Raw genomic sequence first — 72089 nt, 5'->3', positions numbered from 1 at the left:
ACGTCAAACATTCTCCTACGTATTTAGCAACATCGGCTTTCATACCCGGCCACCAAAAATGTTTCTTGAGATCCTTGTACATCTTCCCCGTTCCAGGATGTATTGAGTATCTGGTTTTATGAGCTTCTCTAAGTACCATTTCTCTCATATCTCCAAATTTAGGTACCCAAATCCTTTCAGCCCTATACCGGGTTCCGTCTTCCCGAATATTAAGATGCTTCTCCGATCCTTTGGGTATTTCATCCTTAAATTTCCCTCTTTTAAAACTCTTTGTTGCGCCTCCTTTATTTAAGTAGTAAGGTTATTATGAATCATTATATTCATAGATTTTACTCGAATGGGTTCTCTGTCCTTCCTGCTCAAGGCATCAGCTACCACATTTGCCTTCCCCGGGTGGTAACGAATCTCAAAGTCGTAATCATTTAATAATTCAATCCACCTACGCTGCCTCATATTCAGTTGTTTCTGATTAAATATGTGTTGAAGACTTTTGTGGTCGGTATATATAATACTTTTGACCCCATATAAGTAGTGCCTCCAAGTCTTTAATGCAAAAACAACCGCGCCTAATTCCAAATCATGCATCGTATAATTTTGTTCGTGAATCTTCAATTGTCTAGACGCATAAGGAATCACCTTCGTTCTTTGCATTAATACACAACCGAGACCTTGCTTTGATGCGTCACAATAAATCACAAAATCATCATTCCCTTCAGGCAATGACAATATAGGTGCCGTAGTTAGCTTTTTCTTCAATAACTGAAACGCTTTCTCTTGTTCATCATTCCATTCAAATTTCTTCCCTTTATGCGTTAATGCAGTCAAGGGTTTTGCTATTCTGGAAAAGTCTTGGATGAACCTTCTGTAGTAACCAGCTAGTCCTAAAAACTGGCGTATGTGTTTCGGAGTTTTCGGGGTTTCCCACTTTTCAACAGTTTCTATCTTTGCCGGATCCACCTTAATACCTTCTTTGTTCACTATGTGACCGAGGAATTGAACTTCTTCCAACCAAAATGCACACTTTGAAAACTTAGCGTACAATTCTTCCTTCCTCAATACTTCTAACACCTTTCTCAAATGTTCACCGTGTTCTTGGTCATTCTTTGAGTAAATAAGTATGTCATCAATGAAAACAATGACAAACTTGTCAAGGTATGGTCCACACACTCGGTTCATAAGGTCCATGAACACAGCTGGTGCATTAGTTAAACCAAACGGCATGACCATAAACTCGTAATGACCGTAACGTGTTCTGAAAGCAGTCTTTGGAATATCATCTTCTTTCACCCGCATTTGATGATACCCGGAACGTAAGTCAATCTTTGAATAAACAGACGAGCCTTGTAGTTGATCAAATAAGTCATCGATTCTCGGTAGTGGGTAACGGTTCTTGATGGTAAGTTTGTTCAACTCTCGGTAGTCGATACACAACCTGAATGTACCATCTTTCTTCTTGACAAACAAAACAGGAGCTCCCCACGATGATGTGCTTGGTCAAATGAAACCACGCTCTAAAAGTTCTTGTAATTGGCTTTGCAGTTCTTTCATCTCGCTGGGTGCGAGTCTGTAAGGAGCACGAGCTATTGGTGCAGCTCCTGGTACAAGATCTATTTGAAATTCAACGGATCGATGTGGGGGTAATCCCGGTAATTCTTTCGGAAATACATCAGGAAATTCTTTTGCAATGGGAACATCATTGATGCTCTTTTCTTCAGTTTGTACTTTCTCAACGTGTGCTAGAACAACATAGCAACCTTTTCTTATTAGTTTTTGTGCCTTCAAATTACTAATAAGATGTAGCTTCGTGTTGCCCTTTTCTCCGTACACCATTAAGGGTTTTCCTTTTTCTCGTATAATGCGAATTGCATTTTTGTAACAAACGATCTCTGCTTTCACTTCTTTCAACCAGTCCATACCGATTATCACATCAAAACTCCCTAACTCTACTGGTATCAAATCAATCTTAAATGTTTCGCTAACCAGTTTAATTTCTCGATTCCGACATATATTATCTGCTGAAATTAATTTACCATTTGCTAATTCGAGTAAAAATTTACTATCCAAAGGCGTCAATGGACAACTTAATTTAGCTCAAAAATCTCTACTCATATAGCTTCTATCCGCACCCGAATCAAATAAAACGTAAGCAGATTTATTGTCAATAAGAAACATACCCGTAACAAGCTCCGGGTCTTCCTGTGCCTCTGCCGCATTAATATTGAAAACTCTTCCGCGGCCTTGTCCATTCGTGTTCTCCTGGTTCGGGCAATTTCTAATAATGTGGCCCGGTTTTCCACATTTATAACAAACTACATTGGCATAACTTGCTCCGACACTACTTGCTCCGCCATTACTCGTTCCGACACCATTTGTTCCTTTCGTTCTATTAACCCCTGGTCCGTAGACCTCACACTTCACCGCACTATGACCATTTCTTTTACACTTGTTGCAAAATTTGGTGCAGAACCCCGAGTGATACTTTTCACACCTTTGGCATAGCTGCTTCTGATTGTTGTTGTTGTTGTGGTTATTATTGTTGTTGGGATGATTGTTGTAGTTACTGTTGTTGTTGTTGTTGTTGTTGTTGTTGTTGGGCCGTTTGTTGTAGTTGCGATTGATGTTGCGATTGTTGGGATAATTGTTGCGATTATTGTTGTAATTGCTGTTGTTGTTGTATTGGTGATTCTTATCACCGTTTTCCTCCCACTTTCTTTTGACTTGCTTCACATTGGCCTCTTCAGCAGTCTGTTCTTTAATTCTTTCTTCAATCTGGTTCACTAGTTTGTGAGCCATTCTACATGCCTGTTGTATGGAGGCGGGCTCGTGTGAACTTATATCTTCTTGGATTCTTTCCGGTAATCCTTTCACAAACGCGTCAATCTTCTCTTCCTCATCTTCGAATGCTCCCGGACACAATAGGCACAATTCTGTGAATCGTCTTTCGTACGTGGTAATATCAAATCCTTGGGTTCGTAACCCTCTAAGTTCTGTCTTGAGCTTATTGACCTCAGTTCTGGGACGGTACTTCTCGTTCATCAAGTGCTTGAATGCTGACCACGGTAGTGCGTACGCATCGTCTTGTCCCACTTGCTCTAGATAGGTATTCCACCATGTTAACGCAGAACCTGTGAAGGTATGCGTAGCGTACTTCACTTTGTCCTCTTCAGTACACTTACTTATGGCAAACACCGATTCGACCTTCTCGGTCCACCGTTTCAATCCGATCGGTCCTTCGGTTCCATCAAATTCCAAAGGGTTGCAGGCAGTGAATTCTTTGTAGGTGCATCCTACACGATTTCCTGTACTGCTAGATCCAAGGTTATTATTGGTATGTAGCGCAGCCTGTACTGCGGCTATGTTTGAAGCTAGAAAAGTACGGAATTCCTCTTCATTCATATTCACGGTGTGTCGAGTAGTCGGTGCCATTTCCTTCAAAATAGTCAAATGGAACAAGTTAATCATACAGAATATTAAGAGTAGTTAATAGTATTTCGTAGCATAATATGAACTCATTTATAAAAGCTTTTTCTTCATATTAGCGTTTTATAAGTTTAAATTCGGGTAGTACCTACCCGTTAAGTTCATACTTAGTAGCTAATATACAATTTAACTACTACAATTCTATATGAAAAACTGATTATAATAATATTTCGCGTTCAAACTTTTACACAATATTTTACAAACTTACAATACCGCTTATTTTACATATAGCATGAAATATAGCACACAATAAATTTGATAGAAGATGGTTGTGAAGATAATTCTAGCTAGTACACAAGTCGTTCAGCAAAGGCAATAAAGACACGTAATTCATACGTCCAGAAACAAGTCATGCATTCTGGTTTTACTAGGATTACTTCCCATCCTTGGTCTTGTGGAACATAACCGTTATGGCCGTTGATAAGACAGCGTGTTGTAACGTCGTCAAAGGGACGAGGGTTACGTAATGTCCAACAGTCCCGTAACAATCTAAAAACCTCATTTCTTACCCCAATTACCGACTCCGTCACTTGTGGGAACGTTTTGTTTAATAGTTGTAGCCCGATGTTCTTGTTCTCACTTTGGTGAGAAGCGAACATTACTAATCCGTAAGCATAACATACTTCTTTATGTTGCATGTTAGCTGCTTTTTCTAAATCACGAAGTCCAATATTCAGATATATTGAGTCAAAATAATTTCTTAACCCATTGCGTAAAATAGCATTTGGGTTCCCCGCAATATATGCGTCAAAGTAAACACATCGTAACTTATGGATTTTCCAATGTGATATCCCCCATCTTTCTAATGAAAGCCTTTTATAAACCAAGGCATTCTTGGAACGTTCTTCGAATGTCTTACAAACTGATCTCGCCTTAAATAGTTGTGCCGAAGAATTCTGACCGACTCTAAACAAGATTTCATCAATCATGTCTCCGGGTAGGTCTCTTAAAATATTGGGTTGTCTATCCATTTTGTGTTTTTATACTGTAAAATAGACAAGAGTTAGATTCATAAAAAAAATACTTATTAATACAAGCAATTTTTACATATATCATAAAGCATAAGCACACTATATTACATATATTACACCACACGAATACAACTATCTTATTCCGACTCGCTTGTTTCTTCTTCTTCGGTTTTGGTTCGTTTTGCCAAGTTTCTAGGGATATATGATGTTCCCCTAATACGAGCCGTCGTTTTCCACATTGGTTTAGAAAAACCTGGTGGTTTAGAGGTTCCCGGGTCATTGTTACAACTTAAGGACTTCGGGGGTTGACGATACATATAAAGTTCATCGGGGTTGGAATTAGATTTCTCTATTTTTATGCCCTTTCCCTTATTATTTTCTTTTGCCTTTTTAAATTCAGTTGGGGTAATTTCTATAACATCATCGGAATTCTCGTCGGAATCCGATTCATCGGAGAATTGGTAATCCTCCCAATATTTTGCTTCCTTGGCGGAAACACCATTGACCATAATTAACCTTGGTCGGTTGGTTGAGGATTTTCTTTTACTTAACCGTTTTATTATTTCCCCCACCGGTTCTATTTCTTCATCCGGTTCCGATTCTTCTTCCGGTTCCGATTCTTCTTCCGGTTCCGACTCTTCTTCCGGTTCCTCTTCGGGAACTTGTGAATCAGTCCACGAATCATTCCAATTTACATTTGACTCTTCATTATTATTAGGTGAGTCAATGGAACTTGTTCTAGAGGTAGACATCTATCACATAATATCAAACGCGTTAAGAGATTAATATATCACATAATATTCACATGTTAAAAATATATAGTTTCCAACAAAATTTGTTAAGCAATCATTTTTCAAGTAAACACGGTCGAAGTCCAGACTCACTAATGCATCCTAACAAACTCGATAAGATACACTAATGCAAAATTCTGGTTCTCTAAGACCAACGCTCGGATACCAACTGAAATGTCCCATTCTTATTGATTAAAAACGTTCCATATTAATTGATTTCGTTGCGAGGTTTTGACCTCTATATGAGACGTTTTTCAAAGACTGCATTCATTTTTAAAACAAACCATAACCTTTATTTCATAAATAAAGGTTTAAAAATCTTTACGTAGATTATCAAATAATGATAATCTAAAATATCCTGTTTACACATGACCATTACATAATTTACAATACAAATATGTTACATCGAAATCAGTTTTTTGAATGCAGTTTTTACACAATATCATACAAACATGGACTCCAAATCTTGTCCTTATTTTAGTATGCAACAGCGGAAGCTCTTAGTATTCACCTGAGAATAAACATGCTTTAAACGTCAACAAAAATGTTGGTGAGTTATAGGTTTAACCTATATATATATCAAATCGTAACAATAGACCACAAGATTTCATATTTCAATACACATCCCATACATAGAGATAAAAATCATTCATATGGTGAACACCTGGTAACCGACATTAACAAGATGTATATATAAGAATATCCCCATCATTCCGGGACACCCTTCGGATATGATATAAATTTCGAAGTACTAAAGCATCCGGTACTTTGGATGGGGTTTGTTAGGCCCAATAGATCTATCTTTAGGATTCGTGTCAATTAGGGTGTCTGTTCCCTAATTCTTAGATTACCAGACTTAATAAAAAGGGGCATATTCGATTTCGATAATTCAACCATAGAATGTAGTTTCACGTACTTGTGTCTATTTTGTAAATCATTTATAAAACCTGCATGTATTCTCATCCCAAAAATATTAGATTTTAAAAGTGGGACTATAACTCACTTTCACAGATTTTTACTTCGTCGGGAAGTAAGACTTGGCCACTGATTGATTCACGAATCTATAACAATATATACATATATATCAAAGTATGTTCAAAATATATTTACAACACTTTTAATATATTTTGATGTTTTAAGTTTATTAAGTCGGCTGTCCTCGTTAGTAACCTACAACTAGTTGTCCACAGTTAGATGTACAGAAATAAATCGATAAATATTATCTTGAATCAATCCACGACCCAGTGTATACGTATCTCAGTATTGATCACAACTCAAACTATATATATTTTGGAATCAACCTCAACCCTGTATAGCTAACTCCAACATTCACATATAGAGTGTCTATGGTTGTTCCGAAATATATATAGATGTGTCGACATGATAGGTCGAAACATTGTATACGTGTCTATGGTATCTCAAGATTACATAATATACAATACAAGTTGATTAAGTTATGGTTGGAATAGATTTGTTACCAATTTTCACGTAGCTAAAATGAGAAAAATTATCCAATCTTGTTTTACCCATAACTTCTTCATTTTAAATCCGTTTTGAGTGAATAAAATTGCTATGGTTTTATATTGAACTCTATTTTATGAATCTAAACAGAAAAAGTATAGGTTTATAGTCAGAAAAATAAGTTACAAGTCGTTTTTGTAAAGGTAGTCATTTCAGTCGAAAGAACGACGTCTAGATGACCATTTTAGAAAACATACTTCCACTTTGAGTTTAACCATAATTTTTGGATATAGTTTCATGTTCATAATAAAAATCATTTTCTCAGAATAAAAACTTTTAAATCAAAGTTTATCATAGTTTTTAATTAACTAACCCAAAACAGCCCGCGGTGTTACTACGACGGCGTAAATCCGGTTTTACGGTGTTTTTCGTGTTTCCAGGTTTTAAATCATTAAGTTAGCATATCATATAGATATAGAACATGTGTTTAGTTGATTTTAAAAGTTAAGTTAGAAGGATTAACTTTTGTTTGCGAACAAGTTTAGAATTAACTAAACTATGTTCTAGTGATTACAAGTTTAAACCTTCGAATAAGATAGCTTTATATGTATGAATTGAATGATGTTATGAACATCATTACTACCTTAAGTTCCTTGGATAAACCTACTGGAAAAGAGAAAAATGGATCTAGCTTCAACGGATCCTTGGATGGCTCGAAGTTCTTGAAGCAGAATCATGACACGAAAACAAGTTCAAGTAAGATCATCACGTGAAATAAGATTGTTATAGTTATAGAAATTGAACCAAAGTTTGAATATGATTATTACCTTGTATTAGAATGATAACCTACTGTAAGAAACAAAGATTTCTTGAGGTTGGATGATCACCTTACAAGATTGGAAGTGAGCTAGCAAACTTGAAAGTATTCTTGATTTTATGTAACTAGAAGTTGTAGAATATATGAAGAACACTTAGAACTTGAAGATAGAACTTGAGAGAGATCAATTAGATGAAGAAAATTGAAGAATGAAAGTGTTTGTAGGTGTTTTTGGTCGTTGGTGTATGGATTAGATATAAAGGATATGTAATTTTGTTTTCATGTAAATAAGTCATGAATGATTACTCATATTTTTGTAATTTTATGAGATATTTCATGCTAGTTGCCAAATGATGGTTCCCACATGTGTTAGGTGACTCACATGGGCTGCTAAGAGCTGATCATTGGAGTGTATATACCAATAGTACATACATCTAAAAGCTGTGTATTGTACGAGTACGAATACGGGTGCATACGAGTAGAATTGTTGATGAAACTGAACGAGGATGTAATTGTAAGAATTTTTGTTAAGTAGAAGTATTTTGATAAGTGTATTGAAGTCTTTAAAAAGTGTATAAATACATATTAAAACACTACATGTATATACATTTTAACCGAGTCGTTAAGTCATCGTTAGTCGTTACATGTAAGTGTTGTTTTGAAACCTTTAGGTTAACGATCTTGTTAAATGTTGTTAACCCAATGTTTATAATATCAAATGATATTTTAAACTATTATATTATCATGATATTATCATGTATGAATATCTCTTAATACGATATATATATATATATATACATTAAATGTCTTTACAACGATAATCGTTACATATATGTCTCGTTTAAAAATCATTAAGTTAGTAGTCTTGTTTTTACATATGTAGTTCATTGTTAATATACTTAATGATATGTTTACTTATCATAGTATCATGTTAACTATATATATATATCCATATATATGTCATCATATAGTTTTTACAAGTTTTAACGTTCGTGAATAACCGGTCAACTTGGGTGGTCAATTGTCTATATGAAACATATTTCAATTAATCAAGTCTTAACAAGTTTGATTGCTTAACATGTTGGAAACATTTAATAATGTAAATATCAATCTCAATTAATATATATAAACATGGAAAAGTTCGGGTCACTACAATTATACCCTCCCAAATTCGGCCTAAATCACCTCCTCCCTAAAACCTAACTTATTCCCTAAGAAAACCTAACTAAACCCTAATTCTAGATCCTTCCTAGCTCAAGTATAAAAGGAGGTGCAAGGGTTTAGGTTTTTCTCATCTCATTCATCACACAAAAACCCTAAATCTCTCTCCCTCTCTCTTCTTGATTTCAGAAATTATAGCCACCACCACACCACCATCGTCTTCAAGTGATCTTCAAGCAATCTTCAAAGGATCTTCATCGCGTTCTTCGTGTTCATCCAGATCTTCAAGTGGGTTCTTCAATATTCAAGGGTTTTGATCTTCATCTTCAAGTTAACTTCATCTTTTTCTTGTTATTATTCTTCATCATCATCAATAAAGGTATAACCCTAAATCTTATCTTTTTAATGCATTCAATACATAATTCGTGTTCTTGATTTATACTCTTGATTCAAATACATGTAAACTAACTTAAAACAATATATATATATATATATATATATATATATATATATATATATATATATATATATATATATATATATATATATATATATATATATATATATATATACACATATGTATATCGACTTTTTTTTTTTAAAAAAAGAGGAGGTTTTGTTTGATCTTAAAAACCCTAAAAGATTATCAAAGATTATGTTAATGTTTAAAAAGGGAAACAAGTATATATACTTACTATATATAAGTACATGCATAAAAAATTATATATATATATACCTACTATATATATATATACGGTTACATATATATATATATATATATATAAAAGATTTTGTTAGATCTTAAAAACCCTAGAGATTTGCTAAAGATTTGTTAATAGTTTAAAAATGGAAATAAGTCACATATACATATTTATTATTTAAGAAAAATATATACACATATATATATACATACACGATATATATATAAGTATATACATATTAATTATTAAAACCCTAATTAAACCTAACTCTAATTATTAAATCCTAATTTACTTTACTAAACCCTAGACATTTATTTATATAAACCCTAATCATTAATTAATTATTACTACTACATTAATTAAAACCCTAATCTAAACCTACTTAATTAAATACTACAACTTATACTTATACTACTATATAACACTTATACACTTATACTACTACTTAACACTTACGCTATTACTAATACTTATAATATACTACTTATAGTATAACACACGATTACCATAGTCATTCACGATAGCGTGAAATTACTTGAACATTGACGTTGCTTAAGGCCTAGGGTGATCCTTGGTACCACTATGGGACACTTGTGGATTACGAATGCCAAACTTAGATTTTGATCAAGAAATCCTGGGCCAACCGGTAACAATTGGTCATTCTAGTGACTCGGCGGTGGCATAGATGTTTGGGTATGGTCCACAATATCAACCCGACTATAGTAATTATACACTTGGTTATTTTCACACTTAATAGGTGGTAGACTTATTAAGGACAACTCACTAGTGTTCAACACTAACTTTCTAAAAGTGGAAACTTACTAAAAATGGAAACTTTCTAAAAGTGGAAACTTACTAGGAATGGAAACTTAGTAAAACGAACTATAACACTTTCATACTTAAACTTAAACTTGGCAAAACATTTAACTACTCTTAAATGTCAATAGGTTGACTTTCTGCTCATTCATTCAAACTTTCTATTCCGGGGAATAACTCTCTCTCCTACTTACTTGTAGTGACCCGGAAATTTCCGATCAAATTTAAACTTAATCTTTATATGAATTCGACACGATAAGCAAAGTTTGAAATGTTGAAGTCTCATAAATTTTAAACTGTGTTCATGCATACATTTGACCTTTGAACTATTTATATAGATTCAGTAAACCTTTGACTGTTCCCGACGATTCACGAACAATTTAATTGTAAATAGGTATGTATATATATATTATAAATGTCATAAATCGTTCGTATGAAATTATTGTTATAAATAAATATGTAAAACAAAATATAGAATAATTAAGTTGTTATTAGAATAAATATATATATGAAAAATATAATGATGATTATATATATAATATATCATATTAAAATGTATAATATTAAACATTCAATATATATATTATATATACATATATATATAACTATTAAATATTACATAATTTATAATATGAAATATTATTATATTAAATTTACTTACAAACTAAAATATAATAACTATATCAATATTATTTTCATTATAAATGTTAATATTAATATCAATATTATTATAAGTAAGTATTATCATAAATGATAACATCATTACCATTTTTATGGTTAATATCATTATTAATATCTAATATTATTATAATTAATATAATGATTATTAGTATTATTATAATTAATATTTAGAAAACAATACATTTTATCATTTACATTAATAATAGGATTATTATCATTTTTATTATTATTAGTATCAAGATTATTTAATATTAATATAATTATTATTAATAATACATTTATTAATTATCAGTAATTATAAACTATAAATCAAGAAGAACGTACGAATCTGTTTCATGTAACTATCACACTGTATTTAATTTTTAAAATTCGTACAAATCACACTTCGATCAAAGGAACAATCCAAGAATTTGTTAGCTATCAAATTCACCTTCGCATCACCTTGATCAAACTGATAGATAATAAATTCAGATAAATACAAATTATAAAGACTGAATCATTCCATTCTGTTAGCTATCACCATCGGCTTTTAAAAATTATGCTCTGTATTTTGTTTTTCTGTCTGATTCCTATCTGCATTCTGTTAGACGTCGAATTCAATCACTACAAAACAATTGTTAATCGAATCTTGTGGTGATATCTATCTCGTTGCACCTGAACTGCTAATTCAAAAAGAGGGAAAAAGAGAAATAAAATAAAAATATAAAGAAAACGTCAATATAACACTAACCTTTTGTGTTTGAAACCCTTCATCACCACTACAACACTTCATTTTTTTTATTCGAAACCACAACACAACTATCGTTATCATTCAAACAATCCTACTTCTGTTGTTGTTAACTACTACATGTATTTACCTAATTCTTTTACACATGACCAAGAAACACCAACTGTTTGTTCTTTCTGTTTCGCCTCCAAGAAACACCACGATCACCACTTCAACCCATTACCATCCTTGAAAAACACCACACAACCAACACACTTCACCATCGAAACCTTCACACCACCACAGACTTCCGTTTACGGCTGCAAATCTCCTTTTGTTTTAATCATGATCGAACCATCACAAGCCATCATTCTTTCACTACTACACATGTTGTACGACTGCAGCTAAGTACATCTACTACTTCTCTTTCCTAGTCTGCTTAAATAAGATTAAACAAAACCAAGCACCCTTATATGTTTTCTATTGCAGCTACCACCACCGTAAGATTTTGCAACCTACAATTGTTTTTTTTTCTGTTTACAAACTTCTTATATAAAAGCACAAACTTGAAGACTACATATTAAATAAACCGACCCACTAACTCTACTATGTTGTCCACTACTTAGACATGTGAAAACATAAAGCATTAAAGTTAGATCATGCAAGAAATCGTGGCCTCTTGTTGACTAGTACAATACACACATGCTTTTGCATCTTCTGCTTTATGATTTCGGTAGAGCCAATAAACAACCTAGCTCTTTTATTACTATCCCACTTGATCATTAAAGGAAAAAAAGGAAACCCACTAAGTTCTAAACAATTATGGTTGTATAGATATTATTGCCGAGTTCTTGAGTGAACAAAGTATGTCCACGTAATTTTTAATGGGGTTCCTTTAAATCAGATGGACCGTAAGAGCATTTTGAAATATGGCCTCCTATAATTGTGTTTTCCACTTCGGTTTTATTAAAAGGAGATAGTATTTACTGTACGTGATGTTACGTAGATATAGACAAAGACGATGAGAAATTAACTGAGGGATTAATAGTTAGATGATGTTAGTTTAGATTAAGATGATGATGGTAACGGGTTAGATTAAGAAATAATAATGGTAAGCGTATTAAGAGAATGATGATGAAAACCGAACCCTACAAGTACCACCGATTATTTTTACTGCTATTTTTTTTCCTGCTGCTTGTCGAAACCCACCATTTAAAACCATTCCAAGCCTCACCTTTTGGTTCCTGCTGATGGCCAAGAACAGCACAATCGAAGCCCTTTTATTATTATTTTTTTTCTTTCCCAGCGATATCCCATAAATTTGTTTTGGGCTTCCTATTTCAACTATGCCTTAGATAAACTAGAGTTATCTTAGTGGGCTTATGGAGTAATTACTGTTGGGCTGTGTTTATTAGTTGATGGGCTGAATTCCTTCAAATTTCTGTTGGGCCGACGTATCTTAGGCAGTGATACAAGCCAGTTTCTTATTTGGATTAAATGATAATGATGATGGTGTAAATGAGATTGTATTAAGAGAGGCTGTAGGCTTTTAAGGTTAAAAGAAATAAAGGGACATATTAAAACAAGAATAATTAAGCAGAGCCATGGTATGGAGTGTTGTGGGTTAATTGAGAGGTCACGAGTTTGAGCCCGGATTGGGGGCAAATGTATTTTTTTGAAAGCCTTCACTTGAGGTAGTTATTCTATTTTTATTTATTTATTTATTTATTATTATTATTATTATTATTATTATTATTATTATTATTATTATTATTATTATTATTATTATTATTATTATTATTATTATTATTATTATTAATTCCATTTACTATTATTATTATTATTATTAAAAATTGTTATCATTGTTATCATTTTTATTAAAATTATTATTTTACTATCATGAAAACTATCATTATTGTTATTATCAGTATTATCTATATTACTATTATTAAAATAATTATGATTACTAAAATAAAAGTTTTAATGACATCATTAAAAGTTATAAGTATAAAAATAAAGACTAAATATATACGTAGTATATAAATATATTTAGTACTCAAAACTTAACTATATAAATATGGTTATTTACTTAAAAATATATATAAAATGACATATATAGGTTATTAATATAAAAATTATATCACTAATAACAAATATATAATAACAAATACATATATAATTGTTCGATTACAACTATGAATATTAATAAATACACAAATGATATAGGTTCGTGAATCCGAGGCCAACCTTACACTTGTTAAATGACGTCATATGTATTTTTACTACCAAATACAGTACGGTGAGTTTCATTTGATTCCCTTTTTACTCTTTACATTTTTGGGACTGAGAATACATGCGCTTTTATAAATGTTTGACGCAATAGACACAAGTACCTTAACTGCATTCTATGATAGAATTATCCGGGATTGGGGTTGATTATTATGACACGCATTAGCCCCCGGTTTCCGTTAGAGCGTGTGAGCTCCCGAGCCGGGTGGATGGTTTATTATTTACTACATTTTGGCACCGGTTGGCCTATATTTTATAAACATGTGTTCAGCCGTGGGGTGTAAAGACCGGCACAGAGGTTCTATATTTTGAAGGCACATGTATTCAGCCGTGGGGTGAAAGACCGGCACAGATGGTTACTATTATATTTTAAATCCTCACCAGGTGTTCTTCATATGAAAGATATTTTTTTTGTGTAGTTGGAATGGGGCTTCTGCACGTTTTATAATATTTAAAATCTTGTGGTCTATTAAAATGATGAAAATGAAATGATTACTATAAACTAATGAACTCACCAACCTTTTGGTTGACACTTGAAAGCATGTTTATTCTCAGGTTTGAAAGAAATCTTCCGATGTGCATTAGCTCATTTTAAGGATATTACTTGGAGTCATTCATGACATATTTCAAAAGACGTTGCATTCGAGTCGTTGAAGTTCATTAGAGATTATTATTAAGTAAATGACGGATTAGGTCATTTATAGTTTGGATATTATGAAATGGTATGCATACCTGTTAACTTTCGATGAAATGAAAGGTTGTCATTTAAAAACGAATGCAATGTTTGTAAAATGTATCATATAGAGGTCAAGTACCTCGCGATGTAACCAACTATTATGAATCGTTTATAATCGATATGGACTTCGTCCGGATGGATTAGGACGGGGCGTTAAATTACTAAGGTGAACTCATAGCCCCACTCTTTATTGCTAGCAAATTTATTTACTTTTTTGGGTGAGACACATGCTACTTTTACTATTTACAATTTAGACACAAGTACCAACTGTTAAACTATGATATACCCGGCTATGTCCGACTAAGTCCCTACAGTGATATTTTTAATTGCTCGTTAAATGCATTCTTAATTATTGGGGGTATGCCTATCGGGAGTAACGTCCCCAATACATTTGACCAAGTCATTGTATTACTTAATAATGAAATTAAACAGACAAGTATAGACACAACTTGTCATTGGGGCAAACTTTGAACGTTTAGTCTAAATATCACGAATTGGCATAACTTTTTGATCCCTGCGAGATCAACTTTTAAGATCTTTGTGATCTTCTTTGACAACTAAAGATCTGTGTGATCTACTTATGAAAACAAATCTTGTGGTCTAAAAACAACGATAACTACTTTTGTTAAACCTATGATTTCACTCAACCTTTTGGGTTGACACTTTAGCATGTTTTGTCTCAGGTGCCGATTAATCAAGAATATTATACTGCTTATGTGATGCTACTTGGACTTAGGATCAAGAGATATCGCATTTATTATTCTTGCATTTGAAACAATTACTTTATTGTAAGTTCCATTATTGTAACGACATTTCATTTTCCGCTGCGTACTCAATAAAGTTTATTTTTATCATATAGAATTGTTCTCATATTATAATATGTTGGTTTATTTGATATTAGTGACGTTTTCTTTCAGACCCTATTTGGAGGACGTCACAGCATTGGAAGCACATTACATTATGGCAGGGTCTTATTTACATTTTTCGAGAACTAATTATTCAAATTTCAAATTTTAAAACCCTACAAACATACATTGAAATTGCTTGGTACATGTGCGTACTCGAGTGATTTTTTGAATAAAAAGATATATTAAAAAGCCTTTGATAAATGTGTTAAATTTAAAAGATGTTTTTTGGTCACATGGTGATAGACATGTCTTGTAAAAAGTAAGTCTTGACACCTTCTCCATGCACTTAGACAATTTAAATAATTAATTAAAAAAGTAAATTAAAGCCATGTGAATGGTTGATGTGATTATAAGTTACACAAAGCCTATTTATAATGCCATTAAATGATAATGCTAAGGAATATCGAATCCCATGAGATCCTAAATGTTAATGGTAAAACATTCCAAACTATAATAGGCAAACTTATGAATCATGTATCAATGAATTGAGTGTTGCAAGCATATAAATATATACATGTTGATCTTATGGTAGTAATTTTTGAAGTTGATAAGCTGACTTTGAGAAGTACTTGCCATCATCACACACTCATCATCCTTGGCTATCTTCATATATCCAAAATAGTCATGGCATGTGAAACAATAAAAGAAAGATCAATAGCAATCAATTTATTCAAGAATATTATCAAAGTAACTAACTCATAAAAGAAAGTTACTTGCAATATATCCATTAAATATGAATAACTTACTTTCAAAACCTGACTCCAAAAAGATGAAAATTTAAGAATAATGATTCCAACTGGATGATTCTTTATTGCCTTCCATTTCACAATTCTATTATTTGTATCATAAGATTTCATCACGATATAATCACTAACATGATAATCAATAAATATACTTCAAAATCATATATTATGTTTCATATACCAAAGTGGGTTAAGGTTGTAATGGAGAAATCTTTAGTAACCAAATCTCAAGTTGGTTTCAAAGTTCAAAATAAGTGAGCCAAATGCCTAATCCCCTTGTACATCAATAGTTACCTATAATTGAATTGAATTATTAAAAAAAAATTAAAAAATACTCGTAACATGATAGTACTACAGAGAGAACAATATTCGTAATCTTCATGACTGTATCCACTTTACTTTCATAATTGCACATAACTAATTATCCCAAACTGTTGCTAATATCAAATATATCTCTTAAAGCCTCATCATATACATAGACCAAACTATTTGGTTAAAAGGAACAAAAATTACAAAATAACACAACTAAAATCATAGCTTACCTTAAAATCAACAGATAGGAAATGGAACTAATCTTTCAAACAACCTGGGGGAAAAAATCTAAATCAACAATTACTCTATTGTTAAACAACTCAGATCAGCATATGAATGTCAAAGATAAGAAAATACAAATACACATCAACGAAATCAGTAATTCAGAGTGATACATACAAATATGAACGATTACTAACATAATGGTAAACTTAAACCTAATAAGCTTAACATATAAATAAATTTTATCAAAACTCAAGCATCAAAAGATAAAAAAAAAAAAACTGCTAATTCGGATTGATATAAACAAATGTTATCACACACCATTTCAAATACGCACGCTGCACACCAACTAATCAAACAACACATTGACCATTTGTTGTAATACTCATGTACAAAAGGTGTATAACAGCTTGTGAAATTAAAAAATAGCAATACACAGAATCGAATCAAACCTGCATAAAACCACCAAAACCAAATCCAAAGATAAAATATCAGTTTTACATCAAGTAAGGTCAAACGGATCTAAAGAACTAAAACAAAACAACTATTGTATGTGTCATGTTGATCACTAATGGGTAAGAACTTATCAAACTTAGTATAGATAAATATGCCAACTTTAAAAGAAACCAACCAATTTTTCCAACCTCCCATTGACGAAATACGATGTGCATGATCCTGTGCTTGTTAATCTAACTGTAGATTCCAATCACCTATAGATACACCTACAACTCATACCAAGAAAGTAAATAGAAAGTGAACTCATATTAAATTGTACCTCATGTGGATTTGCACATAATTAAATATATAATACACCATCATTATGTTATGTATATCAATAAAAGCCAAATACAGGTAGATAGACTAACAGGCATGAAAAAGGATGACATACCATTTTTAGCCACCAACCTCAAATGCATTGGTACGAAGTTCTCTCTTATTAATTTGTGAGAATTTATCTATTTTCCACGTATACTTCCCATATAGCGCAGAAGGTTTAGATCCTACGTGATGATAAAATTAGTATGAGATAAGACAGTATGTAACATCACATCTTTTGTGACTCATGTAAATCTAAGATCCAAGGAAGAAAAAAACTCTTAAAATTTCCCTTATCGGTGTATCTAGGTTGACTGGGTCTCCTAGGGGATCCCAATCAACAACGTAAACTGTACATAATTAGCCAAGTGTATCAAAGACACATGTACCAATCGCCTAAATACTGATCTCCTAACATTACATGTTACATGTAAGAACGATAATCAAAAGCTAATAATTTATATTACCAATTCCCCGACTTGCTCCAGTGATCCAAACAACCTATTGTTCATTCAAATAACAAAACTTAGGAAAAATATTCTCAAACAAACAAACTCATAATTGTATTTGAGGAAATCAAAAACATTAAACCTGTAACATTTACAACTACTCAATTAAGAGCCCATGCGTTGGACGTTGGATTTAATATTATTTCAAAGATTGCATACGTATAATATTAATAACATAACATTAAAATATATATTATTTTGACTTTTTGAGTTTAAGAGCCCGTGGTGTTGACAAATTTTAAAAATTCATTTTGAGTTTAAGAGCCCGTGGTCTTGACGAATTTTAAAAATCAATCAAAATAAACATTCATGTAAAACTTAATGAATTTGATTCATAATAATAAAATAATAAAACTTACCGCTTCTTCTTTTGTACCCATAACAATAAGTGCCAATCTTTTTTTCTTCGAACTCCTGATAACATCTTTAACCGAACCAATCGTTTCAATTAACTCCCTTTACAGTAATGCTTTAATATCTGCTCAACAACTTTGCTTTTAATTGTTGGAGACAATATAAGTAACATTTGAGCTGCTTTTTATTTTACCCATCCTTGTAAGGGCTCCAATATGTCATATATCCACCTCCTGCATCATTAGAAATTGTTTAATACGGAGTATATGATATTTTATAATAATCATATTCAATAAGTAACTGAAGACTGCCATCATTAGATCATGTAGCGAACTATATTACAGTATAAATTAAAATTAATCATGACACTATCCTAAATGAAAGTGTTGTTACGGAAACTATACTATGTGACTCTATTTCTTTCAAACATTTCATCGAACACCTATCATGACAATTCCAAAACACCCATGCTATAAGAGTATTACCTCATTTCTAACCTATTGGTAGCGTAGCAACAAATACTGCTGCTTCTATAGTATCTATACACTAAATCGCAGCAGGCTGTAAAGCGCAAATTGTCTGCGTTGTCATACAATCAGCAGCTTCAACTGCAACATTTAATACAACACATTACAAATAAGGTACAATTAAGTAAAACATGTTAAAAATAACTTGTAGCCGCTATTATCACCTGAGACTTATGTGGCAGAATCTGCTTAATTTGTCCAAGAACCTTCGCTCTTTTGTCTGCCTCTTCTTGACTTTCATAAAGTCCAGAATCTACCAAAAACTTCAATAAACCAAAAAAGAATATGAAAATTATAACCGACCGAATCATAAGAAACATAAGTCTATACATATACACATACACATACACATATACATATCATATACTCTTGTGTGAATTTAAAAATGAAATACGAAAACCTAAACTTATTTAATTCTTGTGGTCTATTAAAATGATGGAAATAAATGATTATGATAAACTAATGAACTCACCAACCTTTTGGTTGACACTTTAAAGCATGTTTATTCTCAGGTGTTAAAGAAATCTTCCGCTGTGCATTTGCTCATTTTAAAGATATTACTTGGAGTCTTTCATAGCATATTTCGAAGAACGTTGCATTCGAGTCATTGAGTTCATCAAAGATTATTATTAAATCAATTTATAGTTGGATAGTGGATATTATGAAATGGTATGCATGCCTGTCAATTTTCGATGTAAAGAAAGATTGTCTTTTAAAAACGAATGCAATGTTTGTAAAATGTATCATATAGAGGTCAAATACCTCGCAATGTAATCAACTATTGTGAATCGTTTATAATGTATATGAACGGGTCCTTTCACACTCAACACCCACCCACTCCTTCTCCTTACTTCTATCCCCTTCCAGTCTGTTCTCCCTAGCTTCATACCCTTCTTCTCTCTAATCTCTGCACCACATCTGCACGCTAAAAAAAAAAAAAATATCAGCAACGCATCGCCGCCGCATCAGGTGACCACCTCCAGCAACAGGTTCAGCTACCTTTGATGCCTTTCATTATGTAAACCCCTTTTGTCCCTTTCGTCGATTTTAGTAGCTTCTGAATCGACTGGGAATTATTGATGAGCAGGGATTATATACCTATATCTAAAAGGCAAAGGGCAAATGAATAGTACTATTTCTTTTCCCACTTTTCGCAAACTTAACCCCCCAACTTTTATTAAAATATAAATCGCACCCCCACTTTATACGTATATTTTTTCCCCAAAATTCACAAACTTAACCCCCTAACTTTTATTAAAACACAAATCGAACCCCCACTTTACTAACTTTTTTTTTTTACTAATATTCAATTTTTACAAACTTAACCCCCGAACTTTTATTAAAATAGAAATCGAACTCCCACTTTATTAAAAAAGAATTTTTTTTTTCAAATTTCACAAACTTAACCCCCTAACTTTTATTAAAATACAAATCGAACCCCCACTTTACTAGCTTTTTTTTTAAATAAAACCCGAATGCTAAAAGAAGCAACTTTCACAAAAGGAACAACCCTTCAATGTTAGATGTCGAAAAAAAATTCTTTTTTACAAAATAGATCAAGACTTTTTTTTTAACTCGCATTCAAAGCGGAGCCCCCGGCGCGAAGCGAGGGCTCCACAACTAGTTAATAGACAAAAGTTATGAATAGTATCAGAGGCATTTTTGAATTTTCACCTTTTTTTTTAAATTTTAACTAAATTTCATTTTACCAACAAAGGCCCCCCACAGTTTTTTGAAAAATTCAAATCGACCCCCAAACAGGGGGTAAAGTGTCAAATAACCATTTTCATAAAAAATCTTAAATAAACTCCACCAAAATATTCAACGGGTCATATCTTCTCGCTCGCAACGAGTTAAATTTTTCCGACACCATCGTTAAACTCGAAATAATTTTAGGAACACAATGTCACTAGCTATACGCAAAACGGACGCTTTTTAAAAAACGCTAAATATTTGGGGTACTTTTCATACACGTTGACTTTGCGTTAAATTTTTAAAAGTCGACAATTCCATAGCGAAACGCGGAGATGCACATATATTGTTAATTTAAAATAACATTTAAATCTCTCATGGGTTATACCTTTTAGTTTGACTCGAGTTGCGCTTCAACGACATCATCGTTAGCCACAAAATAATTTTACTAAACGCAATAAAATACATTAAAAATCGAACCCCCGGCGCGAAGCGAGGGTTCGATAACTAGTTATTAACTATTAGACAAAAGTTATGAACAGTACCAATGTCAATTTTGTGTTTTCACTTTTTAGGGGCAAATTTGTCTTTTCACTCTGTGACAACCCGGAAATTTCTAACCAAATTTAAACTTTAATCTTTATATGTTTCCGACACGATAAGCAATATTTGTTAAGTTAAATTTCAAGAATTTTAAACTATGTTCATACATTCATTCAACCTCGACCAAGTTCCAACGATTCACGAACCATTAAACGAATATGATTATATATGTATATGTGTATATATATATTATAACTTGAAACGTAAACAAAATATTAGATTAAATACTTTATATGATTGTATCTGTTTCAAAATGTTTATCAATGGAATTAGAAGATAAGATCAAATGATTGAATTATCAGATATATTGAATTATGATTACAAGTCTCTGTTGAAAGGCCCACGTTGATTTGAGAAATCTTTCCATTTTAACAATATTCGAAAAATGGTAAAGTGATTTATAAATAAGAACAAATTGTCAATCATTGAGAACTAGACAAAGGATAGTGGAAGATTGAATCTCATAAAGACTCGATTGATCTATTTAGTTTCAAACGTACAAAAACGTTTTCAGTTTAAAAAGAACTTTATTATTAAAACGTATATAACTTTTATAAATATCTAGAACCACTTTTGACAACTCATTACTTAACTAGTATGATAAAGATAACGATATTTATATTTTATTTTATATATATAACGATTTAAATTAATATTATATATATTTATACGCGTATTATACGTACATTGTTTTATACTTTTACTATACTTAAATTTTACCTTTACTTTATTTTTACTTTACTTTAACTTTAATAATTCACTTTAATAATTCATACTTTAATAATTCACTTTAATAATTCATACTTTAATAATTTACTTTAATAATTCATACTTTAATAATTCACTTTAATAATTCATACTTTAATAATTCACTTTAATAATTCATACTTTAATAATTCACTTTAATAATTCAAAAATCTATTATAAATAGAATTCAATAGGTTTCATTATTTCATAGAAACTTGAAAAATATTTTTCTCTAAACTCTCTCAATCGATTTACATATATATATTTACTCCGTATTATTTCAAGATATTATTAATATACATAAAATATTACGACGGAGTGCTGTCCGAGTGATTTTGAAATTGTTTTTCGAGTGGGATAGGATTAAGAAAATTATGGGTTATAGCTATGGAGGTGATTGAGTATGGTTCATGGGTATGCTCGTGAGGTCAATATAGTGTTTATCATTTCCGTTGCGTCTACGTACCTTTCCTGCAATATTGAATCTCAATATTGATACGTTCGTGAATCCGAGGCCAACCTTGCACTTGTTCAATGACGTTATATGTATTTTTACTACGAAATACAGTATGGTGAGTTTCATTTGCCTTTTTACCCTTTATATTTTTGGGACTGAGAATACATGCGCTTTTATAAATGTTTGACGAAATAGACACAAGTAATTGAAACTACATTCTATGGTTGAATTATCGAAATCGAATATGCCCCATTTTATTAAAGTCTGGTAATCTAAGAATTAGGGAACAGACACCCTAATTGACGCGAATCCTAAAGATAGATCTATTGGGCCTAACAAACCCCATCCAAAGTACCGGATGCTTTAGTACTTCGAAATTTATATCATGTCCGAAGGAGGATCCCGGAATGATAGGGGATATTCTTATATGTATCTAGTTAATGTCGGTTACCAGGTGTTCACCATATGAATGATTATTTTTGTCTCTATGCATGGGACGTATATTTATGAGAACTGGAAATGAAATTCTTGTGGTCTATTAAAATGATGGAAATAAATGATTATGATAAACTAATGAACTCACCAACCTTTTGGTTGACACTTTAAAGCATGTTTATTCTCAGGTGTTAAAGAAATCTTCCGCTGTGCATTTGCTCATTTTAAAGATATTACTTGGAGTCTTTCATAGCATATTTCGAAGAACGTTGCATTCGAGTCATTGAGTTCATCAAAGATTATTATTAAATCAATTTATAGTTGGATAGTGGATATTATGAAATGGTATGCATGCCTGTCAATTTTCGATGTAAAGAAAGATTGTCTTTTAAAAACGAATGCAATGTTTGTAAAATGTATCATATAGAGGTCAAATACCTCGCAATGTAATCAACTATTGTGAATCGTTTATAATGTATATGAACGGGTCCTTTCAGTTGGTATCAGAGCGGTGGTCTTAGCGAACCAGGTCTGCATTAGTGTGTCTAACTGATAAGTCGATAGGATGCATTAGTGAGTCTGGACTTCGACCGTGTCTGCATGTCAAAAGTTTTGCTTATCATTTTGTGTCGAAAATTAATTACTTATCATCCTCAGGAAATTACCTGCTTATCATTTTTAGTCTAAGACACGTCTTGCTGCATTGATTGCATGAATAGTGTATAGACAAAAATTCATATTTTAGCATATCTGCTAAATCATATCTTATCGTATCTGTTACTTTAAACTTTGCCTGACATATCCCGCAAAGTCCTCCGTAATCTACGAAATCTTTTGATCTATATATATATATATATATATATATATATATATATATATATATATATATATATATATATATATATATATATATATATATATAATTAGAATACCATCCGTTAGCCAAAATCATTTCATAAAAAAAAAAAAAATCCTTTATCCAATCGTACGAAATGGAATTCGTCATCAGTTCAAGTCACTCGGATTCCGAAATGGAATCCCATTCAAGCTCCGAAAGCAGTGTGACCGGAATAGATCAACCAATCAGTCATCACCTATTCTGGATGAATTGGGGATGGGTTCGTAGCCTCCTCAATCATTGGAGACAAGAAGAAGGTGATCCCTTCCATCCACCACATTGCCTTCTTGACGAAGAACCTGAAGCACTTACCGGCGAACCTGTCCGAAACACCATGTTCTCGCTCATTTTCCGAGTATCTCGTCACGATTATATATTACATCAAATTTTAGATTTTATTTATCCGCTCGTCCGAACCGACAATCACCCCGGTGTAATAGAAGAAGTCAACGAGCTTCGCGCTCGGGTAGTGGCTTTGGAGAATATGGTGCAGAGATTACAAACACCAGCAGCAGCATCAGCAGCATAACCAGTACCACCATCATCAACGCCAACAGTACCATTACCACCTCCAACCACAACCGCGTCGTAAACCTCAACTTCACAATCTGTCCCACGAGCATCAACGTCATACGCACCATAGATACCAAGGAGTACCAACAACAATAACTGACGAAGTATTAATTCATAACTTCATTGGAGAAACATTCTGCGGCGATTATGTAATCTCTAAAGTCTTAGAGAATATCTAATCTAGCCCTAACCATAAATCAGTTAAGCGAACCAAAAATGATAGAAGGAAGAGTAGAAACCCTGACAAAAATGGTGTGTGATTAACAAGCTAAACTTGCTTTACCAACAGCATCAGCAGTACCTTCAGAGTTACCAGCATCGTCAGTACAGTCAACATCCGAATCAACAACACCGATAACATCACAAACTCCGTCAGTTCAAGAATCACTGTGGACATCATTACGAATCAATAACGTGTATATTATATCAACGAGTTATGAAGAATTAACTCATTCCCTCTCAAGAAATTATATGTATATATATATATATATATATATATATATATATATATATATATATATATATTTTGAAATAAATCTTTCCGTGCTAAACTATTGTGTGTGAATCTTAACTACTCGGTTAATTCATATTACAAATATGCAATAATGTACGTCCTTCGACCGCAACTTAACCAGCGTTAACTACAATCTCTGTCGCAATTCAACAAATTCCAATTCATAATAAATCAAGTATATATTTGATTTTACACTTTCTTCATCGATGTACCCGAAACTTTTCAGATAACATCATTCGTTTTGCGAAATTCACAAGAATTCCACGAACCGAACATCATACATCAACAAATAACGAAGTATTGATTCATAATTTCAATGTCATTAAAGAAATACTGCGTAAAAGTTATGTACTTTTTAAAGCCTTTAGGGATTATTAAATTCTAGTATCAACCGTAAATCAAATGAGTTTAATTTAACATTAACTCATTAAATCTATGTTACATCTGAAGAAAATATACATATATATATTTTCATAAAGACTGTAATAAAATTCTTTTGTACAAAATATTAATTGTGAATTTTTTTTTAACGGGTAGGTAATACCCGAAAGATATATAAATTCACAAATAATATATTACATTCTTCGAATCTGATTCAGCAAATTATCCATTATACTCCCTACTTTCACAACAATATACATTCTTTTATAGAAATCAAAACAACCATACTCATTCAAAATTTAATTACATATTCTGATTTTGAAATCTCAAAATTCAACTCGAGATACGACCAAAATCATCACTCTTAGATCCTTACATCTTTCACAAGCTATATTTTGACTTCAAAACTGTGTTAGAACATCAAATGTATGTTAACGATTACAGTCTGTGTTCAAACCCTTCGAAAATTTCTGAAGACACTTCGAATGATGAGCAATCGAGATGATGATCCAACCATATGTTACCCACTGTTATGTACCCGAAAAACTCTTGAAACCAAAGTAAAAGTTTAAACAACGTATCCGCGTCAGATTCTTTGGCATTTATTAGCAAAAATAACTTTGCGACTCCTATTCAAAGTAGCCAGTTTTGTCACAGCTCCAGCAAGTCAACTTCGACTTTTCAGTCAGACTAACCTTATTATAACCTTGAGATATACACCATCGTTACCAGGGAACCTTTTACATTCCACCACATTATTAGCAGATGTACCAACAACTTCATTACCCTTTGACTTTAGCCTCTCCAAAAAGTCATTATAATTATTTATTGAAACCCCATCATTTACTCATTCGCATCTTGTAATGAGAATTGCCATACGAATCATTGGGAATTAGCAATCAGTATTTTAAAATCTCACAGCATGTCTACGCCAACAGTTATATGTGTATATATAACGTCTATCTTCTGGACTTAATTTGAATGTGAAGTTTCTGAAAAACACTCCGAACTAAGAATTGGTTCTCCGAAAATGGAAAAAATGCTGATGAAGCAACAAAAACTAAAAACAACTTTAAACGGTAAAAGCTGAATGATAATGATGAAGTGTGCTGGCAAAGCGCAGAAAAAGAGAAGTTTTGGAACTGGAAAAGGGATTGAGCAAAGTAGGAAGGAGGCTTTGGACAAATTACAAAGACCGAACCTGACTTCAAAGGATCCAAATGATTCAGTACCTGCTGAAGTCATTAACGAATACATTGCTCCTGACTCTAAACCCCTGCGAACAATATTCTTCATCATCCTCTGATATTAGAAATTCTAAAATATCATCATATCTTTCATTATAAATATCCTCCATATTTCTGAAGATATTTTCTTAATTTTTCTTATTTGAAATCATTTACCTCTTCGCACTATCTGTATTACATCATAAAAGAAACTATTTTAGTTTCTAAATTCTGAAACATTCAAGTTTAAAATAGGAATATTTTGAAGTAGTGTTGGGAACTGAAGCATGAATTAGTATAATATAATGACACTTGATCAACGTGATTATATTACAGTAAGTCATGCTGAGTTTCTAAATGGAACGTGATGATTCACAGATCATAATATCATCATGTGCCATGTTATACGACTCTTGTATTCTATTTAACCTCTAAAATATCAAGAAAATATTTCTTGATGATTCGGCCTTTTCCAAGGTATTCTAGTAATTTGACAAGTCAAGATCGTGCCATCACAATTTCCTTCCTAGAACATTAACAATGTTCATTCTGAAATTCATATCTGTGAATTCTGGACCATTACAAGCGGTGCTTAATCGCAAGAAGAAGAAACAAAAGGACAAAACTCCGAAATAAAAATTGGGGTATAAATTGCAGCAAATAAAAGAGAGCATTAACTGTTAATGATAATGATTATAGAAGACAGAAGCAGAGACTTTGAAATATAAGGGAACATATAAAGCCCAACGATAAACCAGAAATTATAACCCATATATATCGATGCATATAGCAATATAAAGATACGGGAGAACTAGAAACACTATAAACCCAAGAGTATAGTAGAAGTAAATAGATTCTTCCGGCGGTAGATGAAAAAGAAGAATGACCGATATGAAAGTTAGAAGTATATCGAGAATCAGAACTGGATGGAGCATATTGATGAATACTTTAAAATATGAGTTGAGGGGGAAAGAATAGAAGGTGATGAAACATGACTAGGAACTTAGAAATCAACAGATTTAACTCACACAATGGCGGAATAAGTGAATCAAACCCTCTAGTGAATAGGTTAATTTTTTTTTGATTAATTTAGTCAAACCACAACTAAATCAAGTGTGATTAGATCAACACCTAGAGCTATTATTCACTACCTGGGTGATTTGGACTGAGAGAAAATTGGAGGAGCTCACTAGATCTGAGTGTGTGTAACAAATGAGAGGCTTAACCTAAAATGAAGAACATAAGACTTTATATACCCCTGATGTTGACTCACCCATACGATTCATTCATCACACGTACGAGTTGGCTTCATCAACCGTACGGATGATCACTCACTCGTGTCTTCTCATATAGGTTGTAATTGTGACTTAGCTCAGCATCAACCGTGCGTATGAGCCTGTCAGCCGTACTAGTGAGGCTTCACTCGTACGTCTAACTAAGTCTAACATAGTCAAACATCTAAATCTCTTTCCTGCAATTCCTGTAACCACATACAAACACGTATAGGATAATAACGAGCAATCATGGTGGCCTGTAAACTGTTGTACCTGCAATGGACGTGGGTAGATGTCTAGGGACTTGCATAAAATGCATCAACAGAAGGTGTGAGTTGTAAGGAAACGAAGGAGGTGAATTTATAAGAAAATCTCTGACAGAACAATTAAAATGGACGATCGCATTTAAAGCGGATCCTAATTCCCTTGATTACCGGAGAGTCAAATCTTATTAAGAAGATTTTCTTCAAATCCCTTGAAATCTGGGAATCAATCATATCTACGTCAAATGATAAGATGAATCTACACTTACTCATTTCACTCTTCTATGTTAGCTTCATTCGTACTCTTCATATAAATGGATTGTTTATCCAAATTATTCGCTGATGATAAAACTCTAATTTTTAGCCCGTATGCATCATGAAAACATACTTATTATCATTCACGACCTTTCCACTCAAATTTCGGGACGAAATTTCTTTAACGGGTAGGTACTGTGACAACCCGGAAATTTCTAACCAAATTTAAACTTTAATCTTTATATGTTTCCGACACGATAAGCAATATTTGTTAAGTTAAATTTCAAGAATTTTAAACTATGTTCATACATTCATTCAACCTCGACCAAGTTCCAACGATTCACGAACCATTAAACGAATATGATTATATATGTATATGTGTATATATATATTATAACTTGAAACGTAAACAAAATATTAGATTAAATACTTTATATGATTGTATCTGTTTCAAAATGTTTATCAATGGAATTAGAAGATAAGATCAAATGATTGAATTATCAGATATATTGAATTATGATTACAAGTCTCTGTTGAAAGGCAAACGTTGATTTGAGAAATCTTTCCATTTTAACAATATTCGAAAAATGGTAAAGTGATTTATAAATAAGAACAAATTGTCAATCATTGAGAACTAGACAAAGGATAGTGGAAGATTGAATCTCATAAAGACTCGATTGATCTATTTAGTTTCAAACGTACAAAAACGTTTTCAGTTTAAAAAGAACTTTATTATTAAAACGTATATAACTTTTATAAATATCTAGAACCACTTTTGACAACTCATTACTTAACTAGTATGATAAAGATAACGATATTTATATTTTATTTTATACATATAACGATTTAAATTAATATTATATATATTTATACGCGTATTATACGTACATAGTTTTATACTTTTACTATACTTAAATTTTACCTTTACTTTATTTTTACTTTACTTTAACTTTAATAATTCACTTTAATAATTCATACTTTAATAATTCACTTTAATAATTCATACTTTAATAATTTACTTTAATAATTCATACTTTAATAATTCACTTTAATAATTCATACTTTAATAATTCACTTTAATAATTCATACTTTAATAATTCACTTTAATAATTCAAAAATCTATTATAAATAGAATTCAATAGGTTTCATTATTTCATAGAAACTTGAAAAATATTTTTCTCTAAACTCTCTCAATCGATTTACATATATATATTTACTCCGTATTATTTCAAGATATTATTAATATACATAAAATATTACGACGGAGTGCTGTCCGAGTGATTTTGAAATTGTTTTTTGAGTGGGATAGGGTTAAGGAAATTATGGGTTATAGCTATGGAGGTGATTGAGTATGGTTCATGGGTATGCTCGTGAGGTCAATATAGTGTTTATCATTTCCGTTGCGTCTACGTACCTTTCCTGCAATATTGAATCTCAATATTGATACGTTCGTGAATCCGAGGCCAACCTTGCACTTGTTCAATGACGTTATATGTATTTTTACTACGAAATACAGTATGGTGAGTTTCATTTGCCTTTTTACCCTTTATATTTTTGGGACTGAGAATACATGCGCTTTTATAAATGTTTGACGAAATAGACACAAGTAATTGAAACTACATTCTATGGTTGAATTATCGAAATCGAATATGCCCCATTTTATTAAAGTCTGGTAATCTAAGAATTAGGGAACAGACACCCTAATTGACGCGAATCCTAAAGATAGATCTATTGGGCCTAACAAACCCCATCCAAAGTACCGGATGCTTTAGTACTTCGAAATTTATATCATGTCCGAAGGAGGATCCCGGAATGATAGGGGATATTCTTATATGTATCTAGTTAATGTCGGTTACCAGGTGTTCACCATATGAATGATTATTTTTGTCTCTATGCATGGGACGTATATTTATGAGAACTGGAAATGAAATTCTTGTGGTCTATTAAAATGATGGAAATAAATGATTATGATAAACTAATGAACTCACCAACCTTTTGGTTGACACTTTAAAGCATGTTTATTCTCAGGTGTTAAAGAAATCTTCCGCTGTGCATTTGCTCATTTTAAAGATATTACTTGGAGTCTTTCATAGCATATTTCGAAGAACGTTGCATTCGAGTCATTGAGTTCATCAAAGATTATTATTAAATCAATTTATAGTTGGATAGTGGATATTATGAAATGGTATGCATGCCTGTCAATTTTCGATGTAAAGAAAGATTGTCTTTTAAAAACGAATGCAATGTTTGTAAAATGTATCATATAGAGGTCAAATACCTCGCAATGTAATCAACTATTGTGAATCGTTTATAATGTATATGAACGGGTCCTTTCACACTCAACACCCACCCACTCCTTCTCCTTACTTCTATCCCCTTCCAGTCTGTTCTCCCTAGCTTCATACCCTTCTTCTCTCTAATCTCTGCACCACATCTGCACGCTAAAAAAAAAAAAAAAAAAAAAAATATCAGCAACGCATCGCCGCCGCATCAGGTGACCACCTCCAGCAACAGGTTCGGCTACCTTTGATGCCTTTCATTATGTAAACCCCTTTTGTCCCTTTCGTCGATTTTAGTAGCTTCTGAATCGACTGGGAATTATTGATGAGCAGGGATTACCCATTAATAATGATTTCGGTTTATTTGATGAATAACTACTACTTACTTTTTGCCCTTTATATATATGTAAATGTTTGTTGGAAATAAAAGTAATTGATATATGTATGTATGTGTTTTGGGTAAAAAAATTCCCAACTGATATCACAAATACTATACTTAGTTGTTAGAAAAAGAAAATGAATTAAATGTTACCCAACTTAAATATTATACTTTACCACACTGTTGCAGAAATGAATATAGAGTTTGGTGTTTGGTACACTTTCAAATTAGAGGTTTGGATGCCTTATTAACACCTATATATAACTTTGTTTGTTCAAAATCATACATTCAAGTCTAGCCATTTGATTGATCCCACAAGTACTTTGCTGTTCATATTCCAACATAATAATTTATCTACTGCTCTCAATTGGTGAGAAATTTTATGTTGTCATAATATGTATGGATTATATTCCGCAAGTATAAATCAATTAACATCAGCAAAATCATAAATTTGTTGACCTCATTGACAGTAACCTGCGATCAAATAGATCAACCTACTGTCTCCAGTAACTGATAAAATGTCAAACAATGATTCTCTCAGGTATGTAATATAGCTTTAATTTTTCTCATATATATATACTACTACATAAATATGTAAGTCTAACTTTTGTTATATTAGTGACGATGACAACCATATTTCCATGGACATATTCTACGGTGGGAAAGTAACTTCAGGTTGGAGGTGGTATATAAATGGAAGGAAAAAATCGTTCAAAGTATGTGAGTCGCCGATTTTCTTCCTCGATTGGTTACATGAGCTTATTGCAGAAGAAATAACAACCAATTATTCTTCAGTTATGTACTTTGATGAACATGAAGTGAAGTTAAAGTCTATTAATAGTGATGCCGAGTTTGAGCGTGTCAAAGAGCTGCTTGAAATGGCTCAAAGCTCATACTGTATTTATATCATGAAGATAATTTCAATGATGACAATGCTTAACGCTTTTAATCATCTCAGGTTATGCTTATGGTTAATAAACAATCGCTCTTTATGATGTAAATAGGTAGTCGTTTATTAACATGTGAACGAAATCGATAAACTATGTGTTGTATAATATTTGTAAACACTAGATGCCATGTAATAAAGTATATGTTAGTGTATGTAAGTTACTGATATTAGAAACCTTTTGTTTACATATTCATTTTCTCTGTTTCTTTATAATAGTTATTTTGACGATTACATCTTTATGGATGTATTTTAAGATAACTTTCACTTCTGATTGGAGGTGGTATGTGAATGAAAAAAAAAAATCATACAAAGTATGTGAATCTACAATTTTCTTCAAGAGACAATACCATCTGCATATACTTTAGTTTTATATTTTTTATGAAGAGGAAGGAAGATTCAAGTTTCTTTATGTTGATGAACAGTTTGATGCCATTAAAAACTGAACTGCACGAAGGAACTCAAAGGTTAAGTTATATCTACTTTATGAAGATGAGTTGAGCAGTGACGAAGATCTATTCGGTGATGAATTTTTCTGTTGATCGTTTGTAGTTTTTCATATCGTTACTCGGTAATTGTGTTGTAAAAGGTTTTTGGATATTTATATATTAGGCTTCAATGTCAGTAGGGACAAATTACTATGTTTAAGTATGTATATTATGTGTATTATTAATAAGTAGTTTGAAAATCTGCCCTTTGGATGGTTATGGTTTATATGTTTATATGCCTACACTTATAATCAATTTACATTATATATTTAAGCATTCATTTCATACCTTCAAAAATGACACTTTCACGCATGTTACAAACAAAACATACCTCCTAAAAATTGAACCAAAATGAATGTTAACAAATTATTATGGAAAATCTTATTATCACACAACAGTTTTTACACTTGGTTCCATTAACTTTTTACTCTTTACCTTTTTCCACTTTAAAAATCAATAGATATATTTTTATATCAAAATCATGTTAACATTTACCTAACATATCTAAATTTTTTGGCTATATAGCTAAAAAAAAAAAAAAACCCAATTCAGCCACGTTCACTTAACAGTTAATATAATTTTTTAGTAAAGATATTTATCCCTTTCCCTGTAAACCTAAACTCACTTTGTTTCTATTCCTGCTTTTTATCCCCATTGTTAAAGGTAACATTTGTTTTATCCTTTTACCTTATACTACTATATTTATTACTGATTTATATCTTTTTAATCAAATTGGCACCATATTTGATTATTGATTATGAATAACTTTTTGTATTGTAGTGTTTTGGAATTGTATCTCTGTTATTTTGCTTGGTTCTTGAACATAATGTTATTAAGGAGGAAACGCAAAAATTCACATCTCCATCAACATGTGGGTAACGAGAATGACAATCATCAATTGCCCTCCACTGATTTACTTTCTGTCACTCACAGGCAGGTAGCTAGAAGGAATGCGGCACTGCGTCACCGGCCCTCTGTATCTGTTGTGCAAGGTAACTTTTACCTGTTAAGATGAATTTGAAGATGATTTAATTCAATGCTCTTTATTGCAAATTGCCTATTTAGCAGGTACAAGTAATATCAAACCTTCTTCTTCAATCACGAACACCGAAATCAATAGTCATATTCCAATTATACAACATGATGGTATGTTTGCTATTTGGTTGTTTATATTTTCAGGTATCCATTTTCGTTTTTCCCATTTATTTAACGTACTTCTATTGTCATAACAATTAGGTGTGTCTATTATGTATCGTGATCTTGGTGATTGTTCAAATATTTTTATTCATTGTGGTGCATTGTTTTGGTATGAAGAAAGGTTAAAATCATCATTTCCAGATCATAGAGTTCATTATCATAAATGTTGTCTCGATGGTAGAATAAATCTTCCACCTGATCCTGCACCACCAGAAGATATTAAAAACTTCTTCCAAGATCGTCAATTTATGGAAAATATTAGGGCTTATAATCAAATGTTTAGCATGACATCCTTAGGTGCATGGATTGATGAATCTGTTAATGTTGGAACTGGTCCATATGTGTTTAAGATATCAGGACAGATTTACCACTGGATTGGATCTCTATGTCCTCCTGAAGGATGCATGCCTAGGTTTCTTGAGTTGTATATTTATGATACAGAACATGAGGTTTACAACAGAATGGCACATTTTGGAGGTTCTGAATCTAATAAACTATCTTCCGATGTTGTTGCAAAGTTAATTGTTTTGATGGATACACACAACGAGTTAGTAAAACTATTTAGGACAGCTCGAGAAAAGTGTTTAGACCAAAGTGTGCCATCTTTTAGAATTCGCCTATTCAATGGTCCTGGATCAAAACAATATGACCTGCCTCAGTCTAATGCAATTGTAGCGATTGTGTCTGATAGTGGGCCAAAAAGTGTTGGAGACTATGATGTAATTATAGAATGTAAAGGAGGGACACCTCAGAGGGTAAACAAACTACATCCATGTTATATGTCTTTACAATACCCGTTAATATTCGTGTATGGGCAACAAGGTTTTCATATTGGTATGAAGTTACAGAGTGTCTCTACATTTAAAAGTCGGAAACGTGATAAGCTTACAATGAATATGTTTTACAGCCATCAATTGCATGAAAGGTTAAATACATATAGTTTACTTATGAAAGCTGGTAGACTTTTCCAACAATATGCTATCACCGCATATTGTAGCATTGAACTTGACCGAATAGAATATATAATACAGAAACAACAAGATATTAGAAATGAGTATTTATCAGGTATTTATGATGCTATTGGTAGAGGAGATCATATTGGTTCGGACGTTGGCACATGAAAAATTCTACCCGCTTCATTTACTGGCGGTCCACGTTATATGTATAGCCACTATTTAGACGCACTAGCAATTAACCGTGTTTTTGGAAATCCTCAATTTTTCATAACCTTCACATGTAACACTAGATGGCCTGAAATCAGAAGATATATGTCTAATTATCCCGGTTTAACTACTGCGGATCGTGCGGATATCATATAACGAGTGTTTCAAATGAAAATTAATCAGTTCATCGAGTTTTTGAGAAACGAAAAACCTTTAGGAGCTGTTCGGGGAGGTATGCCATTTACAATAAATTTTTTTAATTTTATTCTTTATTCTGTTACAGTTATAAACTTATTTTTAATTATTATTATTATTATTATTATTATTAATTTCTTTCTTTTTTTATATAAAAATTTTTTCACACAGATTTATATACAATTGAATTTCAAAAGCGAGGTTTACCACATTGTCATACATTGTTATGGGTTTTCGCGCCACCTGGTGGTCTCACAGCTGATGATATAGACAAGTGCATATCTGCAGAAATACCGGATCCTACAACTGATCCATGCGGATACAAAGTGGTTACTGATTTAATGATGCACGGTCCATGTGGTCTTGCAAACCTTTCTGCACCTTGTATGGAAGGTGAGCCTTTGGCATGTTCTAAAAATTTCCCCAAACTGTACAATGACGCAACTTACTTCAATAATAATGGATGTGCTCACTACAAAAGGCGTCGATCTTCAATAACCATACGTAAATTAAATACCGACCTTGATAATACTTATGTTGTTCCATTTAATCGAGCTTTATGTCTAACATTCCATGCACATATAAATGTTGAATATTGCGGATGGTCAATGGTGATAAAATATCTTTTTAAGTATATATCCAAAGGGACTGATTGTGTTGCAGCAAAAATTTCAAAACCTATAGGTGAACATTCTTCTACAACAAATGAAGAAAATAATATTGATGAAATACAAAATTTTATTGATGCACGTTTTTTATGTGCACATGAAGCTTGCTGGCGGATTTTCAATTTTCTTATTCATCATCGTGATCCGCCAGTTCAAATACTTGCTGTACATCTTGAAAACATGCAGATTGTGACTTTTAGAGCAACACAAAGCTTGCAATCAGTTATCAACAATCCAGGAAGAAAGAAAACAACTTTAACAGAATGGTTACTATATAATAGAGATGCTCCTGATGGAAGAAATTTGACTTATCTCGATTTTCCAATGTCTTACTCCTGGGTGTTAAAAGAAAAAATATGGAAAAAGCAAAAAGTAGGAACGAAGTTTGCTATTGGTAGATTATCGTATATGCATCCGTCTGCTGGAGAGGTTTTTTACCTACGCATGCTACTCTGTCATCAAAAAGGGTCAACATCTTTTGAAGATTTACGAACAGTCAATAATACTATCTACTCTACTTATCGTCTTGCTTGCGAAGTAATGGGCTTGCTTGGTGATGACCGAGAGTGGAGTAAAGCTTTAGAAGAAGCAAGTTGTACTGCAACAGCTGCTCAATTACGTACATTGTTTGTTCATATTCTATTATATTGTGATGTTGGAAACCCATTGCATTTATGGCAGCAACAATGGAACATAATGTCAGACGAAATTTCTATGAGAACGGCACGAATGTTAAGCATCAACAAACTGCACATTAACCAGCCGGAGTTACAATATTTAGTCCTTTATGAAATAGAGGTTTTACTTCGTGAATTCTCCAAAACACTCTCAGATTTCGGATTACCTGATGTACCACCACAATTGATACAAGACCTTCGAAACCGACTGATAATGGAAGAGAAAAACTATGATCGTGATGCATTGCGAGCTCAAAAACAATTACTAGAAAACAAATTGAATTGCCAACAAAGATGTATATATAATAGAATCTTATCCGCTTCTATCAATAACCAGCAAGAACTCCTATTTGTTTACGGCCATGGAGGTACGGGAAAGACATTCTTATGGAAAGCTGTTATAACAGCTCTGCGTTCAAATGGTAAAATTGTTTTAGCTGTCGCTTCTTCTGGAATCGATTCATTACTCCTACCGTCCGGCCAAACTGCACATTCACGTTTTAAATTGACACTTGAGCTTACAGACGAATCTATGTGTAATATTAGGAAAAAAACCAATCTTGCAGCACTCTTGTAGTAGGCAGATCTTATAGTATGGGATGAAGCACCAATGAATGATAAACGGTGTTTTGAAGCATTGGACCGGACGTTGCAAGATATATCTAACAATGAGAATGCAGTGTTCGGTGGCAAATCAATAATTCTTGGAGGAGACTTCCAGCAAACGTTGCCCGTAGTTAAAAATGCTTCCAGATCGCAAATTTTAGCCGCGTCAATTGTTAATTCATACTTATGGCCATCATTCAAAGTTTTTAGATTAATTGAAAACATGAGACTAGCCCGGCCTAACATAACTGACGAAGAGCGTGTTTCAATTCAAAATTTCTCCTCATGGATTTTAGATATCGGTAATGGTAATATCGGTGTTCCAGACGATTGCGACCCACAGAATTGTTCATGGGTTGAAATTCCCAAACAATACTGCATAAATGATGATGAGAACTGCCTTTCTGAACTTATATCTTATATTTACAATGCCGAGACACTTCAACAACCAACAGCTACAAAATTACAAGAACAAGTCAACTATATTATCAATGGTTACAACAGAATCGATGACTTACAGGAGTGAAGACACAGCAACACCATATGTTAACGACGGAGGTGAATCATAACTCTTATATCCTCACGAGTACTTAAATACATTAAACTTCCCAAATTATCCAACACATGAGCTGCAATTAAAGGTAGGCGTCCCTGTAATTTTGTTACGCAACGTAACTGTTAAAGGTGATTTATGTAATGGAACCCGCATGATTGTAAAGCAGCTATGTCCAACTTTAGTCGCTGGAGAAATCATAACAGGAACAAGAATCGGCGAAAAAGCTTTCATACCAAGAATGGTTCTGAATTACAAACAAAAAAATGCATTACCTTTTATTTTAAAAAGAAAACAATTCCCTTTGAAAGTATCATACGCTATGACTATCAATAAAAGCCAAGGTCAGTCTTTAAATAAAATAGGAGTCTATTTGCCTAAACCTGTTTTCGGTCATGGCCAGCTATACGTCGCTTTATCAAGGGCAACAAGCCCAGATGGTTTAAAAATACTTATAAAACAGCAAGAAGATCATGGACCAAATGTTACGAAAAATATTGTATATAAAGATTTCTTACGCGGGATCACAGATTACCAGGTACTTACTTTGACACCTTCACCTCTTATAAACTGTGTTTCAATAACTATTTAAGCTGCAATAATTATTACTTCTTCATTACACATTTTAGAGCATTTTGGAAATACTAACTGCCTCTATTTTTCTATACCAGGAAAACTGAACACATCTTAACTACAGCTTCAAACCAACACATCATACAAGACTTTCTATTTTGTATCATCAATTCAGTTCTCATTCTACAGCAGATATGATACTACTTCCACTTTTTTAAATGTACTTTCAAACTTAAAATTTTGGCCTGCTATGATAACTTATGCGTTGCAAGCATCACATAGTGTCAAAGCGAAAAAATCACAACCATATATATTTATATGTATGTACAAACTGTTACAACTGAATCTGTGTGACAATGTACATTTGTCATAACCCGACCTTAACCATAAGGACGAATACAATAACATATGATTTCATCGCGAGGTATTGACCTCTATATGCGACATTTTTCAAAAACTGCATTTGTTTTTACAATACAAACCATAGCTTTTATTACAAATACAAGGTTTAAACAACTTAATAAGGATTATCGTTTAGCGATAATCTTAGACTTACAAACTTTACATGTGATAATAACAATACGACCTCCAACATATTTTACATTACAAATCCTCCGATATGCAGTTTTATTTTTGACACAAATATGCATACTCAAGATCTTGCTTAAATTCAACATGTTGCAGCGGAAGCTTTTAGTTATCACCTGAGAATAAACATGCTTAAAACGTCAACATAAAGTTGGTGAGATATAGGTTTAATGCCGGCAGCAATATATATATAGACCACAAGATTTCATATATAAACATTTTAATAAAAATATTCTAAGTGGTTGAGCACTTGGTAACCATACTTAACATTTAATCATGTCGCATATTCCCTTTATTATGAAATCTTACTACACCGTACCAAGTGTAGTCACCGAAACGAAGTACTGTGCAACCGTTGAATACTGGTCGTCCAGTCCGGTTGGGGTTGTCAGGCCCGATAGATCTATCAACAGGATTCGCGTTTACAATACCGCTGTAAATAGTAGTTACCAAGCTACAGGGAAGTATGCCAGTGGTACAACTCAACGTAGAATATATTTTTCAGTTACTTGTGTCCATATCGTAAAACATAAAATACATGTATTCTCATCCCGAAATATTTAGAGTTTAAAAGTGGGACTATATACTCACTTTTGCCTTGAAGATATATATATTTTGACTTGGTCTCCGTTTGATATCACGAACCTATCCATATATAATATATCAATATATTTTCATTTTAAACAATCGTCACGTATATATACTTATAATACTTTTAATGTCTTCTTAGTCTGTAGTTAGCAATTCAATTTTAATGGTTCATATTTAGGTGTTCAATAAATAAATAAAACCCCCATCGAAATAAATAAAACCCCCATCATATTTGTATTGGTCGGGATTAATCTTGACCCATGGTACCTATATTGTCAAGAAGACGTATTGCGTACAATCATGGGATCTTATGATTAATCTTCTCGTATAGTTTATGGGTGATCCTGAAATATATAAAATTAAATTATGAGTACATATATATAAAATATCATGTTATTTTAGAAAGATGTGATTTATTTAATTTTTCTCCAATTATTTTCGTGGCTAAACTAGTTTTGGATATCCGATCTTGTTTTAGTCATAGTTTCTTCGTTACAACTCCGTTTTCGTTGGTTCAACTTGCCACTTCCTTGGATCGAGTCCTTCTTTAAGAATATGAACTGTAAATACCTTAGTTTGTATTCGAAATCACAGGTCATAGGTCAAACTTTGGTGAAACTTATGAAGTTGATCATTTTCCATCATTTAACAACCTTAAATGATTATTTTTCTAAAAATACTTATACTTTGAGTTAAATCATGAAATTTTTATGTATTAACATATTCATAGTAAATATCAATTTTCCAGAAAATAAGCCTCCAATTCACAGTTCAAGATGGTTTTTAATTATCCAACCCAAAACAGCCCCCGGTTGTACTCCGACGACGTAAATTCAGTTTTTAAGGTGTTCTTTGAAAAACCAAGTTTTACCTTGTTAAGTTAGCATATCCTTATGATATATTACAGGTCTTGAAGTATTTTAAAAGTTAAGTTAGAAGGATCTATTTAGTTTGCAAACAAGTTTGAAAACATTCAAACTATGTTCTTGTTGTTAAAATTTTATACCATAAAATAAGATAACTATATATATATGAATCGAATAAGGTTATGAACAAAGTTACTACCTCAAGTTACTTGGACAAGGTTTCTGTAAAAGAGAAGTAAAAACCTAGAATCAAAAGAGTGGTGGAGTTGGATGAAAGATTGGAAGTAAACTTGTGTTCTTGGAAGGATTCTTGAAGTGTTTTTGAAAGGGTTTTCTTATGGTGATTAAGTGATGTTTTTGAAGCTAGATCTTCATGGTTGTGGGCTGAGATAGTTAAGGGTTTTAAGGCTCTTGAAAGTGTGTTCCTAACTAGCAAAATGATGTAGCAAAATTGAAAATGGATGGAGTATATATGGTGGTGATGGTGGCGTGAATGATGAAGATCATGGACAAAATTTATGTTGTAATTTTGTGTAATTAGTCATACTATCATACAAAAGTAATTACCTTATACTTAAGGCATGAACAAGAGAGTTACCTTATACATAAGGCATGAACAAGGGCTGGTTGGTGGTGATTTGATGTGTATATACCAATAGTAAATACGTATAGAAGCTAGGTATGATACGAGTACATATACTCTAAATATACGTATAGAAATCTTGTGAAAACGGAACGAGGATTCAAATATAGTTATCTTTTGTGAATATACTTATATTGTTTTATGTATTTAAGTCCTTAAAAAGTGATTAAATACATTACATATACGATATATGTATAAACATTATAGGTTATAAGTATTTATATCAAAAACGTTACTTAAAGTTATCGTTTTGAAAACTTAAGTTAGTAGTTTCAAAATATACTTATAACTTATTGTTATTAATACAAAATGAGATACTAAAACATCCTTAGATCATGTTAAATATGTATATATACATATATATACACAAACGTATAATTATCATATGTTATATAGTTCGTGATATCATCGGTCAAACTAGACGGTCAAACGTTGTGTAAATCTCTTTTCAAAAACACAAGTCTCAACAATTTGGGTTGCTTATCATGTTGGTAAAGTTTAATTTATGTAAATATTAATCTTATAAGTATAGATCGATCGAAAAAGTCCGGGTCATTACAGTACCTACCCGTTAAATAAATTTCGTCCCGAAATTTTAAAATCGTACCTATTTTGCGTCATCGGGAAACAAATGCGGGTATTTTTGTTTCATTTGATCATCTCGCTCCCAAGTAAACTCGGGACCTCTTCGTGCATTCCAACGAACTTTAACGATCGGTATGTTGCTCTGCTTGAGCCGTTTAACTTCACGGTCCATGATCTCGATTGGTTCTTCTATGAATTGTAGTTTCTCGTCAACTTGAATTTCTTCAAGAGGAATGGTGAGGTCTTCCTTTGCAAGACACTTTTTAAGGTTCGAGACGTGAAATGTATTATGTACTCCGGCGAGTTGTTGCGGTAACTCGAGTCGATAAGCTACCGGTCCGATGCGTTCGATAATTTTGAACGGGCCTACATACCTTGGGTTTAGTTTACCCCTTTTTCCAAAACGTATTACACCTTTCCAAGGTGACACCTTTAACATAACCATGTCACCGATCTAAAACTCTAATGGTTTCCTTCGGACATCGGCGTAGCTCTTTTGGGGACTACGGGCTGTTTTTAATTTCTCCTTGATTTGCACTATCTTCTCAGTAGTTTCATGGATGATCTCGGGTCCAGTTAATTGTCGATCTCCTACTTCGTTCCAACAGATAGGGGATCTACACTTCCTTCTATACAGTGCTTCGAATGGTGCAGCTTTAATGCTCGCATGATAACTATTATTATACGAGAATTCTGCTAATGGTAGATATTTATCCCATCCGTTTCCAAAATCGATCACACATGCCCTAAGCATGTCTTCAAGAGTCTGAATTGTTCTTTCACTCTGCCCGTCAGTTTGCGGATGATATGCGGTACTCATATCCAAACGAGTTCCTATGGCCTCCTGTAGTGATTGCCAGAACTTTGATGTAAATCTACTATCACGATCGGATATAATGGAAATAGGTATTCCATGCCTTGAAACAATTTCCTTTATGTATAATCGTAATAGTTTCTCCATTCTATCCGTTTCCTTTATAGGCAAGAAATGTGCAGATTTGGTGAGACGATCAACTATTACCCAAATGGTGTCATAACCCCAGGCAGTCTTAGGTAATTTTGTGATGAAATCCATGGTAATACCATCCCATTTCCATTCTGGGATTTCTGATTGTTGAAGTAATCCTGACGGCTTCTGGTGTTCTGCTTTGACTTTGGAACAAGTTAAACATTCCCCAACATATGTTGCAACGTCTGTCTTCAAATTAGGCCACCTAATAATGCCTCTTAAGATCTTGATACATCTTTCCTGTAGCGACCCGACCAAATCGTCACTGACGGCGCCATCTACTTAGGTCCCGTTACGTGGTCATAAGTCTTTAAAACAACGTTTGACCAAAAGATATGTCGCATTCATTTCAAATGTAAAGGTTGTTCAAGTTTACAAGAATAGTTCCACCACAAGTTACGATACAAAGTTTTAAGTACAAATGAAACTTATGCGACACAATTTAAAAATATCCAAAAGACGCTCCATGTATGCATATATACTCGACATCCAATGCAAGTATCAAAATAATGAGCGGAAGCGTGTATCATGTATCATTCAAGGACCTGAGAAAAACATAGAAATCTGTCAACGAAAACGTTGGTGAAATCATAGGTTTAAGTAAGTAAGTACAAGTGAACCACAAGATTTGCTTCAATGAAATAATAGTAATACATTCCAAAAGTTTGTTTCACGAGCACCCAATTATCAATGCTTAACATTTCCTTCCATTGAACCCCATCACTTAGTGCTAGAACATACACTGTTTCTCGAAAATATATTTCATTCGTAAACGGTAGCGAACCGTTTGAATGAGGGTTTGTCAAACCCATATGGATCCATACAACATAAGTTCTCGCTTACACCCGGCAAGTGTAACTAATGATAATCGAATTGAGGATTTTGTTCTAAACTCGTATGTAGAATGTTTGTTTTCCTGTACTTGTGTTCACTTAGTAAAAGAAATGTTTATGTTTTCTCATCCCAAATGTAAGTTCAAAAAGAGTAAGAGTGGGACTATGATCTCACCTTGAATGCACGAGTAGTAAAGTACTTCAACAAGTAAATGTGTGCAAAGAACAATGCTAGTCTTGACCTAAACAAATAGGTTGTATCAATAACGATAGTCACGATTGGTCAAAGATGTTCAATTAGTCCTATGGCTCGTTACGACTCGATTAATATAGCATGTGAATCAATTTGTCAAGTTTCATGCACGATACAAGTAGTTAAGTATGTTAGAACGATTGTATAATCGTTTGGTTAAGTTTGACTAAAAGTCAAACTTGGTCAAAGTCAAAATCAACGGGGTCGGGTCGGGTATCCGACAATTTTCCCAAGACGAGAAGTCATATAAGAGCCTAATAGTCAAGTTTCATGTTAAACGGAGTTTTAGTTAAGCGGAAACATTTTTGTGACATTTAAAAACAAAAGAGAGTGGCCTGGGGCTTTTGCGCGGCGCGCACTGGGTTGCGCGGCGCGCACCCAAGTGCAATTTCTGGTCAGAACTCAACCAAGAAGGCAAACATCTGGGATCTCTGATTCTGCGCGGCGCGCGGGTAAATGCGCGGCGCGCAATACCTGGGAATCATGCAGTTTGCAGAAAAAAAATGGTCCAAGTCACGAACCAAAATACAATATAACACATTTCATGCACCGAAAACACTTAAAACGCATAACCTATATCATTAGAAAGGTAATTTGACAAGGAAAACAACTAAGCACATTTCATCAAGCAATTCATCACTAACAACAACCAAAAACCGCATTAAACGTTCATAATCAAAGTTTCAAGTTCTAAAACGCATTTTATGATTCGGGCAACCAATTTACATGTATGATATGCCGTTTCGAAGGTAATCATACACACATTGCAACAAAATTCTTATCTACAATATTTCATAGCATTTGGTGCATCAAAAGTTCATCTAAAGCTTATCAAACCCTAATCCAAGTTCACAAAATCACTAATCATGTTCTTGGAGTTTCCTTAATCAACCTATACATCAAAACGAAGCTAATGATACTAGTAACACTTTTAAAACATGCACTTTAACAATCTAACAACATTTGATCATTCAAAATCAAAGATTTAGCAAGCAAATTTTCATAATGAACTAGTTACACCAAAAACAACGAATCGAGCATACAAATTACATACACGACATCACGATGAGCCATAGACACTAATTAACAACTTTATAAGTCAAGAACACGAATTTAAAGAAATCTAGAGTTTTAGAAATGTTACCCAAACTTGATGATATTGGTATCAAAATGTAGAGGATGAAGAGAGGATCACAAATATGTAGTTTGTTTTGTTGTAAGCCTCCTAGATCGAATTTAGATGATGATTGAATAAATTTGGTAAATGGGTGTGTGTTCTTGCTAGAGAGAAAGAGAGAGAGATGGAGATGATAATGAATGGGTGAAAGGGGTTTGACCCTTTGACCTAGTCAAGGGTTTGATCCCTTGTCAAGTTTAGTCCCTCAACTTTCGTTCGGGTGCGGGAATTACCTAAACGAGATAATTTAAAACGCGTATCAACGGGAGAAGTTATAAACATATAACGGACTTCATATTAGTATAACGGAAAAGTAAATGGAAAAAGGCGGGATGTTACATTACCTACTCCTTAAAAGAAATTTCGTCCCGAAATTTAAGTAGGCGTAGTAGTCGTTGTTTCTTCCTCGAGATCTTGCGTTTCCGAATTCACGAATAGATGAGGATACTTCCTTTGCATTTGATCTTGTCTTTCCCAAGTAAACTCGGGTCCTCTTTTGGCATTCCAACGAACCTTGACAATCGGGATTCGGCTTTGTTTCAATGTCTTGACGGAGGTGTCCACAATTTCAACCGGTTCCTCCACAAAATGAAGTTTGTCATCAATAGTAAGTTCTTCGAGAGGGATGACGATATCGGGTTCGGCAAGACACTTTTTCAAGTTAGATACATGGAAGGTAGGATGAACGGAGTTCAATTGAGGCGGAAGATCTAAACGATAAGCAACGGTTCCAATACGCTCCAAGATTTCGAAAGGACCAATATACCGCGGATTTAGCTTCCCGCGTTTCCCAAAACGGATTACACCCTTCCAAGGCGCGACTTTTAACATTACTCGGTCACCGACTTGAAATTCAAGATCGTTGCGTCGTTTGTCGGTATAGCTCTTTTGACGACTTCGGGCCGTCCTAAGCCTATCTCGGATTTGAACGATTTTCTCGGTGGTTTCGTGAATGAGTTCGGGTCCGGTGATTTGCACGTCGCCTACCTCGGCCCAACAAAGAGGTGAACGACATTTGCGGCCATATAGCGCTTCAAAAGGTGCGGCTTTAATACTCGCGTGATAACTATTGTTGTAAGAGAACTCGGCGAGAGGTAAGTGCTTGTCCCAAGCTTTTCTGAAATCAACCACGCAAGCTCGTAACATGTCCTCTAAGGTTTGAATTGTACGTTCGCTTTGTCCATCGGTTTGAGGATGATATGCGGTGCTCATGTCTAAACGCGTTCCCAACGCTTCTTGCAATGTACGCCAAAATCTAGAAACGAAACGGCCATCTCGGTCGGAGATAATCGATAAAGGTACACCGTGTCGGGCTACGATCTCCTTAATGTAAAGTTGTGCAAGTTTCTCCATTTTGTCCGTTTCTTTCATGGCAAGGAAGTGTGCGGATTTGGTGAGATGGTCAACAATAACCCAAATGGTATTATAACCGCCCGTCGTTTTTGGTAGCTTGGTGATAAAATCCATCGTTATCCTTTCCCACTTCCATTGCGGGATCTCGGGTTGTTGAAGTAGTCCGGACGGTCTTTGGTGTTCGGCTTTGACTTTGGAACATGTCAAACACTTGGAAACATAAGTAGCTACGTCCCTTTTGATGTTCGGCCACCAATATAGTTGTTTAAGGTCGTGGTACATCTTATTGGCACCGGGGTGAATCGAGTATCGTGACTTATGGGCTTCATCTAAAATAAGGCTTCGTAGATCCCCATAACTAGGCACCCAAATTCTTCCGGCGAAATATCGGAGTCCGGTTTCTTTAACTTCGAATCGAGAGGTGAGGACGTTCAAGTGTTCGAGAGAGATGTTTTCATCCTTGAGAGCCTCATCTTGGGCTACCCGAATTTGGCTATTAAGGTTGGTGTGAATGGTGATGTTTAAAGCTCGGACACGGAGAGGCACCGCTCTTTCTTTTCGACTTAAGGCATCGGCTACTACATTTGCCTTCCCGGGATGGTAACGAAGCTCTCAATCGTAATCGTTTAAGGTTTCAATCCACCTTCGTTGTCTCATGTTTAGTTGCTTTTGATCGAAAATGTGTTGAAGGCTTTTGTGATCGGTGAAGATAGTACTCTTGGTTCCATAAAGATAGTGTCTCCACATTTTAAGTGCAAAGACAACGTCTCCGAGTTCGAGATCATGTGTCGTATAGTTTCGTTCATGAATTTTGAGTTGTCGAGAAGCATAAGCAATGACTTTCGTTCGTTGCATCAATACACATCCAAAACCATGTTTTAAGGCATCGCAATATACAACAAAGTCATCATTGCCTTCGGGAAGTGACAAGATAGGAGCGGTGGTTAGCTTCGTTTTCAAGATTTGGAATGCGGATTCATGTTCGGTCGCCCAAATGAATTTCTTTCCCTTGTGAGTCAATGCGGTTAGAGGACGTGCAACCAAAGAGAAATTTTCGATGAATCTACGATAGTACCCGGCGAGACCCAAAAATTGACGAATGTGAGTAGGAGTAGTAGGAGTCTCCCATTTGCTAATGGCTTCGATTTTCGTTGGATCGACTTTAATACCTTGGTCACTTACAACATGACCAAGAAATTGAACTTCCTTTAACCAAAATTCACACTTGGAGAATTTGGCATAGAGTTGTTCTTGTCTTAAAAGTTCAAGCACAAGTCGGAGATGTTGTTCGTGCTCTTCTTCATTTTTAGAATAGATCAATATGTCATCGATGAACACAATAACGAATTTATCGAGATACGGTTTGCACACGCGGTTCATAAGATCCATGAACACCGCCGGTGCGTTAGTGAGACCAAATGGCATGACAAGGAATTCATAACTACCATAACGAGTTCGGAAAGCGGTTTTGGAGACATCTTCCCCCTTAACCCTCAATTGATGATAACCCGAGCGGAGATCGATTTTCGAATATACACAAGACCCTTGTAGTTGATCAAAGAGGTCATCGATGCGAGGAAGAGGATATCGGTTCTTAACCGTCAATTTATTTAGTTCACGATAATCAATGCACATTCGTAGGGATCCGTCTTTCTTTTTAACAAACAAAATCGGAGCGCCCCAAGGTGAATGGCTAGGTTGGATAAAACCTCGATCAAGTAGTTCTTGGATTTGACTTTGCAATTCTTGCATTTCAGATGGAGCGAGTCTATATGGTGCACGTGCTACGGGTGCGGCTCCCGGAATAAGATCGATTTGGAATTCAACCGGTCGATGAGGCGGAAGACCCGGCAATTCGTCGGGAAATACATCGGAATAGTCACTAACAATTGGCACATCATCGATGTGCTTCTCATCGGACTCGACTTTCTTAACGTGAGCAAGGATCGCAAAACAACCCTTACGGAGTAGTTTTCTAACTTTAACACACGAAACGAGGTTGAGTCCGGTGCAACTCTTATCGCCATAGACGATCAAAGGTTCACCATTCTCGATAGGAATTCGGATTGCGTTAAGATCACAAAGAATGTGAGATTTCGTTTTGACTAGCCAATTCATACCGATTATTACATCAAAGCTTCCTAGTTCCATGGGTATCAAATCAATTTCAAATTCCTTACCCAAAATGTTTATCGTACACCCCCGGTAATATGTGTCGGCACTTAATAGTTTCCCGTTAGCCACTTCAATGGTATAAGTGGTATCTAATGGAAGAGGTGGAGTGCTAAAAGAATGAGTCAAAGTCTTGGATACAAAGCATTTATCGGCACCTGAATCGAATAAGCAAGAGACATAAGAATTGTTGAGAAGAAACGTACCCGTGACTAGTTCAGTGTCATCCCGGGCTTCCTCGGTGTTGATGTTGAAAGCTCGGCCGCGCGTGTTGGGGTTATCTTTCTTATTTGGGCATGCATTTCTATAATGACCTGTTTGACCACATTCGTAACAAGTGCCCGTCTTTGGTGCATTGGGCCACTTTCGAGCAACGGGAGTGGCACTTTTACAATCGTTGGCCTTATGACCAACTCCTTGGCACCGGTGGCAAATTAACTTGCCACATTCACCAAAGTGATGTTTGTTGCATTTGTTGCAAAGAGGTAGGTTCCCGGCATAACCCCTCTTGCCGTCGGAGGTGTAAGGCTTCTTAGCAAAGTTGTTGTTGCTTGATTGGGAGGGTTCCCACTTTCTTTTGTTGCCGCCCGATTTATCCTCGGCCTTAGGTGCCGGAACTACGATTTCGTCAACCGTTTCAATTAGTTGGCGAGCCATGTTCATAGCAGCTTGATGAGTAGTGGGTTTGGATGACATCACCCCTTGTTTGATGCTTTTTGGAAGACCGAGCATGTAGAGCTCAATCCTTTGAGATTCGGGGTTAACAAGATTAGGACACATCAAGGATAGTTCGGCGAAGCGTTGATTATAAGCTTTAAGATCGTTTCCGACCGCTTTCAAAGCTCTTAGTTCTTCCTCAAGATTTCGGGTTTCTTCGCGCGGAAAATATTCAACAATCATCTTTTCCTTTAGATCGGCCCAAGAGAGGGCATGAGCTTCATCGGTACCCACCGATTGAACATAGGTGTTCCACCATGTTAGAGCAATTCCGGAGAAAGTGTGAGTGGAGTATTTGACCTTGTCTTGGTCCCGACAACCGCTTATGCTAAAGACGGCTTCCGTTTGCTCAAACCATCGGGTGAGCACGACCGGTCCCCCGGTTCCATCAAAAGTGTGAGGTTTGCACCCCATGAAAGCTTTATAGGAGCATCCCTCATTTGAGTTTCCGGCTCCATTGTTGTTGTTGTTGTTGTTGTGGTTGTTATTATTATTGTTGTTGGATGAGTGACCGGCCATGGCCGCATCTACGGCGGTAGCTATCATCCGTTCGAGAGCTTGTTCGGGAGTTTCATTGCGGCGTACACGACGAGGAGCCATTGTTCCTTCAAGAAACAAGAATATCATTGATTAGTATTCTCAATAATACTAACCGTGATATAGAATAAAGATAAAGAGAAGTTTTTCCTCGACTCGCCTTAAATTCTTTATGTCATAATGTCGGAACGTTCATATGAGTCACCGTAATATAATCCCGGAAATTATATTACCCTGATTCATATGTGCATTCGACATCATTTCATATAGTCAAGGTGGCGCGTCAATCAAATTAAACAACGTGAGATTAAGATGAACTAAGAGTAGATATGAGTAGAAGCGTTCGAGTATAAATGCACAAGTAGTCAAGTAATTCCTACTTCAAGTCTATATGCCGGTTGTAGTCTAGACTCACCAATGTACTCTATGACTCGAGGTTGACACCAATGAACTCTAAATCCCTACAACCAACGCTCTGATACCATCTGTAGCGACCCGACCAAATCGTCACTGACGGCGCCGTCTACTTAGGTCCCGTTACGTGGTCATAAGTCTTTAAAACAACGTTTGACCAAAAGAAATGTCGCATTCATTTCAAATGTAAAGGTTGTTCAAGTTTACAAGAATAGTTCCACCACAAGTTACGATACAAAGTTTTAAGTACAAATGAAACTTATGCGACACAATTTAAAAATATCCAAAAGACGCTCCATGTATGCATATATACTCGACATCCAATGCAAGTATCAAAATAATGAGCGGAAGCATGTATCATGTATCGTTCAAGGACCTGAGAAAAACATAGAAATCTGTCAACGAAAACGTTGGTGAAATCATAGGTTTAAGTAAGTAAGTACAAGTGAACCACAAGATTTGCATCAATGAAATAATAGTAATACATTCCAAAAGTTTGTTTCACGAGCACCCAATTATCAATGCTTAACATTTCCTTCCATTGAACCCCATCACTTAGTGCTAGAACATACACTGTTTCTCGAAAATATATTTCATTCGTAAACGGTAGCGAACCGTTTGAATGAGGGTTTGTCAAACCCATATGGATCCATACAACATAAGTTCTCGCTTACACCCGGCAAGTGTAACTAATGATAATCGAATTGAGGATTTTGTTCTAAACTCGTATGTAGAATGTTTGTTTTCCTGTACTTGTGTTCACTTAGTAAAAGAAATGTTTATGTTTTCTCATCCCAAATGTAAGTTCAAAAAGAGTAAGAGTGGGACTATGATCTCACCTTGAATGCACGAGTAGTAAAGTACTTCAACAAGTAAATGTGTGCAAAGAACAATGCTAGTCTTGACCTAAACAAATAGGTTGTATCAATAACGATAGTCACGATTGGTCAAAGATGTTCAATTAGTCCTATGGCTCGTTACGACTCGATTAATATAGCATGTGAATCAATTTGTCAAGTTTCATGCACGATACAAGTAGTTAAGTATGTTAGAACGATTGTATAATCGTTTGGTTAAGTTTGACTAAAAGTCAAACTTGGTCAAAGTCAAAGTCAACGGGGTCGGGTCGGGTATCCGACAATTTTCCCAAGACGAGAAGTCATATAAGAGCCTAATAGTCAAGTTTCATGTTAAACGGAGTTTTAGTTAAGCGGAAACATTTTTGTGACATTTAAAAACAAAAGAGAGTGGCCTGGGGCTTTTGCGCGGCGCGCACTGGGTTGCGCGGCGCGCACCCAAGTGCAATTTCTGGTCAGAACTCAACCAAGAAGGCAAACATCTGGGATCTCTGATTCTGCGTGGCGCACGGGTAAATGCGCGGCGCGCAATACCTGGGAATCATGCAGTTTGCAGAAAAAAAATGGTCCAAGTCACGAACCAAAATACAATATAACACATTTCATGCACCGAAAACACTTAAAACGCATAACCTATATCATTAGAAAGGTAATTTGACAAGGAAAACAACTAAGCACATTTCATCAAGCAATTCATCACTAACAACAACCAAAAACCGCATTAAACGTTCATAATCAAAGTTTCAAGTTCTAAAACGCATTTTATGATTCGGGCAACCAATTTACATGTATGATATGCCGTTTCGAAGGTAATCATACACACATTGCAACAAAATTCTTATCTACAATATTTCATAGCATTTGGTGCATCAAAAGTTCATCTAAAGCTTATCAAACCCTAATCCAAGTTCACAAAATCACTAATCATGTTCTTGGAGTTTCTTTAATCAACCTATACATCAAAACGAAGCTAATGATACTAGTAACACTTTTAAAACATGCACTTTAACAATCTAACAACATTTGATCATTCAAAATCAAAGATTTAGCAAGCAAATTTTCATAATGAACTAGTTACACCAAAAACAACGAATCGAGCATACAAATTACATACACGACATCACGATGAGCCATAGACACTAATTAACAACTTTATAAGTCAAGAACACGAATTTAAAGAAATCTAGAGTTTTAGAAATGTTACCCAAACTTGATGATATTGGTATCAAAATGTAGAGGACGAAGAGAGGATCACAAATATGTAGTTTATTTTGTTGTAAGCCTCCTAGATCGAATTTAGATGATGATTGAATAAATTTGGTAAATGGGTGTGTGTTCTTGCTAGAGAGAAAGAGAGAGAGATGGAGATGATAATGAATGGGTGAAAGGGGTTTGACCCTTTGACCTAGTCAAGGGTTTGATCCCTTGTCAAGTTTAGTCCCTCAACTTTCGTTCGGGTGCGGGAATTACCTAAACGAGATAATTTAAAACGCGTATCAACGGGAGAAGTTATAAACATATAACGGACTTCATATTAGTATAACGGAAAAGTAAATGGAAAAAGGCGGGATGTTACATTTCCAACTCCAGGATGTATCGAGTATCTTGTCTTATGTGCCTCATTCAATATTAACTTCCTTAATCCACCCAACTTTGGTACCCAAATACGGTTTGCAAAATATCGAATTCCATCTTCCCGCATAATGAGTTGTTTCCCATACTTCTTCATTATTTCATTTCCTATGTTTTCTTTAGTAAGAGCTTCTCGTTGAGCCTCTTTGATTTGTGAGTTGAGATTCATGCGAATTTTTATGTTCATTGCTCGTACTCGAATTGGTTCTCGTTCCTTTCTGCTTAAAGCGTCGGCCACTACATTCGCTTTCCCGGGATGATAGCGAATCTCACAATCGTAATCGTTTATCTGCTCGACCCACCTACGTTGCCTCATGTTCAGCTGTTTCTGATCGAAAATATGTTGAAGACTTTTATGATCAGTAAACACCGTGCATCTAACCCCATATAAGTAGTGTATCCATATCTTCAACGCAAACACGACTGCTCCCAGTTCTAGATCATGCGTCGTATAATTCCGCTCGTGAATCTTCAATTGTCGGGATGCGTATGCAATAAATTTCTTTCGTTGCATAAGAACGCAACCAAAACCTTGTCGCGAAGCGTCACAATATATTTCAAAATCATCGTTCCCTTCAGGTAACGATAAAATAGGCGCCGTAGTTAACTTCTTCTTCAGTAATTGAAATGCGTTCTCCTGCTCCGAGGTCCATTCGTATTTCTTCCCTTTTTGCGTTAATGCTGTCAACGGCTTAGCTATTTGGGAAAAATCTTGAATAAACCTTCTATAATAACCGGCTAAACCCAAAAATTGGCGTATCTGCATTGGTGTTTTAGGAGTCTCCCATTTTTCAATGGCCTCAATTTTAGCTGGATCAACCTGAATTCCTTTGCTACTAACAACGTGACCAAGAAATTGCACTTCTTTCAACCAGAAAGCACACTTAGAAAATTTAGCGTATAGCTGTTCTTTTCTCAACAACTCTAATATTAACCTTAAATGCTGCTCATGCTCTTGCTCACTCTTGGAATAGATAAGAATGTCATCAATGAAAACAATAACAAACTTATCTAAATATGGACTACAAACTCGATTCATGAGGTCCATGAATACAGCTGGCGCATTCGTCAATCCAAACGGCATGACCAAAAATTCGTAATGACCGTAACGTGTCCGAAAAGCAGTTTTCATTATATCTTCTTCTTTGACGCGTAATTGATGATAGCCCGATCTTAGGTCAATTTTCGAGTACACACATGATCCTTGGAGTTGATCAAATAAGTCGTCAATTCTCGGTAGTGGATACCGATTTTTGATAGTTAACTTATTTAATTCACGATAATCTATACACATCCTAAAAGATCCATCTTTCTTTTTAACAAATAGAATCGGAGCTCCCCACGGTGAAGTACTTGGTCGTATGAATCCACGATCCAGTAATTCTTTTAACTGACTCTGAAGTTCTTTTAACTCGGACGGTGCAAGTCTATATGGAGCACGGGCAACTGGTGCAGCTCCTGGTACTAAATCTATTTGAAATTCTACAGATCTAAATGGAGGTAATCCCGGCAACTCTTCCGGAAAAACTTCAGGAAAATCTCTTGCCACAGGCACGTCGTTGATGCACTTCTCTTTTTATTTCTTTTCGACTTTATTAACATGTGCTAGAATAGCATAACATCCCTTTTCTAAACACTTCTTGGCTTTCAAACAGCTAATGAGTTTTAGCTTTGAGTTACCCTTCTCTCCATAAATCATCACCGGCATTTTATCCTTACAAGGAATGCGAATTGCTTTCTTGGCACACACAACTTCAGCTCCTACTTTGGACATCTAGTCCATGCCGACTATTACATCAAAACTTCCTAATTCTACGGGTATCAAGTCAATTTTAAACGTTTCTCCGGCTAAATTTATTTTACAATCACGACAAATTTTATCGGCTTTAATTAGTTTACCATTAGCTAACTCAATCATGTACTTAGCATCTAGAGGTAATGATGAACAATTCAATTTAGTGTAAAAATTTCTACACACGTAACTTCTATCGGCACCAGTATCAAATATAATAGATGCTGATAAGTTATTAATGGTAAACGTACCCGTAACAAGCTCCGGGTCTTCACATGCCTCTCTAGCATTAATAATAAATGCTCTCCCACGTGCAGGTCCGATATTCTTCTCAGGATTCGGGCACTGGCTCTTATAGTGACCTTGTTTTCCACACCCATAACAAGTAATGGTAGCCAAAGCAGTTCTATTTGCATTGGTGGCAGGAGTCTTGGTACCATTTGTATTTGTAACGAGAGCCCTACAATCTTCAGCAAGATGACCCTTTCGATTACATTTGTTGCATACCACATTACAGTAGCCAGAGTGATGTTTGTGGCATCGGTTACATAAAGGATTTTGTCCTTTGTAACCAAAGCTTAAACCACTACCCGCACCTTGCGTGATTTCTTGTTTCTTAAAAGATCGTTGTTGGTTACCTCGATCATAATTTCCATTCCACTTTCTTTTGTTACCTGATACCTTCACATCAGTATTGGATACTTTCTTATCCATGATGACCTGATCCATTAGCTCATTTGCCATGGTTATAGCTTCATGAATTGTCTTAGGTTTCGATGCTGTAACATTTGCCTTGACCTTTTTGGACAAACCATCTTTGTACATTTCAATCTTCCGTTCTTCGGTTGGAACCAATTCAGGACATAGCAAAACTAATTCCATGAATCGCTGATTGTAGTTGGTGATTTCAGTACCAACAAGCTTCAGGCTTCGTAATTCATCTTCCAACTTCCTAACCTCGTTCCTTGGACAATACTCATTGATTAACATTATTTTGAATTCTTCCCATGGAGTATCATAAGCTACATCTCCTCCTACAGCCTTCACATAATTTTTCCACCACGTGAGTGCACTATCTTGTAAAGTGCACGATGCATACTTGGTCATGTCCTTTTCAACACAACCACTGATTTTAAACACAGTCTCCATCTTTTCTATCCACCGGGTTAAACCGATCGGTCCTTCTGTTCCACTGAATGATGAGGGCTTGCAAGCTTGAAAAGTTTTGTAGGTGCATCCTACACGAGGATTTGGGTTAACTACAGCAGCTCTTGCAGCCTCGACCCATAACATTCTGTCGTTCACTCGCTGTTTGATGAATTCCTCGACTTCTTGTTCCGTCATTCGATTCAATCGCGCCATATTCTTCTATAAGAATGAAAATAAAATAATTATTCACATGGAATATTATAGATGTAGTGTATATTTACAGTACATTATAGCTTATTAATAATATGAACCAGGTATTATTATAAAAGCCTTTTCTTCTTATTAGCGTTTTATAATTATATCTAGGGTAGTACCTACCCGTTAATGTCCATACTTAATAGCTTAGTACAGAACCAATTACTACCATCTAAATAATACTTAACCATGGAAAATTATTGCATTTCATACTTCACTATTTTACATATGCTTATCTTACATCGAACATTAAGCAAACCACACTAATAATATTATACAAAACATTATATGATCCCATGGTTTAATACGGCAGCGCATCGTTTGGTCTATTTTCTAGGACGTTTAGGTTCAAAGAATCGCTTAACGCTTATCTTGGCTGTCTGCCTATATTTTGGCGGTGTCTCCCTATATTTTGGCTGTGGAGCTGAAGAACTGGATGCCGGGATAGAACGAATAGGAATAGCAGGAATAGGGGTGGTAGTGTCTAGTGGAGTTGGTGCCACATCATCCTCACTAAACTCGGGATTTGAATTTTCTAATTCATTAGCCTTTCGTTTCTTTTCTAGTTCGAACTTGTCTTTTGTAATTTCCTGTATTTCTTCCTCGGGTTCACTTTCCTCCTCGGGTTCACTTTCCTCCTCGGGTTCACTTTCCGGGTTCTCTATAGTCGGTTCATCCGGAATTTGTGAGTCTTCCCCAAAGATATTATTTTCGTCATCGGATAGGTTAATGACTGGAACACCATCTGAAGATTCTGGTTCGGAGTCGCTGAATGTGATAACAAGTTTTGAGCCCGACATCTATCACACAACAACTAACCCATTAGTACTACATAATATTTACATATAAATTTTAACCAACAATGATAAGCAATGGTTTTTAAATCAGACCCGGTCAAAGTCCAGACTTACTAATGTATCCTAACGACTTATCAGTTAGACACACTAATGCAAACCTGGTTCGCTAAGACCACCGCTCTGATACCACATGTCATAACCCGACCTTAACCATAAGGACGAATACAATAACATATGATTTCATCGCGAGGTATTGACCTCTATATGCGATATTTTTCAAAAACTGCATTTGTTTTTACAATACAAACCATAGCTTTTATTACAAATACAAGGTTTAAACAACTTAATAAGGATTATCGTTTAGCGATAATCTTAGACTTACAAACTTTACATGTGATAATAACAATACGACCTCCAACATATTTTACATTACAAATCCTCCGATATGCAGTTTAATTTTTGACACAAATATGCATACTCAAGATCTTGCTTAAATTCAACATGTTGCAGCGGAAGCTTTTAGTTATCACCTGAGAATAAACATGCTTAAAACGTCAACATAAAGTTGGTGAGATATAGGTTTAATGCCGGCAGCAATATATATATAGACCACAAGATTTCATATATAAACATTTTAATAAAAATATTCTAAGTGGTTGAGCACTTGGTAACCATACTTAACATTTAATCACGTCGCATATTCCCTTTATTATGAAATCTTACTACACCGTACCAAGTGTAGTCACCGAAACGAAGTACTGTGCAACCGTTGAATACTGGTCGTCCAGTCCGGTTGGGGTTGTCAGGCCCGATAGATCTATCAACAGGATTCGCGTTTACAATACCGCTGTAAATAGTAGTTACCAAGCTACAGGGAAGTATGCCAGTGGTACAACTCAACGTAGAATATATTTTTCAGTTACTTGTGTCCATATCGTAAAACATAAAATACATGTATTCTCATCCCGAAATATTTAGAGTTTAAAAGTGGGACTATATACTCACTTTTGCCTTGAAGATATATATATTTTGACTTGGTCTCCGGTTGATATCACGAACCTATCCATATATAATATATCAATATATTTTCATTTTAAACAATCGTCACGTATATATACTTATAATACTTTTAATGTCTTCTTAGTCTGTAGTTAGCAATTCAATTTTAATGGTTCATATTTAGGTGTTCAATAAATAAATAAAACCCCCATCGAAATAAATAAAACCCCCATCATATTTGTATTGGTCGGGATTAATCTTGACCCATGGTACCTATATTGTCAAGAAGACGTATTGCGTACAATCATGGGATCTTATGATTAATCTTCTCGTATAGTTTATGGGTGATCCTGAAATATATAAAATTAAATTATGAGTACATATATATAAAATATCATGTTATTTTAGAAAGATGTGATTTATTTAATTTTTCTCCAATTATTTTCGTGGCTAAACTAGTTTTGGATATCCGATCTTGTTTTAGTCATAGTTTCTTCGTTACAACTCCGTTTTCGTTGGTTCAACTTGCCACTTCCTTGGATCGAGTCCTTCTTTAAGAATATGAACTGTAAATACCTTAGTTTGTATTCGAAATCACAGGTCATAGGTCAAACTTTGGTGAAACTTATGAAGTTGATCATTTTCCATCATTTAACAACCTTAAATGATTATTTTTCTAAAAATACTTATACTTTGAGTTAAATCATGAAATTTTTATGTATTAACATATTCATAGTAAATATCAATTTTCCAGAAAATAAGCCTCCAATTCACAGTTCAAGATGGTTTTTAATTATCCAACCCAAAACAGCCCCCGGTTGTACTCCGACGACGTAAATTCAGTTTTTAAGGTGTTCTTTGAAAAACCAAGTTTTACCTTGTTAAGTTAGCATATCCTTATGATATATTACAGGTCTTGAAGTATTTTAAAAGTTAAGTTAGAAGGATCTATTTAGTTTGCAAACAAGTTTGAAAACATTCAAACTATGTTCTTGTTGTTAAAATTTTATACCATAAAATAAGATAACTATATATATATGAATCGAATAAGGTTATGAACAAAGTTACTACCTCAAGTTACTTGGACAAGGTTTCTGTAAAAGAGAAGTAAAAACCTAGAATCAAAAGAGTGGTGGAGTTGGATGAAAGATTGGAAGTAAACTTGTGTTCTTGGAAGGATTCTTGAAGTGTTTTTGTAAGGGTTTTCTTATGGTGATTAAGTGATGTTTTTGAAGCTAGATCTTCATGGTTGTGGGCTGAGATAGTTAAGGGTTTTAAGGCTCTTGAAAGTGTGTTCCTAACTAGCAAAATGATGTAGCAAAATTGAAAATGGATGGAGTATATATGGTGGTGATGGTGGCGTGAATGATGAAGATCATGGACAAAATTTATGTTGTAATTTTGTGTAATTAGTCATACTATCATACAAAAGTAATTACCTTATACTTAAGGCATGAACAAGAGAGTTACCTTATACATAAGGCATGAACAAGGGCTGGTTGGTGGTGATTTGATGTGTATATACCAATAGTAAATACGTATAGAAGCTAGGTATGATACGAGTACATATACTCTAAATATACGTATAGAAATCTTGTGAAAACGGAACGAGGATTCAAATATAGTTATCTTTTGTGAATATACTTATATTGTTTTATGTATTTAAGTCCTTAAAAAGTGATTAAATACATTACATATACGATATATGTATAAACATTATAGGTTATAAGTATTTATATCAAAAACGTTACTTAAAGTTATCGTTTTGAAAACTTAAGTTAGTAGTTTCAAAATATACTTATAACTTATTGTTATTAATACAAAATGAGATACTAAAACATCCTTAGATCATGTTAAATATGTATATATACATATATATACACAAACGTATAATTATCATATGTTATATAGTTCGTGATATCATCGGTCAAACTAGACGGTCAAACGTTGTGTAAATCTCTTTTCAAAAACATAAGTCTCAACAATTTGGGTTGCTTATCATGTTGGTAAAGTTTAATTTATGTAAATATCAATCTTATAAGTATAGATCGATCGAAAAAGTCCGGGTCATTACAACATTCACCAAAATAAATGATATTTTCTACTATTAATTACTAAAAGTTGTCTAATACTTAATATGGTAATCTCATACTTATTTAAAAAAAAAAAACCCCATGTACAAACAGCCTGCAAAATAGCAGCATCCAGAATATGCATGGTTGAAACAAAAGGAAAAAGATCAGTAATCAAACAAGATTACTTACCATAATATCAAATTTCGATGCTTGCTTTGAATATAACAATTGGTACACTTTCCTTTACACTTTCTCTTTATCTTAATGTTTTGTGCATATGCTACTGTTGGTTTTAAAAAGTAAGGACAGTTGCTACGACGCTATCAAATTACAAACGAATCAATACCCATTTGGACCCTTTTGACCCATTACAGCATTTTAGTCTCAAATTATGTAATTGTTAACGTGAACACTTGCACTATGATGTACCAAGTATCTTTGCAAGAATTTTTTTTATTTTTTTATTTTTTTTTTTTTTATTTTTTTTTATCTTTTTGATACTTTTCTAATATTAGCTAAAGATATAATAAAAACATAATGTAAATGAAAAAAAAAAACATACACAGAGCCTGCAAGACTACAAGACAGCAATTCAGAAATACAACACCGGTAAAAAAAATAGTTTTGCAATCATTTTCTTTTTTCCTAACTATATTTACATATACGTTTACGTTTATATCCAAAGTGTTGGAACTGAACATGCTTAACAATGTACATTACTTGCAATATAAATGATCTGATCTGATCACCTACAAGTTAAACTTAACCCATTAACATTAGATCTAGTAAAAGAAAAGCCACCACAGTCGGAAAAAAAATCTATCAATTCTGCTCATGTTTATCACACCCCAAACTTAACTCGATTCCACGCAAATCTTAAACGGATCATATCTGCCCGCTCCACGTCAAACACCCCTGAACAAGTAATAAAGTACATCATTAATGAAAAGAACTCATTCATAAAACACCTTTTACTTGCATAACTTATCTACTATATTATTACTTAGCATGTATAATATCAAATTTGCATACTCAACTCGAATATAACAATTGCTACACTTCTCTTTACACTTCCTGCTTATCTTAGTATTATGCTTTTTAAAAAGTAATGATATAAGCAAATCAATACCCATTTGGACCCTTTTGCCCCATTAAGACAATTTGGTGTTAAAACATGTAATTATTGATATGAACACATGTACTTTACTCCTTTTTTTTAAATAAACAATAATTAATGTCTCTGTCAATTAATTAAATAATTACCATTACTTACGTTACTTATAAATAAGTTGACCTAATATATATAAATAAATAGAAAATAACAGACGTTTATACTAAAACTGAAGCACCATCTACAAAACTGTTCTTAACTTATAAATAAACAACAACATTGGGCCCAATAAGTAATGTAAACAAAGCCCTCCTTTTTTTTAAATAAACAATAATTAATGTCTCTGTCGATTAATTAAAAAATTACCATTACTTACGTTACATATAAATAAGTTGACCTAATATATATAAATAAATAGAAAATAACAGACGTTTATACTAAAACTGAAGCACCATCTACAAAACTGTTCTTAACTTATAAATAAACAACAACATTGAGCCCAATAAGTAATGTAAACAAAGCCCACACAGACAAAAAAGGAAAAATATAAAGAATAAAAAAAAAGGCCCAAAACAATAATTAGGCAAATAAAGACACCTGTTACACCACATCATCTTATATCTGTATCACAATACATCGTTCCAAACCCTAACCCTTCCCCCCAAAGAGAAGATAAAGCTACAAACAACTGCAAAAGGTAACTTCCAAACCTAAATCTTTAACTTAATTAGTTGTATAAATTTATTAATATTCGTCACCAACTCAACACTTGCACTATTATTGTTTGAATATCATATAATGACTTACCTTTAATAAATAAACCCTATTACAGCAATTTCAAACAAAAAAGGAGCATCAAAACATGTCTAGCTCTTCCTCAAGGTTTGTACAACTTATCATCCTTCCACTCTTAAACAGAATAACTTCGATTTAATTTTAACTTTTATTCGTACAGCATATCTGAAATTACAACAATAAAAGATTTAACTCCAGGAGAAATAAATCAAATCTTGGAAGTAAAAGTTTACAGAACCTGGATAGAAACATATTTCCACACCCGCATATATATATATATATATATATATATATATATATATATATATATATATATATATATATATATATATATATATATATCTTATAAAATTATTACAGGGAGATGCCATTCAAGGAAACGTGAACTACAAAGAATATCGAACTCTCAGCAAAACCCTCCAACTAAACGCCACATACAAAATATACGATTTTACCTGTAAGAATACTGAAAACTGGCAACGAACATTACCCACTGCAACAACTATACACATAGGTTCATACACCAAATTCGAAACAATTCCATCAGAGGGATTTCCAAGCCACCACTTCAACTTTGTTGACTACGAAACCGTACAAGATCGAGCTAAAGACAGAATTCCCATCCTAACAGGTACTTTACATTACTTATACACTTTACCACAAAATATACACAAACATACACTAAAAACCTTCACCACTTAAGATTACATAGGTCGTGTACATCACGTTGGGGAATTCCAGGCTAGAAAACGAATCATCAACATAATAAACCAAAGGTAAATTATTTACAAACCACAAACTATTAACATAAATACAAATTTTACATTATTTACTAACTAAACTAATTACGTAACTTCAGGAACCAAATTATTCCTTTCTTACTATGGAACGAACAAGGAAGAAATTTTGATGTTACCACCTACAACAACAGCAAGAAACCAGTAATAATTGCAGTCAGCTCATGTTGGGCAACCTATTATTCAAGTATAATAATCTTAAAAAAAAAAAAAAAAAAAAAAAAAAAAACACTTCAGCCTACACGGAAAACTTAAAAAATAGAAAATTAACAATGAAAATCTTCTTAACTTTTTCAGACCAGCTGCAACTTAAAGGAACGGAAGCAACACACTACTACTTCAATCCAGACATCAGCGAATATCATCAGATAGTAGAAGAGTAAGCTTCCATTTTAATTTCAATTTCTCCATTTTATCATGAAACTAACAAAACCACATAAACACACATACTTAAAACTGTTTACATATTGTTAATATGTTTATAAACTCATATGCAGATACAAACAACAAGAAGTAGTAGAACAACCATTATCAATCGAAAACAACAGCACACAAACTCTTACAAAATTAATAACCATGAACCTTCTCAACGACAGGGTATGCAAACAATAAATAACAAGTTAATATACATAATAAATGAAATTTTTTTTAACTTCTCTTTATAAATTTCAGCTCCGCACTTTCATCTGCGAATGTACAATAGAAAGAATCGACTATACAAAACCATGGTTTTACTTAGGATGTCCAACGTGTAGGGCCAAAGTGGCTGACGAAGTAGACAAACCAATGCTATGCGTTACAGACGGAACACCAACAGAACCACTATACAGGTAATCTCCAAACCACTATACTTTTGTCAAACCATTTTAACACCAACCAACAAAATTTAAAATAACAAAAACTTCTACAGTTACTCATTCAGAGTTATTGTAACGGACGGCAACACAACAGCAGGTGTCACTTTTTTGCACAACAAAGGAGATTCTTTAGTCGGCTATAGCTGCAGGCAATTAGTGTTAGACATGGGATATAAAAATCGGAAACAGATCCCACCTCCACTTAAAGCTATCGAGAAACAAACACACCTATTTCAGCTCCGGCTCAATCCCAACTCCAGATCATCAAACAACGAGTTCTTTGGCGAAGGTATCATTAATACATCAAATGCAGACACCCACAATGTCTACACACCACCACCATCAGGTAAAAAAAACTACTATCAACAAAGTAAAACAACCTATCTTCACATACTAACATCCACTTTCTTATATCAGAGCCTCCGCAATTGTCCCTAAAAGATACATCAACACCAACAGAAGAAACCGCACTACCAACAACACGCAACACCAAAAAGAAACTATTCCAAAATGAAGGTAACTTTCTGTCTTTTGTCCTTTCTAAAAAAATTTACAGTTCACTTCAAAAAAACGAATCAAAAAACACCATACTTACAACAATTTTAAATACCTGCAGATACTACCACCATCCAATCCAAGAAGAAAAAGGAATAGTTCAGTAGAAGCAGTATCTTTTGACTACAACATATTTTGACATCATCTTTTGACAAAAATGCTTTATATGTAACTAAAATAAAGTAGACTGCTACACTACCAGGGGATGCGATTCCCACTTTTTGATGCACCATCCTAATGTAATAAATAGTAAATAGTTACATACTCCTTCTGAACAAACACAATACATAAACGCTTACTCCCAACTAACAAATCCGGCGCAACGCAAGGGAAAACAACTAGTTATAGATCTAAACATAAACATTTGATTTTATGGAGAGAAATATTTCATTTCAAATTTCAAATTTTGGCTTTGATAAATGTGATAAAGGTTAAAAGATGCTTTTTGCACCCGGTATCTTTGCAAAAAGTAAGTCTTTAGAAGGGGATTAAATATTCGAATTTCAAACTGATGAGATTACTTGTGCGACATGGGATAGGGACTTGGTGTATCTATCTATATGTATAGGTAAGTTGTGAGGTAAAAAAAATAGCAACAAATCTTGTATATGTATAGATTTTTTGTGAGACATAACTCTCTCCTAAGTGGCCCTTAAATCATGGGTTGGATGATGACACATAGGACATATGCTTATAGATTTATATGTATTATATATATATATATATATATATATATATATATATATATATATATATATGCTAGGTTTTTGAATCCGTGCATTGCACGGGTGTGTAAAAAACCGTGCAAAAATGAAATTTGCAGTTCATATTGGTATGTAAATAACATACTAAAAAGATATGAAAAGTATAAGAATTATTTAAGAGCCGTGGTGTTGACAAATTTTAAAAAGTCTTTTGAGTTTAAGATCTCGTAGTGTTGATAAATTTAAAAAATTTGTTTTGAGTTTAAGAGCCCGTGGTGTTGACGAATTTCAAGGTTCATTTGAGTTTAAGATCTCGTAGTGTTGACAAATTTAAAAGTCGTTTTGAGTGGTGTTAGTAACTTAATGCCTACAATTTTTTTCTCACCATTAATATCTTTTTAATATATAAATTATATACTACGTAATATTTAGAGTACATTGTAAATTTGTCATGGAACGTAACATTAATAAAGTATAAATTATATTATTTCAAAATTATTATACACAGTAATTTTTTGAATAAAAGTGTAACCCGTAAGTTTTAATTTAAGAAAAGTTGTTAGTCATTCTAGCAAAATAATGGTACTCGAGGGAGTCGTCATGTATAATTAATATTATAATAGTTATATTTGTGTGTTTATAAATATTTTAAGGACTTAAACTGTAAATTTAAATCACTTTCATATTTATTGCTAAAAAGAAATGCTTCATTGGGTGCATCGAAGCTCCGTTTCGAATACAATTTATTGCATTTTGTTCGTAAAATTATTTCGAGTTGAACGTTGATGGCGGTGAAACCTAACTCGTGGCGAACAGTAAGATAAATCTGTTAACATTTTTTATATCTTAACATAATAATATCTTAAAATAACTATAATTTATATCTAAATAATATACATATACATATGCATATTACGTACATGTATGTAGTATGTATATATATATATATATATATATATATATATATATATATATATATATATATATATATATATATATAAGAAAAAGTTATTCTTGATTGTGGTTGAAAGTTATTTATGGATTGTTATATGTATAGGTTATATATATTATTTACAATTACAATTATTTTTATTTTATAAATATAAATATAATAATAAATAAAAAACTAAAAACAAACCCGTTTTTCTAGATCTTGATATTTAGATACTTGCTCTTTTAATTTAAAACGAGATACGAAGCAATATATTATTCTTCTTTTGATTTGCAAAATTCAAAGAAAACCATTGAAAAGAATGACGGCTGAATTTGTTATCATTTGTTTTATTATGAAAAATAAACTTACCCATTACACAACATGTGGGTATATATTTAATTTACTTTCATTTAACAAGTAAAATTATAAATAAACTCATTTATTATTTGTAGTCTAAAAGCCCAAAACATATTAAGCATTATTTAAAGCATTATTTGATTATAATTATTTAATACTTCGTAAACACTATTTAAAGAATACACACAATAATATAAATAATCTGATATTAATTTAAATGTAATAGACTAATAACATATGTATGTAAGTTTGATTTTGATAGTTGTATATTTATTTTCTAAAGCAACTGTATAACATATATTGTAATTGTATGCAATATACCGAGTCCAGCAATCTGAATAACATTTACAATATAAATATGATTTTGTTACAATATAAAAAAATTGTAGACATTACGTTACTAACATCACCCAAAAATTCTTAAAATTTATCAACACCGCGGACTTTTAAACTCAAAAGAATTTTTAATAATTGTCAACACCACGGGCTCTTAGATTTAAAAAAAAAAAACTTTTAAAAAGTGTCAACACCACATGCTCATAAACTCAAAAAAATAATTATTTAAAAAATTAATTAATTTGCACGATTATTTTACTCACCGTGCATCGCACGGGCTCTAAAATCTTTGATCAAAAGCATTCTATGATCCAAAGCGGACACCTTTTGCATGAGGCTAAACTCAACATCACGGGATCTTAAACTCAAAAGAATTTTTAAAATTTGTCAACACAACAGACACTTAATTAATTCTTATACTTAATCTATTTTTTTAGTATCGCTATTTACATACCAATATGAACTTCAAATTACATTTTTTGCACGGTTTTTTACATACCCGTGCAACGCAATATATATATATATATATATATATATATATATATATATATATATATATATATTATAAATGGTGACTCGGATACGCGTAAAAAACCCGTTTTTCCGATAGTTACTAAGTAAATGGGAACTGAATACCTATGGAGAAACCCGTTTGCCCGATAGTTAGTAATAAATGGGGATCGGGTGAGTATGGATCCGGGTTTAGGACATAATTTCTTAATCAAGTTTGAGGCTAATACTCTGTCCAAACCTGACTCGATGTCATTCCTAAGTTGAAATTGCCATAAGAATTTTCACGTTCTAACAACACCTAGAAACTAGTGTTTGATTCCTTATGTCAACGAACATAAGGGTGGTGCAGTTTGCCACAAATAAGCAGAGGTAAAGGGTTAGAACATTGCAACCTCATAGCCAGAACTGTTGAGTGAATCAGGTATGCCCTCGCATTAAGAGTTGACAGCCAATCATGGGCCGGCCTGGTGTTGTCGGTTATCAACCTTTTGCCACAAAAACAAGGCATTATTCTCAAACAATTCTATACATGGATGACATATATTTTTACTCAGATGAAGAACTTATATTTTCACTCACTTAAAGAACTTATATTTTTACTTAGGTGAACTGAATCAGAATATCACGTGACCATTTTTTATTGACTTTTCTAACTTTAAAGTAGTAAAATTTATAATTAAAACATGTTTCAAAATTATTAAAACGTCAACTAAATGAATTTTTTAAGGTGGAGTATTTACCTTGTATCTAATTGACAAATTCATGAACAGTTCATCCTATTGTGCTTCAAACATTTGTACTATATGCACCAACATATGCACTGACAAGCTTCAACACTATAAATGGTCACCTTACAGGAAACTAAGGGGTAAAAAACTTAAACTTCTGGAGATGTAAAGGGTAAACTTTATGGATCAAAGGGTTACTTTGCTGTTTAATAAAAAAAATGCCACCAACTTCACCCCATAAAATTTTAACCAGAATTTACCTTTTATTTCGGCTCGAGTTACGTTTCACCACCATAACCGTTAAACTCGAAATAATTTTATGAACTAAATACGGAAAATTATATTTCAATCGGAGCTCCCATGCACTAACAACTGAGCTTTGTTTTTGAATAATTAACAAGAAATTGAATTACATGCCCTACATTATTTATGAACAGACAAATATACTTAGAATATTAGTAAATGATGAGTGATATCGTACCTTAAAATAACTAGCTAAAAACTTAACAGTTATCACACAATTACAGGCAACTACAACCCGATCATGCAGTAATCTATAAGTAAATTGACTAGTTCATTCCACATGGAGCAGTTTAATCGAGATCTTAAAACTAGTAATTATCCTAGAGATTTAATAAAAGAGTTGGTTTGTATTGTAATTCACGCAATTAACGTGAAGTGAATAAAACGAATTAACAATTAAGATAAAACAGTGTCCACTTGAATGATTCACTATTGATATGGATTGTTCTTACGATTATTACCGATTATTATGTCTTTAATATAGTTGTATGACTTCTCACAAAGTTCTAACCAATCAAAGTAACTAAACTCATATAAACTCACTTCAAAAGATTAAACAATATTTCGATAGAAACTGATGAGACTTGATTTGGACTAAACTCACATAAAATCCTAATTATAACAATCACTTGCAATAATTACACTATCATGCAGTTCACAAGCCTTTCAATTACCAATTAAATCAATGACACAATCACATGAAATCACTTCTCTAATTGTCTAGATCACCTAAGTGTTGAAGCATAAATTGCATCTCAAAATTAACTCACATTAAACGATTAACAACCTATGTAACTGAATTAAGAACATAGAACATGCATAAGAATGGATCTTTAATCAAACACAATCAATTTCAATCACAAAACATTAAATTCATATGATAGAACAATCAAATATTCATAGTTTCACATTCAAGCAAACACTAAACTGATTTAGCCTAGCATATTAAAGTAGCAAGAAACAAATAAACGGTAAAAACTAAGAGTATTCATGATTACAATGAAACTAATGATAAAAACTAGTACCGAACGTTATGATTATTCGAATAGAAGTAAAAGATGACCAAGTCTTCAATGGTAGGGTTTAGGTCTTCAAAGAACTCTTCAATTCGTGGCTGGAAAACTGCACACCCCTTTAGGGTTAAAAACCTCCACTATAAATAGCTGCACAAAAAGTCACCTGACCGAGCCCGTATCGTGACCGCGATCGGGCCATCGCGACCGGGATCACCAACCACCATCGCGGCCGCGATCCGTGTATCGCGACTGTGATCCTGCTGTTTTCGAGTTCTTCAACTTCTGTCAATGTATTACGGCCTGGATTCATCCAGTTGCGGCCGTGATCAGCTCCAGACTTAGTAAAACTTCAATTTCACTAGTCCAAAATACTTTAAGCTCAAATATAACCAATACTCAGCAAGAAACAACCAAAACATTAACCCAAAGATCTCTGGAGCTAGTATTACCACTTTATCTCAAATAATCACCAAAAGTCTTCATATTTCCTCAAATAAACGACAATAATGGACCAATATTGCGATGTAAAATATGTATAATTTGAGCGATATCAAATCCTCCACACTTGAACCTTGCTTGTCCTCAAGCAAGTCTATCTTCAAATAATATCAACTAATGCAAAAAGAAACAAACTCGGACAAGTCTTCAACAATTAAGAAAATCAAGACATACCGATATTATTCTTCAAAACAGTAATTCCATATCATGTAGTCTTCAACATAACAAGCAAAAGATTCAAGCCATTCGCCAAGGAATCCATCGTGTATAAAGTATACGCCTTCAAAAAGTATAATCCTCTAATCAACCCACAACGTTATCCCTCTTCCATCTCCATGCCCCCAAAACACCAATAATTCGCCAATTCTAAAATAATAGTCAATTCCAAAACCGGGTTAAGGTGGGTGCGCCAAAGCATAGGGACTGCTTACCCCTATCTTTATTGGTCAATCCGGGCTCAGTATGACCAGCACTCATCAAGCTTTCTATCACAACTCTATGGTTTCTCTCATAGTAGGGCGAAAGCATTGAGGGAAGTTCGTGGAATTAGGGCCCCACGTGGCTAATTAAGAGGCCCGTCAATTCCATAATTTGGCTCAAAAGGCGATGTGCATACAAGCCTTCCCGGTTATGGGATAGCCGCACGGGTAGTTGCCAACCCGGTATATCACTAAACTGAACTACCTCCCGGTTCGTAGGCGATGAGAAAACAACTACCTTGGGTGTAAATTTTTCGCGGGGTCTATTGCACGAAACCTAAAAGACTTTACTTTCAAGCAATGGTCTTTTGAAACTAACTTAACTTTAAGACTTTACCTACAAGTTTCGAAAGACTTTACTTCTTAAGAACAACATGGAAAGACTCGATTCTCCCGGAAGTGTTTAAACACTTGGTTAGTTTTATTTAAGGTCCTTGGACCCCACGTCCCACGCATCTAGCTTTTATGCAATTTTTAAGAAAATGTAGGAAGCAGATACTACATTCCCGTATTTTAAAGGGTACCATGGCTGTTGACAATGGCTTGCGTTGTCTAAGCAAACGCTAGCACGAAGCCATTGCTCTTACATAAAAAGACAGAACAGTTGAAGCTCAAGGCTCCTCTTCCCACAGTACGATACATCGGAGTAATACATCGTGAAATGAAGTATTAGCCAATGTCAGTATGAAATGAAGTAGATTAGGAAGTCTCCTACACCAAGTAAGACGGGCATTCGGAAGACTTGACTTCCTTTATGGATGCACTTGAATCATCCTACAATTTGGATTTTTAAAATCCTGAAAGACTTTGCTTCCTTATTTTTTTAACAAAAATTGATCAAAAAGTTCATAAAATTTTTAAATTTTCAGATTGAAAACAAAATGTTCGCGAGGATTTATCCCCCCCCCCCCCCACCACCACACACTTAAGATCATGTAATGCCCTCATTTACATGAAATCAGATAATCAAAGATAAATTCGATAGGATAATAGTGAAAAGGGAAAAAGAAAAAGAAACCCGAATTTTTAGATTCGAAGATCACAGAGAGACGGTGCATGATGGCGCTGAACTTAATGCCAGCATAAGAACATCGGCATTTACTCGAACATCAATCACACAATTATCATCAAATGCAATAAAAGTCGCTGAACTTAATGCCAGTCTTTGAAAATAACAGCATGTGAATCATCATAACCTGCAAATCGAAATAAAAACCACGCATGCAAATGATGGGGTGGTACCACCGCGGTACCGAAACGCCCCATTAAATCATCCAAGTACATAGTTTAAAAAACATCAAATACAGTCATCCAACATACAAAACAAGAAATTAAAACTAGTCTTAACAAACACACACGCACACATGTGCACTCGCCATCATCATAAAAGCTGCTCAAAAGAACCCCCAGAAGGACCCATCACTTGGTCCGGGGTTTTGCTGATCCTGATGTTGCTGCTGGGAATGCTGGTGTTGTTGCTGCATTGCAAGCTGGTGGGCGGCTTGAGCCTGGGTAAGAGCTGTATCATAATCATAGGAAGGGCGAGGCGACCCCGGGCCTCCCCAGTCAGTCCAACTCGGACCAACCGGTTGAATGAAGTTATGTGGGTCGCGATGATAGAGATCGAAGGAATGTTGAGTCCATTGCACATTAGCCCGGATACCTGCTTGATTATACCAAGTCTGCTCAAAACCCTGGTCAACATGCTGACGAAGCAACATGTTCTGCTCATCATAGTATGCTCGATCATCCTGACTACGATTATCAACATAATCTCTCATACCCGTAAAGTGCCCCTCTGTATGGAGTCTCATCCCACTAAACTGGTTTGTAATAAAATTAAAAGTCAAACCAGCACCTCTAGAACTACCTGCTTCGGTCATATCCACATCAGCAGCTGGAGGCACATCCTCCTCTGCATCCGAATCAGTTAAATCTACTTCAGACTGAGCATGCGTACCCGTATACTTACAAATTTTCTTCTTCTTTCTCACCAACACTTTACAACCTTCATAAACCTGGGCACCCAATGACCTCGTACCCTCATTCTCAATCTTAGCAACCTGAATACGCCTAACATGCAGCGGTGTCAACGAAAGATTCAAAAACTCAACAATCAAGATAACATAAACTCCACCACTTAACGGACAGTTGGGCTTAAGATTGTGACCCTGCCCGCAAAGAGACTTAGCAACACCATAAGGAATGTTTACATTCTCATCATCTCGCAAACAACTAAGATAAAACAAATCAGTAATGCTGACTTTCTCGGTATTCTGCCATCTTTGATTAATTGTATTTGCAATGAACCGCTGAATGATGTGAAGACAGTTGTCTTTGATTAGAGTATAGGAAGACGATTTTCTTTGATTAGAGTATAGGAGCTGCTACTCGGTTTGTAACTTTACTTATGAGTCATATTGTACCAAGCTACCTCATGCTCGAATGAATTAGTGAAACGCCTACTCGAAGCCAAATAATAACCCAAAGTATCCTCATCCACCTCGGCATCCTCATAAATCGTAAGTGCATTAGCCATGTCCATGATAGTCATGGAACGCATTTGACCCCCCAATTGAAAACTTAACAATACATCACAACTACGTATAGCAGTTGGGAAGAACTTTGCAGTTGAAAAGAACTCTAAACACCACACTTTGTAAATCGAACGATCAAGATGGAAGAACTCATACCAATCATTAAACCCGATACGTTCCCGAGGACCTGTAATATATTTTTGAACCAAAATGTCACGAACCTCATGAGCC

The 72089-nt window shown here is 34.0% G+C and overlaps 3 protein-coding genes and 1 long non-coding RNA gene across 5 annotated transcripts; 3 read left to right on the top strand and 1 right to left on the bottom strand.

The window, feature by feature from the left end:
* Positions 1-17050: 17050 nt before the first annotated feature.
* Positions 17051-19085, bottom strand: LOC139898175 (uncharacterized). Of its 2 annotated transcripts, none has more exons than XR_011776904.1 (6): positions 18960-19085; positions 18480-18707; positions 17963-18112; positions 17685-17891; positions 17427-17517; positions 17051-17247 (listed from the first exon to the last, which is right to left on the bottom strand). It is a non-coding gene; the product is annotated as an uncharacterized lncRNA (long non-coding RNA). The 2 variants fall into 2 exon arrangements; XR_011776905.1 differs by having other exon boundaries at positions 17440-17517.
* A 15855-nt stretch (positions 19086-34940) lies between these two features.
* Positions 34941-36889, top strand: LOC139901734 (uncharacterized). The gene is made up of 2 exons (XM_071884412.1): positions 34941-35004; positions 35139-36889. Exons 1-2 carry the CDS (start codon positions 34941-34943, stop codon positions 36887-36889), a joined length of 1815 nt encoding a protein of 604 aa, XP_071740513.1.
* A 33-nt stretch (positions 36890-36922) lies between these two features.
* On the top strand, positions 36923-37444 carry LOC139901733 (uncharacterized). The gene has a single exon (XM_071884411.1). It carries the CDS (start codon positions 36923-36925, stop codon positions 37442-37444), a length of 522 nt encoding a protein of 173 aa, XP_071740512.1.
* A 181-nt stretch (positions 37445-37625) lies between these two features.
* Positions 37626-63670, top strand: LOC139901732 (uncharacterized). Its single transcript, XM_071884410.1, has 10 exons — positions 37626-38009; positions 61605-61875; positions 61948-62020; positions 62104-62228; positions 62339-62420; positions 62539-62638; positions 62714-62871; positions 62952-63244; positions 63316-63414; positions 63515-63670. Exons 1-10 carry the CDS (start codon positions 37626-37628, stop codon positions 63550-63552), a joined length of 1623 nt encoding a protein of 540 aa, XP_071740511.1. The 3' UTR covers positions 63553-63670.
* The last annotated feature ends 8419 nt before the right edge of the window (positions 63671-72089 follow it).

The sequence above is a fragment of the Rutidosis leptorrhynchoides genome, chromosome 3 (assembly GCF_046630445.1).
Source record: "Rutidosis leptorrhynchoides isolate AG116_Rl617_1_P2 chromosome 3, CSIRO_AGI_Rlap_v1, whole genome shotgun sequence".
In the NCBI taxonomy this organism is placed as follows: Eukaryota; Viridiplantae; Streptophyta; class Magnoliopsida; order Asterales; family Asteraceae; genus Rutidosis; species Rutidosis leptorrhynchoides.
Note: the sequence above shows the minus strand (reverse complement) of the source record. Positions and strands in the feature narration are given on the sequence as shown.

Bases quoted from the DNA above. Each gene is read 5' to 3' on its own strand.
- LOC139901734 (XM_071884412.1), top strand. From the start codon at position 34,941: ATGAAAATTAATCAGTTCATCGAGTTTTTGAGAAACGAAAAACCTTTA. The intron at 35,005-35,138 runs GTATGCCATTTA...TTTTTCACACAG, and splicing joins TTTAGGAGCTGTTCGGGGAG to ATTTATATACAATTGAATTT.
- LOC139901733 (XM_071884411.1), top strand. From the start codon at position 36,923: ATGAATGATAAACGGTGTTTTGAAGCATTGGACCGGACGTTGCAAGAT.
- LOC139901732 (XM_071884410.1), top strand. From the start codon at position 37,626: ATGATTGTAAAGCAGCTATGTCCAACTTTAGTCGCTGGAGAAATCATA. The intron at 62,639-62,713 runs GTATGCAAACAA...TATAAATTTCAG, and splicing joins TGAACCTTCTCAACGACAGG to CTCCGCACTTTCATCTGCGA. The intron at 63,245-63,315 runs GTAAAAAAAACT...TTCTTATATCAG, and splicing joins CTACACACCACCACCATCAG to AGCCTCCGCAATTGTCCCTA.